This window comes from Castor canadensis, chromosome 1 (genome assembly GCF_047511655.1).
Source record: "Castor canadensis chromosome 1, mCasCan1.hap1v2, whole genome shotgun sequence".
NCBI lineage: Eukaryota > Metazoa > Chordata > Mammalia > Rodentia > Castoridae > Castor > Castor canadensis.
The window spans coordinates 141,578,138-141,650,226 of record NC_133386.1 but is presented as its reverse complement, the minus strand read 5'-3'; the positions used below and the strand labels follow the sequence as shown (position 1 = coordinate 141,650,226).

At 35.5% G+C, this 72,089-nt stretch overlaps 1 protein-coding gene and 3 pseudogenes across 1 annotated transcript; 3 read left to right on the top strand and 1 right to left on the bottom strand.

The window, feature by feature from the left end:
* The window catches only part of LOC141424797 (olfactory receptor 52Z1P-like), a 14,018-nt pseudogene extending 6,735 nt beyond the window's left edge, over positions 1-7,283 (top strand).
* Positions 7,284-12,322: 5,039 nt separating this feature from the next.
* LOC109680897 (olfactory receptor 51L1-like) lies at positions 12,323-13,257 on the bottom strand (annotated as a pseudogene).
* A 39,644-nt stretch (positions 13,258-52,901) lies between these two features.
* Positions 52,902-53,846, top strand: LOC109680272 (olfactory receptor 52R1-like). Its single transcript, XM_020155179.2, has one exon. It carries the CDS (start codon positions 52,911-52,913, stop codon positions 53,844-53,846), a length of 936 nt encoding a protein of 311 aa, XP_020010768.2. The 5' UTR covers positions 52,902-52,910.
* Positions 53,847-60,978: 7,132 nt separating this feature from the next.
* On the top strand, positions 60,979-66,172 carry LOC141420967 (olfactory receptor 51F1-like; annotated as a pseudogene).
* Positions 66,173-72,089: the final 5,917 nt, after the last annotated feature.

The following is a 72,089-nucleotide window of genomic DNA, read 5'->3' as shown; positions in this document are numbered from 1 at the left end:
GTAGCGGTTGGACAACATTTTGGAAAAAAATGAATCAAGCACCAGCAGTATAATTCTTAAGTCTATGTGTCCTGAACGTGCACTGTTTTCCTCAATGATGGTCTCCTTGGAGCCACGTACCCATGGATACCTGTGATCTAATGTACATACATGTTCTAAATTATGGATAAAGCCATGTAGCTATGACTTTTAAGTTGAAATAAAAATCCATCCTCACTGAGGATCTACTATATGCAATTGTGTAGCCCAATGTGAACTATTCCTAGAACTCTCATAGTTCTCTGTCAAAAATGACAAATAAGACAAAGGAAGAGGAAACTCCAGAGATTCCTACTCTCTTCAGCAGCTATTAACAAATAATAAAGTTTTCTTTTTTATGACCTTGCCCTGGAAGTATATATATGTTTCATTTTCCAAAGACAAACACATGTTGCTTTGGAGAATAATGCTGGCTCAAATGGAAAAGAATTTCTTTAAAACATTTTAACATTAAGAAAAAAGAATGAGACCAGCCTCATTCCTAAACACTAGCATACACTGAAGCTAGACAGAGTAGATTAAAAGAAGGTGCAAAGATGAAGAAAGATGGGAAACGGCAACAATATTATTTATGAAGAAGCACTATGTATGGATTTGTTAAAATTTGCTCTGTTTGAATAATGATGCCACTCCTCTGAAATTTTTCACACCTTTTTAATGAAAACTATCCAAATTGAAAAAATACAAATTAAGGAAAAACATATCCTGATCATACTTCTGAGGTTGATTCTAGCTTCAAGTTTTTATCTTGCAAAATGTGTGAGTTTAGTTAACTAAGAGAATTTAAAATAATACCCAAAATAAACTGAACGGAACTATTTTAAAAAGCAGTGTCAATAGATCAAATGTAATATGCAAATCTTGTCTTCATCACAGGGTCAAGGAAAGTGACATTTTGAAGAGAAGGAAGTATTTGGAGAGAACCCACTCTTCAATAAAGGATTAGATTTACTGAACATTTGAATGACATTGCAACCAAGATCATATATCACACTAAAAAAATTCAATTGTTCTCAAGCAGGAATTTTTATGAACAACAAAATAAGATGTGGCAACATTGATCATGAAAACGCTGGTATCATTGAATTGCATTTGAACATTTAATTTTCGGACCGTATTCTATTGCCTAACATGCAAGCAAGTGAGTATATCTGTTTTGATAGTTGTTGCATTGCTATAATCTACTTAATATGAAAGTTATTTAAATTTCTTGCATAAAAAGTGAATGATAACAACAAATGACCAATATACACGATTCAATAAAAAAGATGATCAGGTGTCACTTATTTACAAAAAACAAATATGTATAATTCCAAAGATCTTACTGAATAAATTCAAGGATTTCCAAGGTTATGATATTTGACAGATGACACACGTATTATTGTAAGGTTTATGAAAATTATTTATTCATGGTGACAATAATTTTTCTATGTTTAATTATATTATGCTTTTATAATTTCTTTGAATTTGAAAAATAGCAATAACATGAGCTCATATGCTATAAGAACTAATGTATAAGGCAAAAGATGCAAAAAACAACTAAAATGATATAGCATTATAAATTCAGTGAGAGGCACGTATCTTAGGATTTCATTTAAACATAATTGCATTGCTGGATTTTCTTGTTGGAAACTGACTAGATCCTTTTTAATAAAGTTAACAAAATAACATGTTCAGAATTAACCTAGAAGGTAACACCCACGCACAGGAAATCAATGTGAGTCAATGCCCTGTATAGCTATCCTTATCTCAACCAGCAAAACCTCTTGATCCTTCCTATTATTGCTTATACTCTCTCTACAACAAAATTAGAGATAAGGGCAAAATAGTTTCTGCTGGGTATTGAGGGGGGGAGCGGGAGGGGGTGGAGTGGGTGGTAAGGGAGGGGGTGGGGGCAGGGGGGAGAAATAAACCAAGCCTTGTATGCACATATGAATAATAAAAGAAAAATGAAAAAAAAAAAAAAAAAACATGTTCTTTTTCTAAATTGAGGTCACATTTATGTGGTCACATGATATTGAAGGACCTTCCTCTTAATTTTATATTACCTGGACTAAGGTAATAGCTTAGTGACAGTACACTTTCCTAGTATCTGCAAGGCCCTGTGTTTTATCCCTAGCATCACACACACACAAAAGGAATAAGAAGCTAGATCTAAAGAAGAAACTGGACATGAAAATAAATGGAGGACTATTTGGGGAGCACCAGCAGGAGGTGGTAGTAGGGAAAAGAGAAGGGAAGAAAATACAATCAAAGTACATTATATGTATTTATGAAAAATGTCATAATTAAACCTGTCTTTTAAATTTCAAGAAAAATAAGAAAAGAGGGTGGAGAGAAGGAGGATATAAAAGATTACTAGAGGAGTTAAATATGATCATACGAATTATATGCATACATGGAAATATCACAATGACCTCCCACAATGTGCAATTAATGCATATTAGAGATGTGGACAAAAGAAAGCTAAAAAAGGGTATGTAGTTTAATATAGCATGTCATCTTTTATTGGCAAAGTCAGCATCTGTTAAAAGGAATGCAATAATAAGATGAATAGCGGACTAGTAGAATGGTTCAAATGGTAGAGAGCTGCCTAACAAGCATGAACCCCTGAACTCAAACCTCAGTACTGCCAAAAAAACAGTAAGCAGTAATTTAATTTACAGTATAGATATTCTTAGAGTCTAAAATTCTGTACTAAATATCAATGACTGTACCTGAGAAAATGCATTTCATCTAAGAAAGCATCATCTTTCCTGTCAATGCCACCAACTCCATCTTCTATACCTTCCTTGTCACAGGAATCCCTAGGCGAGAGGCTGTGCACAGCTAAAACCCCATACTCTAATGTTTCTAATTACCTTGGTGGCCAACCTGATCATCGTGACAGTTATGTGGAGGAAACAGACTCCAAGTGCCTATGTACCTCTTCCTGGTCACGCTAACTGCCTCTGATCTGAGCCTGTCCCTCCTCACTTTTCCTGCCATGCTGAGGATCTCCTGGCTGGATATTAAAGAGCTGACCTTCTCTAATTACCTCAACTGTGTGTTCTTCATTCAAACATTCTAGGATTTTGATTCAGCCTTCATTCTGACAATGGTCTTTGGCTCCTGTGCGGTCATTTCTCAATTATTACACTCTTTTTCTATCCTCACCAATATTGTGATTGCCAGGATAAGTTTGGCTATTGTCATGGAACCTTAGCTGCATATGTATATTATTCTACACATGTATGTATATATTTTCTTATGAAACCTATTATTACCTCATTATATATGTATATACACATATATTATTATGAGGTAGTTTACTGAACTAAAAATAAAGTGATTTCAACCTAACATTTCATTTCAGCAACATGCAAGTCAAAATTTAAACTTGAAATTATTTCTTTCTTATGATTAGTTTTATCTTATAAGATTAAGTTTATTAATAAATTTAAACTTAATAAAGATATTTTTCTCCATGAGATAATATTTGCTGTCATCCTTATTTAGCTATAAATATGTCCATAAATATCCAGTTGTCTAGTAAGTCAAGGTGCAATCATATGAAAATAGTTTAAAGTTCTAAATATGAACACAGTCCATGACTTAGAATGTTCCTCTGATGTTAAAGTACAATGATAAGATGCATGAATTGACAGAATGGAAAATAATTTGACTGCCTCCTGGTGGCTTCCTACCTGCACGTCACCATTTCTTAATATAACTCCTTTTTCTTAGTTTTTACTTAATTATTCTATAAACCTAACACTGTTCAATAAAGTAAAATATATTACTCTTTTTAATAAAACGCTGCATTTGAAAAAGTGGGAGTTCTACCAAAAAACCCAATACACTTTTCTCTCAGTTAAACCTCAAAACTTTACACTAAAAGTCACTTGATAATTTATTAAAATAAGTTAAATAGTCTTGAGTTGTCATAGGAGATGTTCATACCCCAGAAGAGCAAGGCAATAGGAAACCTCCTATGTGCAGACATATTTCTTAGAGACTCAGTCTCAGATGGGATTGGTACAGTTAGAAATTAGAAAATATCATTTCACAAGTGTGAAAGACTGGTTGAGTCAGCTAATCCAAACACTAACTGTAGGACCTCAACTGTAAAAGAAGTCACTAATCACATAAAATTCTCAAAAGACTTCTTAACCAGAGGTCAATCCCTGGATTGTTTTCTAATACAGATGACTATATATGCATATCTCCTCTGAGTTCTACAAACAGGGCATGACTGCTTCAATTAAGGCTCATGAATATCCAAGTAGAATGTACTAAGAAGAAATTCAAGATCTATGTTGCTGTATTCCTTACAATTTAGAACAGCCGTGCATCTGAAAGGTAAATTAGACGTTTCAGTAGTGAAAACTGTAGGTCTATAGTTAACATCTCTTGATTTGAAAACACATTTTGCATTCTGTGAGATGATGTTTGGAAGTTAATCCTTCAGAGTCTGAGTTATTAACCTGTAAAATTGGGATAATAACAACAACAATCTAATATGTAATTATGGTCTTAAATAAGATTATACATGTAAAAGTCTAAGAGCATCTTTTAAGAAAAGGCTTATTAAGTTGTAATCATTGGTAAATATTTCCAATTATTATTATTACCCAATATTTCTGCTATATTGCCAATTCCTCTGCTGATATATGATTTATTTTCTAATTCAATATGCTTATATTTAAATATCTAGTATTTTCTGTCTGATTGCAAAGCCAGACACTGCTGAGAGATAATCAGATAATGAAGCACATTTTCAGACTCAAGTGGCTAATAAAATTTTCATTATGCCCTTATATTTTTAACCATAGTTTCTCAAATAAAGCTCTGTCTTGGAATATTCATAAAAAGCTACTTCATCTATGCTATGTGTTTACCTTTGGACCAGAAAGTAAGAGAGAAAGAGAGAGAGAGAGAAAGAGAGAGAGAGAGAGAGAGAGAGAGAGGAGAATGAAGAGAAAAGTGTGAAATAGGATAAAAAGTATGTGTTGATGATGTGATGATGTGCCTTACTTGTTTTTAAAGAAAAGTAAAGGTTGGTATTTTCTGAAAATAAGAATTTCAATTAATGTAGAGGATGAGTGCAGAGTATTTTCTATCCACTTGGTGATGTGATATTCCCAACATGGAAAGTGGAGCCTGTGCAGATCTCTGATTATGCAGTTATTCTTAGATGGATAGCATTTATTATCTATAACTGAAACTTCCTAAGAGTTGCTATTAAAATATGTTGATAAATGTATACATTTCCTTTGCTAAAACTGGTGTTTTGACTACCAACTCGACCAGTTGAATTAATTCTTTATAGGACTAGAAAGTGAATTATTTTATATTTGAAGCATTTTATAGAAAGAATATATTTACTTAAAAATATAATTTGGTTTTCTAAAAATAAGAACCACTGCCCTAAAGCACTAGTAAAATTTGATCTAGTTCTCTTAGTAGATCTAAAACTGGCAATCACTCCCTTCTGTGGAAAACTCTTTAAATGCAAGGCACTGAATAATCATGGGTCTTGACAACGTTCAGTGATTTTCTGGTTCTGAATGAGGATACACTGCACTCCGAATTTTTATTTGTCTTCTTGACTCTATGTCATGGTCCTTGAAAGACAGTGCTTGTTAGGGTATGAGTAACATAACTTTTGCACAGTACTTTTTCATGTTAATAAAATTGTCTTCAAGGATTATCTTCAGAGATTTAGGTGAGAGACAAAGGAGTGGATTTTTATTCTCTTTGTGGTAGAAAAATTAGACAACCAGAGCAAATTTCACAACATCAGATTGAGAAAAAAAATTGAAATCTTCATGCTGTTACTATTATGTGTCACATTACTATGCAGCACTTTGCTAATTTATCCACAGAAAAATGAAATTTTCCTACAGTTTTAAATTAAATTAAGTATTATAAGGAGAAAAGAAAGGAAAGATACACTTTTTTAGTTATTATTGATTTTCCATTTATAAAAGGCAAAATATGTACATACAGAACAGTTAAATGTTCACAAGACACATACATAAATAATTTTGATGGAACAATTGGCATCACATAAAATAAAGGACCTAATTTTTAATTTTTCTGATTCACCCTTTTTCAAAGAAAAGTGAGCCTTAGAACAGGGGAGAGATTTTCCAAATCATTCAGTTATTTCCTAACTTATCTCAGACCATGTTATTCATGGTACTATGCAATCCCGCTTCATCATGCCCAAAGTACTGGTTATGACCTGTGTAGTATCAAGGAATTTTATACCATTGTTTATTATTTATTTTTTATCTATTTTTCATGTAATAGACTTTAGTTATCTCTGTGTTGTAACGCACTCAACTCTACAACTACTCAACTCACTTCCTTTCTGTTAACTGGTTTTCCGGGATTAGAAGACGTGCAAATTTGGATCTCCATTCCTTTCAGTTTCATGTACCTCTTGGCCTCTGATAGGCAATGGCCTTGTTATGGCGGTAGTGGCCTGGGACAGGAGTCTCCATGAACCCATGTTAGCACTCGGTGATGTCCTCCTTTGTACTGTCACCGTACCCAAAATGCTTATCATCTTTTGGCGGCGTCCTTACCTATCAGTGTTTCCTGCCTGCCTCACACAGATGTTTTTTGTTCACACTCTGTTCCTGTCAGAATCTGCAGTTCTTCTGGCCATGGCTTCTGACCGGCCACAGGAGTGGCTATCTGTGTACCACTCCTCTATGCAGCCCTGTTCACAGGCTCTCTCACTGGCAAGGCTGGTCTGGCTCTCGTGGTTCGGAGTGTGACTGTTTTCACCCCTAGGGTTCTCCTCATTCTCCAGCTACACTTCTGCCAGAGCAACATCATCCATCACAACTACTGTGAGAATATGGGCATTGCCCAGTTGGCTTGCAATAGTATTGCCCTTAATAGTATTTATGCTCACTGCTGCCCTACTCACCACAGGCCTGGACTTTGTCCTCATTTCCCTCTCCTACTGGCTGATCTTGAGAACAGTCTTGCAACTACCATCAAGAGAGGCCTGGGCAAAGGCCTTTGGAACCTGTGGAGCTCATATATGTGTCATCTTGTTATTCTATACTCTGGCTTTCTTTTCCTTCTTTACCCATCGCTTTGGCCACCATGTACCCAGACATGTCCTTATTCTACTGGCAAACCTCTATTTACTGCTGCCACCTACCATGGACCTCATTGTTTATGGAATAAAGACCAAAAAGATAAGGGTGCGAGTACTAGGTTTCCTTGGCCATCCTAAGTGATCCAAGGGTAATGAAGCAATGAGGAATGCAGGAATCCAGGATGAATGACCAGACTTAAACATCAAGAAGTCTGAATCAAATGTGGACAGATCTTTCCCCAAAACACCTATCAAATAAAAAATTGAATAAAATTCAACTGAATTTAAAAATGAATAAAACCATGTAATAAAACACTCATATTTCCAAATCCTCTATCCTTAAAATGGAATAAACAGGAAGCTGATAAGGAATTTAGATACCATCAAGGGGCAAATCAATATACTAAGGTAATCAATGGAATGTCAGTCATTTTTGCAAAACACAAGTCCTCTTCTGTGTCAGTTTTCTGAAGGCAGGATAAAATGAAACTTCCATGAAGCCAAGGATCACTTCTGACCCCAGTCTCACTATTACATCAACAAGACCCAGAATACACAAGTAATTTAATAAATAATTGTTGACTAGATAAGCACCTTAATTAATCAAATAATAAACACTGATGATTTCCCTGACACATCATTTATATATAGGACCTTACATAAAATGCTTCTTTTTGTTTTTTCTCAAAAACCTTTCTTTTAATTTTCAGAAAATATATATTTCTTATGTATTTAATATATTAGTGTAATAAAGATTCTTTTGATTTCACATGCTAAAAATTCACTTTGGTTATATTACGTAAATAAAAAAGCAGGCTATTTCATGAAAACATCCAGAGTTAACATCATGGTATCTCAGGATAAAAGGAGTAACTAAAACTCAGGAAGGAAAAAAGCCACGCTGTTATAGCAACCCCAACTTCAGGAGAACATCACTGGAGTCAGTGACAGCAATCTATCTTGGGGCAGTGACAGTTACAATAGATGGATTGGTTCAGATTGCTATCCTAAATTAATCCTTAATATCCTTAGCATTCAGATTTAATATGGATGAAGTCATGTTATGTTATGATTATTCTCATGGGAATATTCACTGAATTCATTTGGCTCTTCTTTGTTTATTTGTTTTTCAAAACAGCAACTTGCCATTTATTTGGGTTCAAAAAGGACAAATGTTTTGCCTAGAGAATTTCATAAGAAAAAAAGATATATATAGCTGGGCACTGGTAGCTCATGCCTGTAAATCCTACCTACTCAGGAGGTAGATATCAGGAAAGTCACAGTTCCAAGCCAGCCAGGGCAAACAGATTGCAAGAACCTATTTCAAAATACCCCATGCAACAAAGAGCTGGCAGAGTATCTCAAGTGGTATAACACCTGTGTAGCAAGTGTGAGGCCAAACTTCAAACACCAGTACTGCCAAAAAAATGGCCATCATATCTCTATGTTGCCTAGGTGAACTTGATCTCATGATCCTCTTTCCTTAGCCTCCCAACTGCTGGAATTTACAGGTATGCACCACCACACCAGGCTTTTTGGCTCTTTTATATAAGTACATGCAGTTTTCCTAGCTTACTTCCTTCCACACCCAGCATTCTTGCTGATTGCATTTGATAGCACCTGGGGCATATTTTTTCATCTACAAGTCTATCTGCCATAGTTATTCACTGTAAAATATAAACCTCCACTGTGAAATAAGAGCTAAAATGCTTCCCTGACATGTAGACAATAAAATGTATATCATGAACATATTAAAAATATACACCTAGTCTCTTATTTGAATTAATTGTATTGAGTGTTTTGAAAAAAGTGTATTGGTATCATTTCCACTTACAAATGTATATGGCTATTTCTAGAGTTTGTGTATAAGCAGGAGATCAGTCATAATTCTTCTTAAAATTGTTTATATTGTTTAAGTTATTAGGTTGAATGACTGAGCAGTTAAGTAGGAAAATGAAGTGATTTGCAACAATGTTTTATATAGGAAAAAATTACCAAACACTTAAATGGTGAAATGAATAAATAAAGACCATCCATTTATTTATTACTCATCCATCTAATCACTCATCTCTTCAAAGTATTCAGGTAAGAAGTGTCTTAATTTTGAGCCTATATGTTTTCAAAATGTTTTGTTCAGATATATTTTATGAATATAATTAATTATAACAATAAATTATAAGAACTTGCAGAGTAGATGATAATTTATAAATTCAGAAGTTTTTTAATTGATGTATATGTCAATTGATATATGTAAAGTAGTTTTACTGTCACATAAATTTAAAAATCTGGACTCCTGTAGTTTAAAAGTATTTCTATTACTAAGGAAATCTATAAAAAACTTTTTTATTGTTTGGAGCACAATCAATAAAAATGTGTGTTGAACATCTATAGATTTAAAATATACTCTGCAATATCTTCTTTTAAAGATGTATAAGTTAAATGCTACCTTATACAATATATAACTGATGGTAATGTTAGTATTCATAAAATGATGTTTTTAAGTCAATTTTATTCTAATTATGTATTACATGAAGAATATCTAACTTTGATGTTCACATTTCTTACATTATTTTCAGTTGATAGTACTTTGTCCAAGTCGAATGTGCTAAAGGAGGAGGGTGAAATAAGAAGTAGATTCAAGAAAGCATAACAAGTATTGAGAACATATACAATTGGCAGAAATTCCAGGGACACCTCATCTGCCTGAAATTTGATCCTAATTCTAAATTTGTGTTCTCTCTTTAATTGTGACCTCATGACAACTCCAGGATTATATATCCAAACAAGTCACTCATTATTCTGTGACTGAATTATGTATCATTTGTACATTTGGTAATTGATGAGAGCTACTTTTACACTAATAAATTTTAATTCTTGCAGATCCTGCATAATAGCAGTGAGAATAACATATAAGAAAACATGTTACCGATTATTGAGATCCACACAAGGAATAGAAGCCATAAAGCATTCTAAACACTTCTTTTCATCATTGATCTGGTTTTCTTTTCCTTTGAGTCAGTATAAATATGCAAACTGAGAAAACTCAACTAAATTTGAAACTGCTATTATACAACTTTATGCACAATTATGTACTAGATTATGAGATATGAGAAAAGATGGTTTTGTACAGTGGTAAGCTGTAGATAAAAATTATCTAGAACTTTATGTTTAGTTTGGTTTTGTTTTTGCAGTACTGCAGTTTGAACTCGGGCTTTCTTACACCTTGAGCCACTTTACCAGCCCTTTTTCATTTTGTTTTGTTTTGTTTTTGTTTGTTTTAAATTTTTCTATGCTTATTTGTTTCTTTATACTAATTAGCATTCTTAGGGAATACCCCCTATATATATATGAGTAAGAACTTTGTTCTTGGTCCATTTATTTATTTTATTTTATTTTTCCTTTATTCTTGTGCTGGGTGGGGTACATTGCAGCATTTACAAAGATTGTTACAATGTATCAACTGTATCATACTTGAATTCACCCCCTCTACAGCTCCCATTTATCTCTCCATTCCCCCCATTTATGGAGTAGTTTCAATAGGTGTCATTTTTGCATTTACATGCATATATACACATTTTTGCACAATATTCACCCTCCTACTCCTGTCCCCCACAATCTCCCCTCTCCCAGTGGTGCCAACCCTCCCCTCTGGGCAGGACCTGTTCTGCCTTCCTGTTCTCTGGTTTTGCAGAAGAAAAAAGAAAGAAAGAAAACCATGGCTTTTTTTGCTTGTTTGAGATAAAGGAAGTTTTACAAGGAGTTTCCTTGTGGTATTTCCATTCATATATGTGTTATACCCCCAATTGGTTTATCTCATATAATTATCTACATTCTATACCTTAGTCCCTTTCTTATGATGGTTTCAGCCAGTTTAAAATTTCCATATACAAGAATATATATATTCTTGTATAGAGAGTATATCACCCATATTCAAGTTTTTAATTTCCTTCTTTTACCCGACTCCTCCCATGCGTGACTTCTCCTTAATGTGACCAGTATTTGATAATATTGCTGTATTTGTATTGGGTCTATATTCCACATATGAGAGAGAACATGCAACTTTCGGCCTTCTGAGTCTGGTTACCTTCACGTAAGACGATGTTCTGCAGTTCCAACCATTTACCTGCAAATGACAAAATTTCATTCTTCTTTGAGGCTGAGTAAAAGTTCATTATGTATAAATATCACATTTTTCTAATCCATTTTTCAGTGGTGGGGCATCTTGGCTGTGTCCATAGCTTGGCTATTGTGAATTTAACATCCATTTTTTGTGATGAGTTTTTCAAGCTAGAGTCTTGTGAACTCTTTGCCCAGGCTGGCTTCGAATCATGATCCTCCTGATCGCTGTCTCCTAAGTAGCTAGGATTACAGGCATGAGCCACAGGTGCCCAGCAAACTTCATGTTTCTTGCTGCCACAAACTTATAAGTAATTATATCTCACTGACCTATATTTTTATATTTAAACCTGTTCTTTACCCCCAAATTATTATTAAAACACAAGTTAAATCAATGGTTTACAATTAGTTCACCTGGTAATATCTGAGAGTTTCAAAAATTACTGTCTCCTACTACTGTAAAGTTAAGATTCTTTCCAAATTTTAAGTGTAGAGATTGGCCCTTTCTATTCCTAAGAAAATCAAATCCCTCCAGATAAGAAAGCTCAATTTTAAAAGGTGACACTTGTGCACCATGATGTTTGACAACTTTTTCAACCACAATATGTTTTTATATCAAGATGACATTTTAGCATCTATAAGGAAGGTAGATTAGAAGATACATAATTTTATGTAATGTAAAAATCCTATGGCAGATATTATAAAATATTAAAAAGTAAATTAATATGGGTTTTATAAAATCACAGAAAACTTCATGGAAAAGTATAACTATAAAGATTAATATGAAAAATGAGAAAAATAGAAATAGATAATTTATAAAATGCTCCTCTGCAATACATTCATAGTTAAAGGGGTTAATGAAGTATGTGGTAAAACAGACTTTCTAGTCCCCAGGAGCACCAATACTCTGTTTCAGAGTCTCTTCATGATGTCTGTTGTCTCTATTTCTGCATCTTGACTAGTCTTTTGTTTACAACTCTGGTTTCAACATAGCTAGATCAGAAAATTCACTGTGGGTTTATAATATTGGCACTGATGCCATCATTGCCTGAAGACATGCCTACTTCATAGTGGAACTGATTTTTTTGGGTGGAAATCAGGTGGAGGACTCCTTGACAGATGTTTGTTCTTCACACTATAGATGATTGGGTTTGAGCACTGGTGAAATCATTAAGTAGATATGAGCCATGAATATGTGAACAAAGGGAGATGAGTGCCTGGCAAAACAATGGACAACAGATAACTCTATCATAGGCACATAAAGAATGAGCACAGCACAGATGTGGGATACACATGTGTTAAGTACCTTAAGCTCCCCCTCATGGGATGCAATTCTTAACACTGAGTGAAGGATGAAAACATAAGATACTAAAATGCCCACAGAGTCCACACCCCACAGAAGAGTAATCACAACCATTCCATATATAACGTTAAACTTGGTGTCAGCACAGGCAAGGCGGATCATGTCCTGATGCAGACAGTAGGAATGAGAAAGAACATGGGAATGGCAGAAAGAAAAGAAGGTCAGACGAACTAGAAGTGGAATTAATGGAATCCAATTCCAATCTTGGCAATAAGTTTTGGGGTGAGAATGGTAGCATAATGGAGAGGGTGGCAAATAGCCACATACCTGTCAAGGGCCATGCCAAGAGCACTGATGATTCAGTGAAAGAGAAAGTGTGAATCAAAAACATTTGGACCACACAGACACTGAACTGGATCTCCCTGGAAATGGACCACAACACCCTGAAAAGTGATATCATTGGTGTCAGAGACATTGCCAAGTCAGTGAGAGAGAGCATGGCCAGGAAGTAGTACATGGGCTCATGGAACCTGGGATCTGTCCAGACAATGTGCAGGATGGAGCAATTGCCTGTTATTCCAACAATATAGAGAACAGAAAATGGGATGGAAATCCAGTGGTGAAATTCTTCATAGCCAGGGATGCCTGTAAGATAGAATGTGGAGGACAGGGTATTGCTAGAGTTTGAGGTTGCCATAGGGCTGACTGTTAAACCACAATCAAATTCCACAGTTGTTCTCCAATGAAGAAGGCATTGATAAAACCAGAATCTGTGTCACGAAAAGAAAAAGAACAATAAAGAAAAGGAAACAAAATTCACTACTTACTTCTAATCATTCCCTAATCCATCCTCACATTTGTGCCTCACCTTCTCCTTTTCATTGCTGATTATTACCAGATAAAAAAAAATATTTACTTTCTAACAATTATGGCCTTCACTTCTACCTCCCAGATGCAAACTCATTCCCCACACCCTCTAAACACAGGCCATCTTCTGACAAAGACACTGTGCAGATAGTAACATACACACAAATTCTAGACCACAGTTTTACCTTGATAATTTTTACAAGATCTATCTTGACCAGGGGTACAAGTCTTATATTAACCTTTTAAAAAATAACTCCTGCAGAGATTTATATTAAATTTCTTTACCTGCCTATGCTTGATACTTTCTGTCACAATGCTAGAATGATATGCCAGGCACCCCTACAGAAGTACATCACAAAATGAATAGCATGATTTTTGCTCTTACTCACATATCCCCAACCAAATAATAGATGTTACAGGCCAGGTCTCTTAAGATAACTGATTCTAATTGCATTTTTTATTTGCATCTGTCATGCCAACAAATTACTACAGGTGAAGATACTGTTAATTGAAACAATAAATAATTTTCAAAGAAAACCTTATAATAAAGTGGATAATAGGTAGATTAAAGAAACTACAGTTGATGTCCTGACTCTGATTTTAAAAATCCAGAATTTTCTTCTTATTAGTTTCAGAACTAATGACTCATTTAGAGTTGGGTTCTTTCAACAACCAAAAAAAAATGCAAAAAATGAGACAGATATATTTGAAAGAGAGTAGAAATACATGGTTTAAAACCAAAACAAGAGAAAAGAAAATAACAAATTGTACATATACATAAAGATCAGGATAAGCCTATTGGTATCTGACCTTGACATTAAATGATTTTTACATATTCCAAATGAGAAAAAATTTTCCCTACTTCTTTTGTGGTCAAGAAAAATTCCTCTGAAGTAAGATTAGCTCTCCCTTATCATCCCACCCATACATTATTTTCCATGCATTTGTGCCCACCAAAATGCTAATAATAGAATTTACAATCAGTGGGACAGTAAACAAATTGACATCTTCTTGTCTTGTAAGGTCTATTTTGGCTTTTGAAATTGTCAATTTTCTCTCAGCCCTCTTAAGTCCCAGGTAAATATATCCTAGATATATTCTAGATGCAGAAGATATTTGGCTGGGATTTTTAGTGCTGACAATTTTCTAGAAAATGAAAACTCATAAACAAGAAATCAAACAAGTAAATTCCAAGATAAATTTAGTCTTTCTGATTCTTCATATAATTATCAAATTCAATCCACATATTGTATAAATTGATATTTACATCTCTGCTGTCTTCATCATTCTGCCTACCTTAAAATCATCCCAAATCTGCTGTTCTGACCTTGGATTTGTAGGCCCCATCGTTCTCCCTATGCTTGCTCTCATTATCACTGTCAGTGCTCAGGTGTCCGGAGCTTACCCCTTCAGTGTATTGACTGCTTTCCAGTTTCTCATCCATGATCAGAAACAGAAGATCTTCCTCTTTTCTACCTCACTGCTTAGTCAGTTCAGTATATTTCTTTGATTTTATAACTGTCTCATAATTCCAAGAAGGTGTAAACATGAGGTCTAATTGAAAGCTGAAAAATCTGGCTGGAATGAAGTGCACTCAGCTATGTCAGTGACGTTTACCAAGGCTTTAAGAGAAAACTGCCCATCTCCTTGTTGACATTTTGTTTTTCTGGTTCTACAGTCACATCAACCTAGGTTATAACCTGGTTCTACAACTTGCTCACTTTTTGATTATGGAAAAATTATTTTTCTACAAGCACCAAAGCTGCCTCTTTTGTCAACTGAAGAAAAGAATTTAACAATTTGACAGGATTGTGTTGGGAATTTAAAAAGATGTGGTATAATAACCAATTCAGGGAAATTATCATATCCATCACTACAAGTAATTATTGTTCCCTTGTAGTAAAACATTCAAAAATGTTAATTAAAAATAAAACAGAAGAAAATTATGTATTGTAGGTGAAGTACTTAAAATAGATCCTAATACATAGTGACCACAAAATGCTGCTTCATTTTTGTCTGCCTTATAACCACCTACCCAGCTTCTGACAATGATAACAACAGTAACAATGAGGACAGCAGCAACAATCTGATGCATAATACAGTGTGAAAAAAATGGGATACTCTTCAGTGTCTTCTCATAGAGTAGAACAGCATCAACCAGCATTTCGCAAAGTAACCTATGTAGCAGCTTGGTGACAATTGTCAATTTCACCAGAATTGCATGCATTGGAGACTCAACATAGACAGAGATATGAATCACTTATTAATCTTTTCTCTATTCCAAAGTTCCACTGATAATTATCTGGGCTGATCTGAGTGCTTTTTACTCTATTGAGTGCCAATTTTCAAAAAAAAGTGTCCAAGGTAGAATGGGAATTTCCATTTAGATACAGAATGGGATACTTGGGATTTCAGTGAGCTATGAATCTAGCAGTCAGGTTAACATTCTGAAGTTCCTACTACATACGAATGTACTATACAACATATATACTCACTAGTAACTGGCTCTCCTATTTTTCTACATTCCCTTTATACATAGCATTGCTTGATTTTGACTATCCAACTCCTATTGCTCCTAACCCTCCAATTTCAAGCATATCTTTAAGGCCATGTGATGTCTTTCACTATTCCTCAGAAAAGGAAGATGGAGTTTGTAGAGTTAATTTATAAACTTGAAAGTCTAAAGGATTTGTAAAGTGGTGTTGAAACCTCTCACCCATAAATTGCAATCATATTTAAAAACACTGAAATTTAGGATTAATTGGACCTTAAGGTCATCTGGTGAAATACCAATCTCCTTCTGTATTAGGTCTGAAAAGAGCCATTCACCCCATGAGAAATACATGTCCATGGGCAAAGAACAACTACCAGGAAAGACTAGGGCATCTTAAGTAAGCCTTGTCTAACTTGGAAAAGCAAAAAGTCTAACTTGGAAGCTACAAGCAGGAACATGAACAACAAGGTAGTTTTTGTGAAAATTATGTCCTTAATAGAGTTGAAAACCTCTTTTCTTGAAACTGTCTCTGGGGCCTCCTTTTCAAACTTTTGATATTTATGCTGTGTGTATGCTTTCCTATTTTCTCCCACTTGTATTATTCCCAGGTCTTACATACTTGGTAGAACAGTTCCTCTTTTTTTTTTTAATTTTTATTTTATTCATATGTGCATACAATGTTTGGGTCATTTCTTGCCCCTTCCCCCACCCTCTCCCTTACCCCCTGACCCCTCCTTCTCCCCACACCCCCTCGATACCCAGCAGAAACCATTTTGCCCTTATCTCTAATTTTGTTGAAGAGACAGTATAAGCAATAATAGGAAGGACCAAGGGTTTCTGCTAGTTGAGATAAAGATAGCTATATGGGGAGTTGACTCACATTGATTTCCTGTGCATATGTGTTACCTTCTAAGTTAATTCTTCTTGAACTAACCTTTTCTCTAGTTCCTGTTTCTCTTGCCATGAGTGACCATTCTAATTCTGAAAAGAACCAGAATAAATTAATGAGGCTTTCTACAGTCCTTAGAGATACAAGCCCCAAGATAAATGCAGGACTGTTGTAACCCTGTCAGTGCCAACATTTTAGTTTATGACCTTTCACAAGAACTTCTTCTCATTACTTCCAGATTATATCAAAATGTTACAATTTAGGAACATAGGGAAAGAATGCTTTGGAGAGTCTCAAATATTTATTGCCTCAATGTCTGAAACAAATGATGTAACAAAACATGAGATGAGATAGTAGTTTGTATCCAGACTCTGAGAGGACAGTAAAGAATTTTAAGTACTGTGTAGCTAAAAAGAAAGATTTATTTGGAACTTCAAATGTGAATAAGCATTGAATCTGTAATCTAAGAGCTGGAATGCCTTGAATTTGATTCTATATAATACAATAACATACAAAATGAGATTCAGTTATTTGAGTTGCTTTCTTCAAAATCACACCATAAGCGATAAAGTCAATGTTATCACTCGAAACTCCTGATTCTCAATTGTGGGCTTTTAAAACTACCATAGCGTTCTTCCCAACCAAAAAAAGAGTAGGTGAATTTGATCTGACTATAACACAAATTTTTTCTTAATGAATAAAACAACCTATATGTTTGTCACCAATATTGACTTATAAATGTCTACTGTCTGCTTGAGCCATTAAACTGGGTTGGCATGGAGACTACAAACTAAAAAAGAAGTTATCATTAGGGGTAGAATTTCTAGTCCCATTTAGCACAGGGTTTTTTTTAAGGTAAACTATCTAGCCTTACTTATCTTTAGAGGGTATTGTATTTAATACAGTCAAATAAAAAATTAATTTCTAAAGCAATTAGCCTCAACAGAAATGATAGTACTCAAAAAAAGAAATTTAGTTCATTGATAAAGAAACTTACAAACTATGAAAGTCTATGCAAATAAGAAGCCATTCATTCCTTAACACACATAAAAAACTTTCACATCACCATTTTTACACCTTTCTTTGGGAAGGTACCAGAAAAAATTATTTGTACTTAAACCTTCCCTAGCACAGGATACACTCAGAGTTAACCATGTACTTTCATTGTTTTAATATTAACTTAAATCACATTGACACAATCTAAATTTGATGTGATCAGGGATCACAAACTTAGAGTATTATCATGAGCATGGCATCTCTTTCCTGACAGATACTCAGTATAAAGGAAAGTGTCTGCCTCACATGCAGGTACACAGCTCTCTGTCACCTTCTACTTTCCATTTCTATGTTCACCACTAGCAATAGCTCCAAAAAGCTATGTACCTTCATTATTTTATCAAAAGAATTTTGAGGGTTTTTTTTGAAGGGGGGCATATTCTCTTCTTCCCAAAGTGGGATAATATACTTAAATAATGATGATGATGATACATAAATAAAACAGGTGCTAAACTGTAAGAAAGTTTTCAATAAGTCTTTGAATATTCATTTTGTCAGCACACGGGAGAAAGATCTGAGAATAGAAGAAGTGTAAAGACACAGAACATTTCATCTTAGAGAGGAAGGAGAACAGAAGTCCCGCTTTTAAAAAGAAGGTGAAATTTTGTCTTTTGCAGGTAAATGGATGGAACTGGAGAATATCATCTGAAGTGAAGTTAACCAGGTTCAGAAAGTCAAAGGCCACATGTTTTCTCTCATATGTTCAGTACAGGCCCAATACAAATATAAGAAATATCAAGAAAAACAGGTTACACTAAGGGGAAATCACTTACAGGAGAGGGAGATGAGAAGAAGGAAGTTAAGAAGGTAAATATACAAGAATGAATATAGACTTTTTAAACCTGTTGAAATCAGCAGAAAGGAACTAAGGTAGAAAGGAGAAAAATAGAGGAAATAAACCAATTCAAGTTATAATACATACATGCATGAACTGTCACAATAAAACGCCCTGTATTGCTATCTTCGACAAATAAAAATGCTTTTTTCAAAAATGGAGAACAAGAAGGTAATACAGTTCCTGTCTGGCTGTTGGCACCAGTTGGGGAGGGGGGTATGTAGGAAAAGTGTGAAGGAAGGAGGAAATACTACGTACTCATGTATATAAATGGAAAAATGGTACCTGTTGAAACTTTCAGAAGTGGGGGTGAGGGAGGCTATAAAAGAAGGATAGAGAGGTGAATTCAATTATGATACACTGCAAGAACTTTGGTAAATGTCACAATGTACCCCCAATACAACAATAATTAAAAAAAAAGAAGGTTAAAAAAATTCCTTGAGTATCATTGGGCATAGACCAGAGTGGGTAGGATTTGGCTATGGTCTGCCCTGGATCTTAGATTCTCGTGAAAAATAAGATCACATAATCACAGTGCAAGAAATTTGTCTTTGTTGTATATAAAACTTAACCACATGAAGAAAAAGAATGTTCTTCAGTCAGAGACTAGACTGTTACCACAGCACAGTTCTCTTACACATCAATATAGTTGATGTACTTTGTATATGTGTATGAAAATAGTACAATGAAGTAAAAATGTTGATACTCCCAAAAGTAATCAACATGTTTAATGCAATTCCCATCAAAATTCCAATGACATTCATTAAAGAGATTGAAAAATCTACCATTAAATTTATATGGAAACACAAGAGGCCACGAATAGCCAAGGCAATACTCAGTCAAAAGAACAATGCAGGAGGTATCACAATACCTGACTTCAAACTATATTACAAAGTAATAACAATAAAAACAGCATGGTACTGGCACAAAAACAGACATGAAGACCAGTGGAACAGAATAGAGGACCCAGATATGAAGCCACACAACTATAACCAACTTGTCTTTGACAAAGGAGCTAAAAATATACGATGGAGAAATAGCAGCCTCTTCAACAAAAACTGCTGGGAAAACTGTTTAGCAGTCTGCAAAAAACTGAGACTAGATCCATGTATATTACCCTATACCAATATTACCTCAAAATGGATCAAGGATCTTAATATCAGACCACAAACTCTAAAGTTGATACAAGAAAGAGTAGGAAATACTCTGGAGTTAGTAGGTATAGGTAAAAACTTTCTCAATGAAACCCCAGCAGCACAGCAACTAAGAGATAGCATAGATAAATGGGACCTCATAAAACTAAAAAGCTTCGGTTCATCAAAAGAAATGTTCTCTAAACTGAAGAGAACACCCACAGAGTGGGAGAAAATATTTGCCAGCTACCCATCAACAAAGGACTGATAACCAGAATATATAGGGAACTTAAAAAATTAAATTCTCCCAAAACTAATGAACCAATAAAGAAAATGGGCAAGTGAACTAAACAGAACTTTCTCAAAAGAAGAAATTCAAATGGCTAAAAAACACATGAAAAAATGCTCACCATCTCTAGCAATAAAGGAAATGCAAATTAAAACCACACTAAGATTCCACCTCACCCCTGTTAGACTAGCCATCATTAGCAACACCACCAACAACAGGTGTTGGCGAGGATGCGGGGAAAAAGGAACCCTCTTACACTGTTGGTGGGAATGTAAACTAGTACAACCATTCTGGAAAAAAATTTGGAGGCTACTTAAAAAGCTAGACATTGATCTACCATTTGATACAGCAATACCACTCTTAGAGATATACTGACTGTAACACAGGTTACTCCAGAGGCACCTGCACACCCATGTTTATTGCGGCACTATTCACAATAGCCAAGTTATGGAAACAGCCAAGATGCCCCAGCACTGACGAATGGATTAAGAAAATGTGGTATCTATACACAATGGAATTTTATGCAGCCATGAAGAAGAACGAAATGTTATCATTCGCTGGTAAATGGATGGAATTGGAGAACATCATTCTGAGTGAGGTTAGCCTGGCCCAAAAGACCAAAAATCATATGTTCTCCCTCATATGTGACATTAGATCAAGGGCAAACACAACAATGGGATTGGACTTTGAGCACATGATAAAAGCGAGAGCACACAAGGGAGGGGTGAGGATAGGTAAGACACCTAAAAAATTAGCTAGCATTTGTTGCCCTCAACGCAGAGAAACTAAAGCAGATACCTTAAAAGCAACTGAGGCCAATAGGAAAAGGGGACCAGGAACTAGAGAAAAGGTGAGATCAAAAAGAATTAAGCTAGAAGGTAACACACACGCACAGGAAATCAATGTGAGTCAATGCCTTGTATAGCTATCCTTATCTCAACCAACAAAAACCCTTGTTCCTTCCTATTATTGCTTATACTCTCTCTACAACAAAATTAGAAATAAGGGCAAAATAGTTTCTGCTGGGTATTGAGGGGGTGGGGGGGAAAGGGAGGGGGTGGAGTGGGTGGTAAGGGAGGGTGTGAGGGCAGGGGGAGAAATGACCCAAGCCTTGTATGCACATATGAATAATAAAAGAAAAAAAAGAGCTTTATTGAAGTCTAATTTACATGTAATTAAGTTCAGCCATTTTCTGCATACTTTGTAAACTTGTGACAATGTATAAGACATGGAATCATCCCTACAACCAGTATTAGAATCCTTCTTTCACCCCAATGCTCATCCTCATTGTCTTGGACTCTGCCCTGCTTCCTAGCAAACACCCAATTGCTTTCTGTCAACTGTAGTTTGGAAACTATACAGAGTTTGGAAATGTTACAGACCTTTCTGTCACATCGTATTAAAGGAATCATTGGTGACTTAAAAAAAAGAAAAGAAAATAGTACAATGAAACCTGTTGAAATTGTTCTAATAAGTGGGAAAGGGAGATGAAGGGGAATGATGGAAGGGGTGAATCTAATTAAGATACATTGTAAGCACATACATAAATGTCACAATGAAATTCCCAGTACAAGTAATATATGCTATTAAAAATGTGAAAAAAACCCTGCAAGCTTTCTTTTATATTCAAAAAATTTTAAACTGAGATCCGAAATGTGACTTTTAGTCTTGGAGAGGATGATAGATTTATTAGGAGACAGTACACTTGATACTCTGTAAAAAAGAAAAAAGAGGAGATTTTACCAATAAATTATACGTGACAAAGTATTTATTAGAGATATTTTAAGTGTTGTAGAATCTTCTCAGTGAACATCTAGGATCTACATGCTAGTTATATTTTTAATTTTTTATATTGTGGAAATTATGAGAATTTATAAACATAGTAAATTACAATACAACTGCATATATCTATCCCCAAATTCAGTAATTATCAACTGATGCACACTTTTATTTTTGTTTTGTCCTCTACTATTTTCATGCTTACTAAATTGAACGCACATCATACATAATATATAACCTAATACAAAATACTTCAATATGCTGAATACATAATGTAGAGTAACAAATTTTCTCCTCATTCACCCTTATTCACAATAATTAACATTTTTATTTAGAGCTTTGAGATTTTGAGACTGCCTTAATGTATTCTAGTTGACTTGAATATTTCCCCATATATTTATATCACTGTGGTCTTTAATAGCTTCACCAACACTTGCATTGGTGGGAATATTTTTCATATTGGAAAAATATTTCTTGTAGTTTTCATTTTGTTTGTTCTCTTATCCACTGTAAGGACACCATATTATGACTCTCCAAGATTATGAACTTCCAAGATTTCATAAATATGAATTACTTTCAAATTATCTTGTGACCTATAACATTTACCTTCTATTCTTTTAATATAAACGTTTTATTTTGTTTCTTGAAATCCAGATGAGGTTTTGCTAATTATTTCAATGTTCTTATTATTTTTATTTTTGGTATTATCTAGCATTCATTGATTCCCTTTGCTCTGAAATCTGTCTTATTATCTCCTTTCATCTTTAAAGTGTATTTTCACAGACCTTTTGCTTTTCTAAATTCATTTGAAGGTACAAAGGTTGTCAACTCTATTATTATGCTTCCTGAGATAATTAGATTTTCTGAGTACTTTTTTTTAAGTCAGGACTTCTGAAGAGTTTTTATTTTATTTATTATTTTCTATGTCTTTTCTTCTCTTCAGTCTTCCAAGTGACAATTTTAAAAGAATTCTTTTTATTTTTGTGTTTCTACTCCTGTTATTTCACAAAAAGAAATTTTATTTAGGTCATTTAAACTCATTGAACAAAATTATTTATTTAAGTTCACTGTGAATTACCTCACCTCATTTCTCTATTCTCATCAGATTGTATACTTTATATTTGAGTACTGAAAATTACTTATTTTCTCCTCTTATTTGATGGAGAGCTAAATTAGACACCAAGAGTCTTGTAAAGTTGCATGTTGGTGATTAAAAAGTTGTATGTTTTGCTCAAAGTTATGTCCTATAAGGCATTTGTCTAAGAGTATGTGTATGGTAACCAAGGGATATTGATATATTTTGTTGTCACATTTCATAATGGGTATATAGCTACTTTGGTATGAAGTACTCATTAGTCTTGTAGGGTTTCCTCGTTGGAGAAAGTGCATTAATTGACCAAGCTTTTCCTAATATTCACTTCAATACATGTTAAAGAACCAAAGACATGTAGCTTTTCATTAATATCTAGGTGTGTAATCTATTTGTCCATTTTTTAACTCAAAATCTGAGGAATGAAGTCTATTTAGCCTCAATGAAAAGAAACTTCTTAACTTTGAGCTGCTAAAATATTCTGTCTTGATATTAGCATGCAAAACCACATTCTTTCCAGCATGAATTGAAAAGTAGCAACATAAATTGTTTGAAAAAAATTACTAAATGTCTTGGTATTAATATTCTTTTTAAACATTTTTAGCATATATTAGTTGTACGGGGGACTTCATTGTTACATTTCTACATATGCTTATAATGTACATTGGTTAGACTTATCCCCTCCATCATTCTCCCTCAACTGCTGCCTCACCCCTACTTGAAATAGTATCAACATGTTGCACTGTTCTATTTTCACACAACTATGTAAAGTACATTGATTTTATTCCTCCTTCATCCTCTCCATTTACACTCCCCCCCATTAGTAGAACCCACTCTACAACAGGACCTGTTTTACATTTCAGTCTTTTGCATTCAAGTGTATATTCCTTGTTTGAAAAGGTTTCTCCATGGTATTTCATCCATAAATACATTGTATTTTAATCACATTAATCTCCTCTATTACTTTTCCTTCTCCTTCCCTCCATTTCCCTTTTAACCAACAGCTTTCAGTGTATTTCCTTATGCCATCCTCCTACACTAATGGAATGTATTTTGATAGTGTACATTCTCTGTCATTTTCTTTTCCTCTCCTTCCTCTCCCACTTCAAACAGTCCCACAATTTGGATCTATCTTCCACATATGAAGGAAAACATGTGGCCTTTGTCTCTCTGAACCTGGCTTACTTTGCTTAACATGATCTTCAGTTCCATTTACATTTAAACAACATAATTTCATTCTTCTTTATAGCTTAATACTACTCCTATTATACATATACTCCTATATAATAGGAGTATTATATATAGTCTAAGGTTTTATATATATATGTATATATATATACATATATATATCATATTTTCTCAATCTATTCATCAGTTACAGGGCATCTGGGCTGTTTTCACAGCTTGGCTATTATGAACAGTGCTGCAATCAACATGAGTGTGCAAGTGTCTATATTGCATTCTGATTTACATTCCTTTGCTTATATATCCAGGAGTGCTATCACTGGATCTTATACTAGATTTTTAGTTTTTTGAGGGACCTCTTTTCATAGTGAACTGATTTCCATAGTGGTTGCACTACTTTACATTCCAACCAACAGAGTATAAACGTTCCTTTTTATCCTCATCTTTGACAAGATTTGTAGTTGTTTTTGTTCTTGATGATAGCCTTTCTTTCATCAATGAGGTGAAATCTCAAAGTCATTTTGATTTGCATTTTCTTTATTGTCAAAGATGCTGAGCATTTCTTCATGTACTTATTGGTCATTTGTACTTCTTCCTTTGAAAATTGTTCGATTCATATGTCCATTTACTCCTTGGAATACTGATTCTTTGGGAGTTTAAGGGTTTTTTTTTTTTTGAGCTCCTTGTATATTCTAATTATTAATCCCTTGCCAGATGTACTGCTGGCAAAGATTTTCCCCCACTCTGTGGCTGTCTCTTCAGTCTAATGATGGCTTCCGGCATCTAGGACAGAATAATAGAGATGACTGCTGAAGAAACATGCAGAATTTGTGAAGTATCATGGAAAGATTATGCACCAGTTCTGACCAAGAGGTTTTTTTAAAGAGACTATCTGGACTAAGAAAATGGATGCAAAGCACAAAATAATAGGGATCTATATGCTTTCTAAGCATGAACAAGGCCAACATTTTTACATAATAATATTTTTAGGAAATCTGGGTGATTTTGATTTCTCTTGATATAAATAATTGGGTTGAATACTGATGGGATTAAAAGGTAAGCATTGACCAAGGATAATAGGAGAGAAAATAGTTTCCAAGGCAATGTATGGAGATTGTTTTATCTTTTATATGTGGGAGGAACATGTATTGAGGTCTTTGAGCTTTCCTTCCTGAGATTCAGTGTCTAGCAGAGTGATAAAGAAAAAAAATCATATAATAAAATGATTCTCAGAGAGTCTATACTCCAATAAAATATTGCAACAAACCACACAAAGCATTGAAAGAGTTGTCAGCACAAGCCACCCAGATGACATCTTTATGCAAACAATAAAGTGAAAGAGAACATGGGAGGAACAGAAGAAAAATGTGGAAATAAGAGCTAGAACAACATGGAAGACAGTGTTTCATGATTCCAATAAAGATCCTCTGTAGATAACGTGTTCTAGGGAAATTTGGATTTTGGGTAAGTTTGCTAGAATATCTCGAAGGAGCACACATGGCAACATGCCTGTCAAAGGCCATGGCTAGGAGCACAGATAACTCCATCAGAGAATAAAAGTATGGAACACAATGCATCTGAACAATATGAACATTCACACCAATCTCCCTAACAACAAATCTGAAGGTTTTCAGTCCTGTGTGGGTGGGGTACATATATATATGTATATATATATATATATATATATATATATATACCCTTGTAAGTGAGGGGCAGCATGGTCAGGAAGTAGTATATAGGCTCTTAGAGATTTTTGTAAGTGTGGATGATGCAAAGAATTGTACAGATGCCCACTATTCCAATCAAGTAGAGCTTATAAAAGAGGATGTAGCTAAAATGATACACAGTATAAGTGCAAATTCTCAGTCCATCTGCCCTGCCTTGAACTGTGAATATGTGCTAAGTATTATGTGTATAGCCTTATATATAGCTCTAGAGATAGACATCAGAATCCCATGCTATATTTGTGGAAATTAAATCTCCCATGTGTCCAATTAAAAACTAGAAAAGTTCTAGGAAGCAGGATCCCTTGGTTTGGAAGTGGATGTTACTTCTACACTAAGCTCTTTGTCCGGTCTGGCTTTGTACCACCATTCTCCTCATCTCTGCCTTCTGAGTAGCTGGGATTACAGACATGAGTCACCAGCACCTGGTTAACTGATGTTCTTTTGACAAGAAATTTGAAAATTATCCTCTTGGCTGATCAATCACAAATGCAAAGCAGACATTAATCTGATTACATGTGGACAGAATAGCACAATGAAATAATTGTGATTTTTTTGTGTCTTTTTTGACTAAGTCTCCCAGAATTCATCTATATGCTTGGATGGAAATATCACAATTAAAACTCATTGTGCAATGAATGTATTCTAATAAAAAGAGAAAAACAACACAAAACAAACAATTTTATTGTTTCTCATTAAAATCTGTAATTTATCTTTAAAAAAATCTCTCTTGGATTAGCTTCAAACCCACATAAATCTATTTTCATGTGTCGAGAAATTAGGCAGACTTTCAAAGCCACACAAATCCTATATTCTTGTCTCAAGAAATTAGGCAGACTTTCACGCACTTCACTGAGAAGCAAAAATCTAGAGGACAAAATAGGATTATTTGGATTATATTTAAAGGATTCTGATTAAAAATTGTTAATGTTGATACTCATATTCTATACACAGAGGGAGATTCCAAGTTTTTGGATGGGCAGAGAAGTTAGTATTTTAGGATATAGGGCAAGGGTAATGATATGAACTTAGAAACTTTATAGCACATAGATTCCATTTGTGGTTATATATATATATATACATACATATATGTATATATATATAGATGGGACCATTGGAAAAGTCTCCATAAAGATGCAGAAAATAAAGGTAGATGAGGGAAAAGAGGTCTTGGAGACAAAAAGAAATTTACAAATATCTAAGGGATTAGGTAAAACCAAATATCTTCACTGATTCTCTGTTTCCTTATCCTCTACTAGTCCAAAAGAAAGTTCTAGTGATTCTTCCTTAAATAACTCTCAAAGTCCATAATTCATCTTATTTCCACAACCATCACCTGAATCCAAACCACTATTATTTGTCTTCTGGCATGTCAGTTACCCATTAGCTCTTGCCTTAAATCTAGTATTATATCAGTCTTTAATTCCTTTCAAGCTTTCAGAATTATTTGATCAAACTAAATTCTAAAATAGATTCACAATTCATTTATGTTTCTTAATCTGTATTTTAGCTAATTTAGGAGTCCTGGTGTCATCTTAACCAGGTCTTGGAAAATAGCCTTAGAATTGGCTTTGTTCCCATTTTTGACATTTACATCAATTCTCTACAGTGAGATAAAATAACAAATTTCAGAAAAAGTTGTTTCCCATTGTACTTAGATTGAATTTTGGCTTTTTTATTAGTTGATATGGTCTTATGTGACCTAGACTGTGCTCTCTTTAGCCTTCTCAAATGTTCTTTCTCTTGCCTACCAAGCTCTATCCTATTCTTTTTTCTTTTCCCCAAAGGTTAGCCAGGATTTTTCGCCCAGGGACATTGTTCTTCATGTTTATGATAGTTTTTCTTTATATACAAAATTCTTCCTCAGTTCCTTAAATGGTTGATTTATTCTTATTAAAGTCTAAATTCAAATATCATTTTGTCATGGAGGTTTTCCTGAATATATTTTCTATGTTCATCTTACTTCTGTTCAATATCTAATCTCTTAGCTTCTATCAAGGAACTTTTTATATTTCCTGACATATTATATTTTAATTTAGTTACTGCTGATTTCTGCCACTACACTAAATAGCCCAAACATCATAGACCTTATTTACTTTGTTTTTACATCCACAGTCGCTAAAATATTACCTATTAACTGGTTAAATGAATAAATGAAGGATCATGAAAAATTCCATGCACATGGTAGTACTGTAAGAAATCATAAACTTTCTTTGTAGTGCAATAATTCACCAAGGTAGTTGCTAGGTTTTCTCTCATTTTCTTAATTACAGTCCTACAAAACTGTTATAAATAATTGGGCTTCAATTTTTTCTTAATAAATGGAACAATGAAAATAACACATATCTCTACTATTAGAGAATGCCTAGGAGTTATGCAATATAAAAGTTACTATTTTTGAAATTTAACATTAAAATTATTAAAGACATTAGCACGAGGAGATTCATTATACTGCACTTTTCTCATATAGAAATAAAAATTATGCATACTCAACCATGGCAAAAAACTATGTGGAACCAATGTGAAAATAAATTTCAAAGAATGTACTATAAGAAGCACATTTGTAAACTACATATTTTTATTACCATATTATTGCTGTACTGGGGGTACATTGTGAAATTTACAAAAGTTCTTACATCACAGTTGAATTCACCTCTCTCCATTATTCTCCTTTATCACCTCCCCCAATTCCTAAATAGTTTCAACATCTCATTTTTTCATTTTCATATATGAATACCTAATATTTCTACTATATTCACCCTCCTACACCCTTTTTTATATCCTTTCCCTCACACTGGTACCAACCTCCAGACAGAACCTGTTACACTTTCCTGTTCTCTGTTTTTGAAAAATGGCATTTTTGTTTGTTTAAGATAGCTATACTGGGAGTTTCATTGTGCTATTCCTATATGTGTGTGTGTGTGTGTGTGTGTGTGTGTGTGTGTGTGTGTGTGTGTGATATGTATTATAGCCTGAATTGGTTTATCTCTATTTTTTTCCTTTCTGCCTTAGTTTAAAAATTATATATTCATTTTTATATCGGAAGTACATCAACCATATTCACCTTTTTAACTTCCTTCTCTTACCTTCCCTCTCTCATATGTGACCTCCTCTTAGTGCAACCTGTTTTTCATAAAATTACTTGTATTTGAATTGTGTCTATCTCCCACATATGAGAGAAAACTGTGACCTTGTCTTTCTGAGCTTGCCTTCACTTAACATAATGTCCTCCAGTTGCATCATTTACCTTTAAGCCACATGGCAGAATAAAACATCATTCTGTGTATATATATTACATATCTATCTATCAATAGCTGTATCTGTATCTATATATATGTATATATATGTATATGCCATTTTTTAAGCTGTTCATCTGTTGTAGAACATCTGGGGTGCTTCCATAGCTTGGCTTTTGTGAGCAGTGCTAAAAATAAGCATATAAACTGGGTATAAAAATGTCTGTATTGTATCCTGACTTATATTCCTTCAGGTATATTCCTATGAGCAGTATTGCTGGATCTCACAGCAGTTCTATTTTTAGTTTTTGAGGAGCCTCCATACTGTTTTCCATAATGGTTGCACTAATTTACATTCCCACCAGCAGTACAGTTCTTTTTTTTCCCACAGCCTCGCCAACATTTGTTGTTGTTTGTGTTCTTGGTGATAGCCATTCTAATAGGAGTAAAGTAGAATCTTAACATGGTTTTGATTTGCATTTCCTTAATGACCAGAGATACTGAGCATTCCTTCATGTGTTTTTTTGAACTTCGTCCTTTGAAAAAGCTCTACTCAGTTCATTTGCCCAATCCTAGCCAGAGTAATAATCAGGAAAAAGCAATAAAAGGAAGTCTAATAGGAAAAGAAGGTGTCAAATTATCCCTATTTGCAGATGACATGATCTTACACCTAAAAGACCCAGAAAACTCCACCAAAAAATCTCCTAGAGATCACAAATACCTTTAGCAAAGTAGCAGGATACAAAATCAATTTGCAAAAATCAGTAAACTTTCTATATACCAACATTGAACAGACTGGAAAGAATACAGGAGAACAATTTCATTTACAATAGCCTCAAAAAATAAAATAAAATGCCTGGGAATAAACTTAACAAAGGAAGTGAAAGGCTTGTACAATGAAAATTATAAACCACTGAAGAAAGAAACTGAAGAAGGTTGCAGAAAATAGAAAGATGCCCCATGGTCAAGTACTGACAGGATCAATATTATGAAAATGGCTATACTACCAAAAGTAGTCTACGTGTTCAATGCAATCCCCATCAAAATTCCAAGGACATTCATCACAGAGTTGAAAAATTAGCTATAAAGTTGATTGAAAAGCACAAAAGACTGTGAATAGCCAAGACAATACTGAGCAAAAGAGCAATATTTGTAAACTAAGTATTTTTGATCAATTCGTATATCCCTAATAAAAAGAGTTTTACAGTAAGACAGATTCTATTGAAGAAATTGTCTCTTTCCTTTCCCCTTTCCTTAGATCTTTAACTTTAAAATAATGTTTGAAAGAAGTCCTGAAGACTTGGTGCTATTTTTCACTCAAAATTTCCTTCTCGAGCATATGTTGCACTCCATAGGGAGTTCATGAAACCTGGGTTTTTCTTCTCCCTTGGGAGGGTGTACTTGAACTATTAATATGGTTGATGTTACCTGAAAAAGCAGCAGATTATAATAAATACAGAGCTGTGACTTCTTGTGATAAAGACAGGTAGAGTCAAATATGACACAGCCATCTAGGCATCTCATTCAACAAACAGAACCTGAGATCCTGAGCACTTCATCAGGACCGAAGGAATCATAAAATAGATTGACATGGGAGGATTAAAATGAGCACTCCAGGAGAAGAGGTAGTGAAGACATGCTGGGGTAAAGGTTGATGTCTTATATAAAGGGAATTTTTCATTTAAATTGACAAGGTCCTATATATTTTTAAACTATATGTACTTCCTCATTCCTGTGAATTCAGGCTCTAAAAACTGTCATATTTCTTCAAACATCATTTTTACTTATGTTTAGGATTTCCCTTTTCCCTGGTAGATTTACAGTTTTCCCACCTGATCTTGCCTCCAGGAAAGACATGTCATTTATTTGAGATTTTCTTGGCATAAGTAATGTCAGTAAAAGCAAGTGACCTATAAGAATTTTTCCTTTACCCTTTTCTTGGCAGACTCTAGGGCAAGGGACATACATTCACATTTGGTATGCACAAGGACTCAGGTGTAAGGCAGGACATTTAAGGATTCATCAAGGAGCTGAAAGTGAAGAAATATAGGGTGTAGAACAGAAAAAAGTTCTTGCTAGGAGAAAGAGAATATTTATGAGTTTATTCATTTACAGTTCTGCTTTTTCATGAATGCCACTCTCAAAAATACTCTAAGTTCCAGGATAAGTGATTCCTTTTCCCTATTGCACTGTCCTGCAAAAACTCGAATGATATCTGAACTTCTAATGCAGACTTCACTTAATCTTCTGAAGAAAGTAAAAATCAAAAACCGGTGAGCCTGAAGATTAATAGTGTGGAAAGAAGAACTTACACTAAGAATGTCCTCTTGACAGAAGAGCTTATGGGTCTTATGGAGTTTATAAACCAAGTAATTGTCTTATGTGGAATTTCATAAATAAACAAGTTGCTTGTTACTTTTCACTCATATTCTTGCTTATCTTTACAGTTTTTCTTAAGCTTAGGACTGTTTGCCTTCTTTAAAATTTGTGGTTTTATTTTTTATAGTTGTTACACATCTCAATCTTTTTCTTTTCCCTTACAGTCATCATTATCTCTTCTATTTTTCTAGGGATATTTTTAAATTCATAGTTAAGCATGTATTTTTATTTCTAACATTTACATCATAGCAACGTAGCCTATTCTTCTACTACAAAGCTTTAGATCAGAATTTTCACTTATAAAAGGCATGTATTGTCCTATTATATAGTTTCATGGGGTTTCTTTTCAGTTGAACTTGAAAATCTATTCAGAAAAAACAAATTTAATTATGCAATCATGGATATGCATTACCCATACTTTACATACTAACATCTAATTCCTGAAGTTCTGTTTGTTGAAGTAAAGCCATTATTCAACATAAATCTTCAACATAAAACTTCCAATTTCATTACTGAATTGCTTTTTATCTGTTCCCTTATCCATTTTCAAATGAGAAAAATCTGCTCACGTTCTGTGATTACTAACTCCAAAATTAAGTAATATGTTTATATTTTCTCCCTTGCCACTCTAGGACACTTAACACTTTTCTCTAAAGTTGAGTCTCACTGTGTAGCCTGGCTGGCCTTGAACTAGTAATCATCCTGCCTCTGCCTCCTGAGCGCTGGGAATACAGGCCCGTCCCACCAAGCCTGGGTTCATTAACACTTTCGAACTCTTTGACCAGTTCCTGAAATAGCCATTCAACAGTACAGCTCTGAGAAGTTAGGCAACTTCTACATATTTCCTTTGGATGAGGACTTTTTCTGCTCAATCAGTTCTTGGTCCATATAGAACAATACTGGTTGAACCTGTAGTTCTTTTATGCAGACTTTCTGTTTTATCAGTAGCTGTTTCTTCTTGTTTTGATTTATATCTCTCTAAATATGCAATGTGCTCCTCTGTTGTCTAAACTAGCCTCAGAGTTGTTAGGGAGTCTTCTGAGTATATTAGAAATTTACTTTATGATGTCAAGTTCTAGAATATCTGCTGTAACCTAAAAACATTGCATTCTAAACTTTTTGTTTGATGGAAATGATGGAGAGAAGAGGAGCTCTTTAAGCACCAATAGATTATTAATTCAGAGAAAATGATTGTCATTTGGTACAAAAATAATTACCTATTGTAAGAGAGTGGCTAATTTAAGGAGAAAAATGCAGAGAGTACCCTGATTTAGAAATATTTGTCGTTATTTTTATAGCTCTCATTCTCTTGGAAGAAATAGTCTCAATCATGTGTATTAAAATTATTTATTAATGCATTCTAATTGTGACATAATAAACATTTGAGTGAAATTTAGGGAAAAAATCAACTGGTTCCTTCATTATATAATGCCATTTTAATATATGTTAAAATAGGTTTAGACAAATCAATTCTACACCAAATTATTTAGCTCCATTTAAATATTCCTCAATTTGCACGTATTTCAAAATAATATTCTGTACTTAACATGAAAAATTTAGCATGTTAGAAAAAAATTAAAGAAGCTAAAAAACCACCCTCACCTCACTCACATATAAACAGAAAAATTCTTGTGTGTGTGTGTCTCCTCTTTTTATTTCATAGGATACTATGTGCTCAAATTGATGGGGTTTTTTATTGTTTTATTATTCATATGTGCATACAAGGCTTGGGTCATTTCTCCCCCCTGTCCCCACCCCCTCCCTTACCACCCACTCCACCCCCTCCATCTCCCCACCACCCCCTCAATACCCAGCAGAAACTATTTTGCCCTTATCTCTAATTTTGTTGTAGAGAGAGTATAAGCAATAATAGGAAGGAACAAGGGTTTTTGCTGGTTGACATAAGGATAGCTATACAGGGAGTTGACTCACATTAATTTCCTGTGCGTGTGTGTTACCTTATAGGTTAATTCTTTTGATCTCACCTTTTCTCTAGTTTCTTGTCCCCTTTTCCTATTGGCCTCAGTTGCTTTTAAGGTATCTGCTTTAGTTTCTCTGCGTTAAGGGCAACAAATGCTAGCTAATTTTTTAGGTGTCTTACCTATCCTCACCCCTCCCTTGTGTGTTCTCGCTTTTATCATGTGCTCAAAGTCCAATCCACTTGTTGTGTTTGCCCTTAATTTAATGTCCACATACGATTGTTGGTCTTTTGGGCCAGGCTAACCTCACTCAGAATGATGTTCTCCAATTCCATCCATTTACCAGCGAATGATAATATTTCATTCTTTTTCATGGCTGCATAAAATTCCACTGTGTATAGATACCACATTTTCTGCTGGGGTTTATTTGAGAAAGTTCTTACCTATACCTACTAACTCCAGAGTATTTCCTACTCTTTCCTGTATCAACTTTAGAGTTTGGGGTCTGATATTAAGATCCCTGATCCATTTTGAGTTAATATTGGTATAGGGTGATATACATGGATCTAGTTTCAGTTTTTTGCAGACTACTAACCAGTTTTCCCAGCAGTTTTTGTTGAAGAGGCTGCTATTTCTCCATCGTATATTTTTAGCTCCTGTGTCAAAGATAAGTTGCTTATAGTTGTGTGGCTTCATATCTGGGTCCTCTATTCTGTTCTACTGGTCTTCATGTCTGTTTTTGTGCCAGTACCATGATGTTTTTATTGTTATTGCTTTGTAATATAGTTTGAAGTCAGGTATTGTGATACCTCCTGCATTGTTCTTTTGACTGAGTATTGCCTTGGCTATTCGTGGCCTCTTGTGTTTCCATATAAATTTAATGGTAGATTTTTCAATCTCTTTAATGAATGTCATTGGAATTTTGATAGGAATTGCATTAAAAATGTAGATTACTTTTGAGGGTATAGACATTTTTACTATGTTGATTCTACCAATCCATGATCATGGGAGATCTCTCCAGTTTCTACAGTCTTCCTCAATCTCTTTCTTCAGAAGTTTATGGTTTTCCTTGTAGAGGTTGTTCACATCTTTTGTTAGGTTTACACCTAGGTATTTGATTTTTTTTGAGGCTATTGTAAATGAAATTATTTTCATACATTCTTTTTTGGTTTGCTCATTATTAGTGTATAGAAATGCTACTGATTTTTCTATGTTGATTTTATATCCTGCTACCTTGCTATAGCTATTGATGATGTCTAGAAGCTTCTGAGTAGAGTTTTTTGGGTCTTTAAGGTATAGGATCATGTCATCTACAAATAGGGATATTTTGACAGTTTCTTTACCTATTTGTATTCTTTTTATTCCTTCTTCTTGCCTAATTGCTCTGGCTAGGAATTCCAGTACTATGTTTAATAGGAGTGGAGATAGTGGGCATCCTTGTCTGGTTCCTGATTTTAGAGGGAATGGTTTCAGTTTTTCTCCATTAACTGTAATGCTGGTTGTGGTTTGTCATATATAGCTTTTATAATGTTGAGGTACTTCCCTTCTATTCCTAGTTTTCTTGGAGCTTTTATCATGAAATGGTGCTGGATCTTATCAAAGGCTTTTTCTGCATCTATTGAGATGATCAAGTGGTTTTTGTATTTGCTTCTGTTAATGTGGTTTATTACGTTTATTGATTTTCGTATGTTGAACCACCCCTGCATTCTTGGGATGAAGCCTACTTGGTGGTGGTGAATAATCTTTTTGATGTGTTGTTGAATTTGGTTTGCCATTATTTTGTTGAGGATTTTTGCATCAATGTTCATTAAGGAGATAGGCCTGTAGTTCTCTTTTTTGGAGGTGTCTTTGCCTGGTTTTGGGATAAGTGTAATACTGGCTTCATAAAATGTGTTACGCAGTTTTCCTTCCCTTTCTATTTCGTGGAACAGTTTAAGGAGGGTTCTTCTTTAAAGGTCTGATAGAATTCAGCAGAGAATCCATCAGGTCCTGGACTTTTCTTTTTTGGGGAGACTCTTGATTGCTGCTTCAATTTCATTTTGTGTTATAGGTCTATTCAGATGATTAATTTCCTCTTGGTTCAGTTTTGGATGATCATAGGTATCTAGAAATCTGTCCATTTCTTTTAGATTTTCAAATTTATTTGAATATAGGTTCTCAAAGTAGTCTCTGGTGATTTCCTGGACTTCCATGGTGTTTGTTGTTATCTCCCCTTTTGCATTCCTGATTCTACTAATTTGGGTTTTTTCTCTCCTCATTTTAGTCAGGTTTGCCAGGGGTCTATCGATCTTGTTTATTTTTTCAAAGAACCAAGTTTTTGTTTCATTAATTCTTTGTATGGATTTGTTTGTTTCTATTTCATTGATTTCAGCTCTTATTTTTATTATTTCTCTCCTTCTATTTGTTTTGGGATTTGCTTGCTCTTGTTTTTCTAGGAGTTTGAGATGTATCATTAGGTCATTGATTTGGGATCTTTCAATCTTTTTAATATATGCACTCATGGCTATAAACATTCCTCTCAGGACTGCCTGTGTCCCATAGGTTCCGGTAGGTTGTGTTTTCATTTTCATTGACTTCCAGGAACTTTTTAATTTCCTCTTTTATTTCATCAATGATCCATTGTTCATTAAGTAATGAGTTATTTACTTTCCAGCTGTTTGCATTTTTTTTGTCTTTACTTTTGTTGTTGAGTTCTACTTTTACTGCATTGTGATCAGATAGTATGCACAGTATAATTTCTACTTTCTTATATTTGCTGAGGCTTGCTTTGTGCTCTAGGATATGATCCAGCTAGTACCCTCTACCCATTCTCAAGTTATTTTGAAAATTACCACACCCATTTTCACAGCTTCATACTTCACCTATATAATGAAAAATTTCAAATAAATATCCAAACAACAGATCTGCTTTCTGGGTTCCAGACCTGAATTTAAAACATCTTCTGGGCATATTTGTGTGTATTTTCATTGGTAAAACAAACTCAATACGTTCAAAAGCATATTAATCACTTTCACCTAAAGCTTACATTCTCATAAAATGATCCAGTTATCCGGAAGTCATTCTGTATTCTTTAACTGATATAACTTCCAATCAGATACCAAGACCTTTCTACTCAACATCTAATATTTCTTTCTTGGTCCACCTCAGTTTTAACTGGATACAAAATATTCTCTTATAAATCATGACAGAATCTAATCTGAACTATTAAATTAACCTAAAATAATTAAGTTATCATTTTATTAGTACAATAATAACATTAATATAAAATGACAGTGACTCCAAACCAATAGCAGCTTCCAGTTATTAGTATGTTGTCTATGACAGAAGAAATATGTAATAGAGTAAAAGAATCTTTTAAAAATAAATAACAATAAGAAATTGCACATATCAGCATTGGAGTGCAATTTATAGCCCAAAGAATATTCAGCTGTTAGAAAAGCAGGATGGAAATATTTTATTTAAGTTTCCAGTATAAGAAGCTAGGAAAATAGTTAAATAAACATCAAAAAAAGCACTTGATACAAAATAAAAGGGAAAAACAAAGTTGACTACTCAAAAAGCCTGTAAGTGAACTTCTTTTCAATACTCATCTAGACATAAATTTAACACATGGAAAATAAGCAAGATAACAAAACAATGGTTAGATAAATAAAACCTTAAATAATAAAATAATGTGCAGACATATAACAATATATTTAACATGTGTACAATAGACAACTTTATAGAAAAACACCAATCATCAAACAAGTCAACCAGAGAAGAAATGACAAGGAAAAACCCTTACTGAAAAAGATACTAAAGCCATGTGTTTTGATTGGCGAATTCTACCACACTTAATAAAAAATGAGAATATTTTACTTATGTAAGTTTTATCTAGCACTGAAAGAAAGAAGCATTGCTTCCTGGGATCATGTGGCAGCACCAGGAGAGACTCTTGGTTGTTATAACTAAGGCGGAGAGTATTACTGGCAGTCTAGTGAATAGAGGCCACAAATACTGCTAAACACTCAAAATTCACAAGGCAACCCCCACAAAGGAATAAATGTCCAGCTTAAAGTGTCTATACTGTCAATATTGAGAAACCCTGGTGTACAGCACATGAAGAAATGGAAAGAAATTCATATAATCACTTATGAAAACATATGCAGACTTATTTGAAAATCAGATAAAATTCTTTAAAGGAATAGTGCATTTCAATTCTACAAACTGTGTGTCATGGATGAAAAATTCAAGTCAAGATATGTTTTATCTCAACTTGCAAAAATGGTTTGTCTTTCTTATTATTGCTTATGTCTTCTCTTCAACATAATTGGAGAAAAGGGCAGAAAAGGTTCTGCCTGGAAGCGAGGGAGGTAGGGGCAGGAGGAGGAAGGAGGGAGAAATGGCCCAAACAATGTATGCACATGTGAATAAATGAATAAAAAATTTTTAAAAAGATATGTATCAATAGATGACTATACTAATAGATTTATGGAGATAAGCATTTTTTTGAGATCTAAGGGAAATTTTTCAAGAAATTCAGCAGGAATTCATAATAAAATTACTGAAAGGAAGAGAAAAAAAATTCTAAAACAGAGCTATCATCCAGAATTTCAGAGTATAGATAGTGACAAACCCTATAATATATAAATGTGCAAGTATCTTCAGTCTCATTTGAAGAACAACACTAAGGAATGTGTATCCTTTGATATATCAGAATATAATTAGTGAAATATAACAATATAATAAGATAATATAATTAGTGAAGTATAATAATGACAACTAAAGGCACAGCATCTACATTATGAGGTTTTATTCTTAAAATATTGATGAAGTTGGTAGGCCAAATGAGTGCTTATAATCATGCCTGCACATTTGGAATCATTTGGGAAATTCCTTTTAAAAATATGTCAGATCTCCACCCACATCAAACAAATCCAATAGCTGGGACAGCATCCCAAGCATGTTTGATGAACTATATATAAATATATCTACATCCCAGAGTTTTCTCTTGCAATAAAAAGTGAATAATAGTATATACAATTATTCTGGCCAGGTAAAATAATAATGATGAAGAGAGAAGTCCTTGCTTCTCCACTGGAGGTAGAAACTCAGTAATTTATGCCCATCTTTGGTCTCATTACATTTAAACCCTGGGCTTTAAAAATACTCCTGAGCTGAGCTACTATTTCTATTTTTTTCTCTTATGGTCAAAATGTCAAGATTTATTTGAAGTACATCTTTCTAAAAATGAATAGTTACTATTAAGAGAGCCAGACGGAGAGGGGTGGGTAAGAGAGAGTACTAGAGCAGCCACATTTGGTCAAAGTATATCATATGCATGTATGGCAAAATAAAAATAAAATCTCTCTATTCAATTAATATATGCTAATAAAAACAGGGGGAAAATGAGCGCCAAAGAAAATTCAGAATATAAGGATGCTGTAAAATGTAGAGCTGACGCCAAGTGAAAAGACTCAAAAAGCTTATTTCTTAACAAATAGGAATGCAGAAATCATCCTACTTTGAATACAGAGTGAAGCAGAAACAAAATATACAATAAATGTCACATTTACGACACAGAGAATCACAATAATTCTAGCCCTTTCTCAACATAATGGGTTTTGATGCTTTCTCCTGGAAATAAATAATGTTTTGGAAAAACTTTCTGATAACTCAATTCCCACAAAGCTTCATTATGAGTCTAAACTCCTCTGAGCTGTACTCCTTTTGCTTTAAGCCCCTGCCTCTCCATTCCTCATTGCTGTTTCTCTCTCTCTTACTCTCTCTCACTCTCTCTTTCTCTCTCTCTCTCTCTCTCTCTCTCTCTCTCTCTCTCTCTCTCTGTGTGTGTGTGTGTGTGTGTGTGTGTGTGTGTGTTTCCTCTGCCTCTCTCTCTCTCAACAATCTATCTCTTGGTGCTTGTGCTCTGAGTCTTACCCAAAGAAGAAGTGCCTTTCCACTTGCTGCATGTGTTGGTATCTCTGATGGTTCATGGGCCTCACCCTCTATAAGGATCCCAGCATGTAACGCAAACCTGTTGCCAAAGAGGACTCCAACTAGGTGTGCCAACTAGAATTTCCCAGGAGGCTTCTCACACTAGACTGAAAGATGTTGAAATCGTATGCTTACATCTTCTTTTTATTTTATTATTTTCATAACATTTTAAAATAAAAATATTCTTTATTTCTTTATTATCTGTAGATTTTAGTTCCTGATATGCAGAGTCCAGGAAATGAATACCCTTATACTTCCTTCCTGCCTTTCTTCTTCCTTTCCCAAATTCAGTCACCTATAGCATAAAGTTTCCCTGAATAAGATAAATAAGTTGACATTCAGACTTAGAGCTATTCTTTCATTTCTGTGTTTTAGTTATTCAAACCTTAAAAGCAAGTAACTTTTTGTTGAGATATAATTAAATACAATTAACTTGACACAAAATAGAGAATACATAGTGTGATTAAAAAAGACTGGCACTTCATGCTATATCACTAAACACATATCACTAAATCAAAATTGACATTTTCTTTTATACTACTAAATTGTCCATAGTTATGTCAAATTTATGTTTAACTTATTTTGGATTATGGCTTTCAGGAACAATTTTTATGTCTTTTTAGAATTTGATTTATCTTTCATTTTGTCTTATAGTATAAAAACAAGTTCTCTTCATTATCTCTCTAAAGAATTATGGCTATTTGTTCACAAGGATAATTAATGTTTGGAAAACCTAATGAGCACACCAGTTTCCCCAGTACCTTGTTAAAATGAAAAATTTTGATTCATTCAGTCTCAAATGAGGCCTGAGTTCTGAGCTTCTGTTATCACTCCAGCTCTGAGCCTATTTCTTGTGTCAGATTCGAAAATGCTTTGCATTTTTGATAGATGCCAGATTATTTCATACCTGTGGTTACTTTCCATGGTGTTTTGAGTAAATTTAACTCACTTGATCAGTATTTCAGTTTATTAGATACTTATTTCATTCACTAAAGCACATACACCAGGATTTTTGTTCCTTTGTTTCATGGGAAAAAATGCACTTAAGTGAAAAATTCTGTTCATTTTTGTTTTCCTAAAGCCTCTCTTCTTCTTTTCTGTTATATTCCATGCTTAGATTGCCTATGTAAGGAACTATGCTTTAAGGAATTCTATCTGAGCATTTTCTAAGTCTAGTTTAACATAGGAAAAAAAAAGACTACTGATTCTTTTTGCTGACTACATTACACTAAAAATGTTCAGATAAAATTTAAAACTTAATAGCCCTTAGGATGTAATCATGCAGCTCAAAAGTATTATAAAAATCTCATTGAAAACAGTTTTTAATAAAACTGATCTTAGTGGGTTTTCTTTGTAGGTTATCTTTTTCTGAACTACTGAAAGCATCAGTAGTATTGTTTTCCCTGATGCATTGAAATTCCACTGTAGCATTTCATTGTACACTTTTGCTTTAATTCTTTCCTCCTTTTCCTTCCTGATGCTTGCATTCTCTTGGAAAAGAATAGAATACTGTGTTTAATCTCTTATTGGAAGATACTTGAGTTGTTTCCACAATACAGGTGTCATGAATGCACACGCTATAAACATTCTGGCATGTTTTTTTGTGAGTATGTTAACACGTTCTATAGATTATGCAACTGTAAGTGGAGCTTCCTCATCAAAAGGAGATGCAATTTTATTAAAAAGAAGAGTGTCTAATTGATTATATTTAATGTAGGAGTATACAATTACCCCACATACTTGGCAATTCTTATGTTGTCAGTGTACTCAATTTTAACTCTCCCAATGAATACATACTGATATCCTGTTGTAGTTTAAATTTTGATTTTCCCAATGAACAATAATGTTGTGCACATTTTCATGTATGTATTGGCCATCATCTACCTCTCTTTGTGAAATGCCAGTTTAAATCACTTGATCATATCTTTAATGAGTTGTCTTTCTATAAATTGATTGTACTGCTTTCTTTGTTGGATACATGCTTTATGAATATTCTGTCTGTGGGTTGCATTTTCACCTTTGTAATAGTAGCTTTTGAAGATGATTTCTATTTGGTGAAGTTCATTATGGCTAATGTCCTTTTTATCCTATGAAAGAAATATTTGCTTTCTACAAGTTCATGAAAATATATTCATATCATTTTCCTTCAAAATCTGCTTTTATGTTACTTCTCATATAAAGAGTTTTAACATTTAGATTTAAGGCTGAAGTTCATTTTGTTTTTTTTAATACACATATCCTGCAGTAATAGCACCATTAATACATTTTTCTGGGCTAGAGGCACAGCTCAAGTGATAAAGCATCTGCTTAGCAAATCCAAAGCCCTTAGTACAAACCCCAGTATTACCCCCCAAAATTATTATCACCAAGTACATTGATTCCTCTATTTATTATTAATTACATGTTCTGAGATATTTCTGGTTTCTCCATCATATTTAATGCAATGAATTGCTCTGTCTTTACATAAATACAAGGTGAAGCATAAGGGTTATAGGTCATTCAAGTAGTGTCTTGAAGGATCTTTTTCTAGATAAACAATTTCATTAAAACTGTATTAGAAAGTTCAGTAGTTCATTGGGTTATTATTAAAATTGATAGAAATGTATTCATTCTATTATTATGCTATAACAAAGTACCACAAACTGAGCAGTTTAGCAAGAGAAATTCATTGTGCCACAGTTCTGATGGCTTCAAGTCCAAGATTAGGGTGTCAGCATGGTTGATTATTTTCTTGGTTTTATTGGATAACCTCTTCCATAGTTCTCATTTAGCTTCTGGTGGTTTGAAGGAAACTTTGGCTTACAGATGTGTCACCTTGAGCTCTGCCTTCTTGTCCACATGGCTTTGTGACTGTGGGTGTGTCTTCATGAAAAAAAATCCCAATTTATATAAGAACCCTAGTCATACTGAGCTAGGACTTCACCACAAGCCAATGTGACTTTATCTTAACTAGTTCATCTGCCATCACCCTATTTCAAAGTAATATCTATCCTGGGATACAAGGGTTGTGGCTTCAACATATAAGTTTTAGAAGACACTATTCACCAGTAATAACTTTTCAGTCAAGGCTTAAACATTTTCTTGGCTTCTGTTTGTACAGTCTACACCCTTCCCAACAATGTTGTCATAAGAAAGATTGTCCCTGAAATTAGAGGAAGGCAGGATATAGATGATAAATCCCCTCAAGCCAGATTTGATTTTATTATAATGTGGCAATGAGTTCCAGATTGTGGAGAGATTGACAGAGAGAGTATCACGCTTAGGTGAGTGAGAAGAAATGAGGCAGGCAAAACCTGGCACACTTGTTCAGGCCAAAAAACAGAGGCTTGTCTTCAATGTCACGCCTGAAGTTCAGATTCCTTAGGATATGCAGAAAGTAATGAAAGAAACTTACTATAGATTATAGGACAACTGAACAGTATACATATAAAGGGATTTGATATATTTCTATCATCATCATTTTGTAGCATCATGTTCTTGACAAACTAGACATAAATTCAGAAATGCATTGAGAAAGTGTAAATAAAGCTAGTTAGCATCAGCTTGCAACAGCATCAAATGAATCATTTGTGCTATTCCTTCTAGTAGTTGCCCAATGGTATAGGAGTTACAAGAGACAGGATGTTTTCATTGATAGTTGTGATAGAAATATAGTTTTTGATATTATTTACATGAGAATGATTGAGATCTAAGAACTATATTTTAGTTTATAAATCCAATTTCTATTGCTTAATAAGAACTAGATTTCATATAATTTTCTTTAAGAGAAAAGAAAGCTGAGAGGATATTTGCATATATATTTTAATCTATCACATTATATATTATATACATATTACATACATAAATATGTATATATTTATACATATATATTTGGAGTGATGTGGGAAAATATGAATGCATAAAAGAACTAGAATGACAGGATGTTGTCAGGTAAAAAAGAGATTGAAAAATCTACCGTGAAATTTATATGGAAACATAAGAGGCCACGAATAGCCAAGGCAATACTCAGTCAAAAGAACAATGCTGGAGGTATCACAATACCTGACTTCAAACTATATTACAAAGCAATGACAATAAAAACAGCATGGAACTGGCACAAAAACAGACATGAAGACCAGTGGAACAGAATAGAGGACCCAGATATGAAGCCACACAACTATAACCAACTTGTCTTTGACAAAGGAGCTAAAAATATACAATGGAGAAATAGCAGCCTCTTCAACAAAAACTGCTGGGAAAACTGGTTAGCAGTCTGCAAAAAACTGAAACTAGATCCATGTATATCACCCTATACCAAGATTAACTCAAAATGGATCAAGGATCTAAATATCAGACCACAAACTCTAAAGTTGATACAGGAAAGAGTAGGAAATACTCTGGAGTTAGTAGGTATAGGCAAAGACTTTCTCAATGGAACCCCAGCAGCACAGCAACTAAGAGATAGCATAGATAAATGGGACCTCATAAAACTAAAAAGCTTCTGTTCAACAAAAGAAGTGGTCTTTAAACTGAAGGGAACACCCACAGAGTGGGAGAAAATATTTGCCAGCTACACATCAGACAAAGGACTGATAACCAGAATATATAGGGAACTTAAAAAACTAAATTCTCCCAAAACTAATGAACCAATAAAGAAATGGGCAAGTGAACTAAACAGAACTTTCTCAAAAGAAGAAATTCAAATGGCCAAAAAGAACACATGAAAAAATGCTCACCATCTCTAGCAATAAAGGAAATGCAAATTAAAACCACACTAAGATTCCACTTCACCCCTGTTAGAATAGGCATCATTAGCAACACCACCAACAACAGGTGTTGGCGAGGATGCGGGGAAAAAGGAACCCTCTTACACTGTTGGTGGGAATGTAAACTAGTACAACCACTCTGGAAAAAAATTTGGAGGCTACTCAAAAAGCTAAACATTGATCTACCATTTGATCCAGCAATACCACTCTTGGGGATATACCCAAAAGACTGTGACACAGGTTACTCCAGAGACACCTGCACACCCATGTTTATGGTGGCACTATTCACAATAGCCAAGATATGGAAACAGCCAAGATGCCCCACCACTGACAAATGGATTAAGAAAATGTGGTATCTATACACAATGGAATTTTATGCAGCCATGAAGAAGAACAAAATGTTATCATTCGCTGGTAAATGGATGGAATTGGAGAACATCATTCTGAGTGAGGTTAGCCTGGCCCAAAAGACCAAAAATCATATGTTCTCCCTCATATGTGGACATTTGATCAAGGGCAAACACAACAATGAGATTGAACTTTGAGCACATGATAAAAGCGAGAGCACACAAGGGAGGGGTGAGGATAGGTAAGACACCAAAAAAAATTAGCTAGCATTTGTTGCCCTTAACACAGAGAAACTAAAGCAGATACCTTAAAAGCAACTGAGGCCAATAGGAAAAGGAGACCAGGAACTAGAGAAAAGGTTAGATCAAAAAGAATTAGCCTAGAAGGTAACACACATGCACAGGAAATTAATGTGAGTCAACTCCCTGTATAGCTATCCTTATCTCAACCAGCAAAAACCCTTGTTCCTTTCTATTATTGCTTATACTCCCTCTACAACAAAATTAGAAATAAGGGCAAAATAGTTTCTGCTGGGTATTGAGGGAGTGGGGGAGAGGGAGGGGGCGGAGTGGGTGGTAAGGGAGGGGGTGGGGGCAGGGGGGCGAAATGACCCAAGCCTTGTATGCACATATGAATAAAAAAAAACTGCAACACATTTCTTAGTTCTATTTTAATACAAGTCCAAATGGATCAAAGACCTTAATGGAAAGCTAGAACTTTGAAAGTTCTAGAGGTTAGTTTCTTATAGTCCCTTTTGCAAAAAGTTGAAAGTGCAACTTTAAAAATAATAATTCAACCAAAGACATCCTCCAAGAAACTAGATGCTGAGATCTAAAATGAGGGACAAAACTGCCTGGAGACTAAGGTCCCCAAATGTAGGATCAAATTTGTCTTTTGGTGCAAGTTCAGCTCTTCCATTTACCGGCAATGAGGCCTTAAGCAACTTTACCTATAAAAGGCTGTTTCTCCACCCAAACAAAAGTATAATCATTTATTTCCTATGGAAGTTAAGATGTTTACATGATACAATATATAAAAAGTTGTTAGTAAATTGCCTGGCTGTATAGCTGCTCAAAAAATGCCAGCTCTTAATATCCTTCTCACTAGAAGGATCACTTCTCCATTATCTGGGTTAATATCTAGAATATTCAACATAGAGGAGAGGTAGTATATCCCAAGAATGTTAAATTTGTCAAGTTTTACATCATATATCCGAAAGGAGCATATTCTAGTTTATAATTAAAATTTACCAAGGTTACATGACTTGTTGTATTGAAAATGTTCTTCACACATTAAAATCAACCCTGGTGGGCATAGATTCTGAAAAATAATTATGGAAAATACTTTTTAATTCATGCGAATCAACTCAATACTTTAGAAGATGAAAACACACACATATATAGTATCAATGAGTGGACTTAAGGACACTTATACGGCCTGAGGCAAAAATCTCTCCAAGGCTGCATTGTGACTGGAAAGTTACCAACAACGGAAAACGAACAAACAAACCATAAATGTTGCTATGTCGTTGTATGAACACCTCTCATACTAAACCTTATTGACTCCAATTTTCTTGAAGAGTGTCATTTCAATTAAAAGAGTCAACTTTGGATTAATGGCAAACATGTCGGTTTGGAGATACATCTCACTTCTATAAAGCTGGGCTTATCTTTAGGTCTGCTGGTAGTTTTGTAAAGAACCTTATTGTCTATTTATTGTCATGGCCCCTGATTTGGTGCTTTCTGTGGGCTATCATATTGCAGTTTATTGACTCTGTGATGCTGTTGACTGTAAGATATGCCAATATTTTATGTAATAGAAAAATTTACCATTTAAACTATGGCTTAAATCTTTCTTATTACCTGGAATTTCTATTGGTATGATTTGAAAAGCTTCTTTAGACTTACTTTTATTATCTATAATGCCTGTGCAGACATTAAAAAGGGAATACAAATGGAATAAATTGATGCACATATTCCTAAAAAAAAAAAAAAGGAGTCTGCTACAAAATTTAGAGATACAGTTTTTCTAAGCTGCAAGAGGGTCCAAGTCATTTGACAAATCATTGGCTGAGGTACTGTGAACATAAAGATCAATAGCAGTGAGGATATAAAATTGTGAATCTATAAAAGTGTCCGAATTTTCTATAAAGAAATGCTGAAAAGCTCCAGGACATTCATGACAATATTCTGGACAACCTTTTCTTCCCACAAAGCTTCATTCTAAACATCCATCTCTGCCCCACTTCTATAAGCCCAAAATCATACATTGTAATAGATAGGCTTATTATAACCACCCTTAACTGGACTCTTCACATTGCCCCAATATCTTTGTATATCTACTGTAAAAAGTTCAGAAAAGAGCTGGGAGGAAGTTTCCTAAATTATCAATGAATCCTGTAAAGTTGTCAGTTTTTTATAGGTACAAATGATGAGAAGCCTATAAGAGAACCAATAAGGAAAACATTGAATTTCCTATTACACACTCTGTAAGCCAGCCACTCTTTACTAAATTGAAAAGTAGTGTGGTTGACCTGAGAAGAAATTTTCACAAGAGGTTGGGTATCAGTTCTTCCTGGAGCCACCGCAGTTTTGGCGATTGTGGAAAAATCAGAACATGAGGATACACAGGTCCTCCCTCCAGATGTCATTTTATATGTGGGAACATGGTGACTGTTAGATTAAAAGCAAAAAAGAAAGAAGAAAAAAATAAAGCAAAAGGATTGAACTTTCTTTTTACTTCATTGTTCTGAGATTCAATATAACAAAGTTAAACAAAACAATAGACCAAGAAAAATAATTCTCAGTCCAAGATAAAATGAAACTTCCAGTTATACTGTCATCAAGATACACAATATAATAGAACCCTGAATATTTCCTGTAAGCCTGGAATCCATAAAAAATAGTATCTGTATTTTATTATACTACTATCTGAAAATATGCAGATATTTTGGCATATTATAATATGTTGTGGAACTATAACCAACTTATATTTGACAAAGGCGCTAAAAATATACAATGGAGAAAACACAGCCTCTTCAACAAAAACTGCTGGGAAAACTGGTTAGCAGTCTGCAAAAAACTGAAACTAGATCCATGTATATCACCCTATACCAATATTAACTCAAAATGGATCAAGGATCTTTATATCAGACCACAAACTCTAAAGGTGATACAGGAAAGAGTAGGAAATACTTTGGAACTAATAGGTATAGGCAAAGACTTTCTCAATGGAACTAAGAGATAGCATAGACAAATTGGACTTCATAAAACTAAAAAGCTTCTGCTCAACAAAAGAAATAGTCTCCAAACTGAAGAGACCACCCACAGAGTGGGAGAAAATATTTGCCAGCTACACATCAAAGGACTGATAAACAGAATATATAGGGAACTCAAAAAACTAAACTCTCCCAAAATTAATGAACCCATAAAGAAATGGGCAAGTGAACTAAACAGAACTTTCTCAAAAGAAGAAATTTAAATTCAAATTCAAAAGGCATTTCCATTAAGGAAATGTAAATCAAAACCACACTAAGATTCCACCTCATCGCTGTTAGAATAGCCATCATTAGAAACACTACCACCAACACGTGTTGGTGAGGATGTGGGGAAAAAGGAACCCTCTTACACTGTTGGTGGGAATGCAAACTAGTACAACCACTCTGGAAAAAAATTTGGAGGCTTCTTAAAAATCTAAACATAGATCTGCCATATGAGCCAGCAATACCACTCTTGGGGATATACCCAAAGGAATGTGACACAGGTTACTCCAGAGTCACCTGCACACCCATGTTTATTGCAGCACTATTCACAATAGCCAAGTTATGGAAACAGCCAAGATGCCCCACTTATTGATGAATGGATTAAGAAAATGTGGTACTTGTACACAATGGAATATTACTTAGCCATGGCGAAGAACGAAATCTTATCTTTTGAAGGTAAATGGATGGAACTGGAGAACATCATCCTGAGCGAGGTTAGCCAGGCTCAGAAGACCAAAAATCATATGTTCTCCCTTATATGCAGACTTTAGATCAAGGGCCAACACAAGGAGATTGAACTTTGACCACATGATGAGGTGAGAACACACAAGGGAGGTATGAGGATAGAAAAGAAACCCCCAAAAAACAAGATAGCATTTGATGTCCTCAATGCAAAGGAAATAATGCAGAAACTTTAAAGCAACAGAGGCCAATAGGAGAAGGGGACCAGGAACTAGAGAAAAGGTTAGTTTGAGAAGAATTAATTTAGAATGTAACACATATGTACAGGAAAGCAATGGAAGTAAACTCCCTGTATAGCTATCCTTATCTCAACTAGCAAAAACCCTTGGTCCTTCCTATTATTGCTTATACTCTCTCTTCAACAAAATTAGAGATAAGTGCAAAATAGTTTCTGTCTGGTAGCGAGGGGGTAGGAGAGGAGGGGGAGAAGGTGGGGAGAAAGGGGGGAGAAATAATCCAAACACTGTATGCACATATGAATAAAAGAAATAAAAAAAACATGTTGTGGAGATGATGATCACAACATATTAGCATAAACTTGGTTACCTTGGCAATTTTGTGCTACTTTCCTAAAAATGCATGTAAGTTTTGTATTTATGAAGCATATTTTTCAGTCTAACTTCTCTGCACTCCACACTAATATTTTCTTTCTGTTTTTTAAATGCTTTTTTTCCCACTTTCCTTTGACATCTTAACAAAGATTAAATGTTTAAAACTCAGCATGTGCTGAAAACAATAAATAAGAGAAAACCACCAAGATCTTGCCTAAGGAATGAGAAAGAAAGAACTCTATGTAAGGTTTTAAAGTTCAGGTTGAGTGAGAAGGGCCTCCAAGCATTAGAAAGGTTCAGAAATTACTGCGGAGGTCTGTAGGACCTCCATCAGAATTCATTTTCCCTCTCTGGTTAATCTCACACTTTCAGCAGCAGCATCAAGTGCACACTACTTGTGTGTATTACTCATTTACGCACACTTAGATACCACTGCACACTTTCAGGTATGTCCCTACCTCCAAACAGAATGTGCATTCAGTGACCATGCCCTCAGAATGAAGGTACCACAGAAATTATGCATACTCAAAGCAAATAATTATACTTTCACGTATGCACAAGCATATACATACAAAACTCACAAGCCAATCAGTATCTTTCATACATGTTTGTTGACATACCTCTCATATATAAACATATACATGAAACATTAACTCACTTTCAAATTTCCCAAACTATATGTTTGATTTTAAATTTTCTGGTCAATAAAAAATCACATGTAGCTGTGAGCCAGTGTCTCGCACCTGTAAACCTATCTAATTGGAAGGCTGGATCTGGAGAGTAATGTTTGAGTCCAGCCTGGGTAAACAGTTCATGAGACCTCCATCTTCAAAATAATCAGAGCAAAATGGACTAGAGGTACAGCTCAAGAGGTAGAGTGCCTGCTTTGGAAGTCCAAAGCCCTACTTTCAAACCTCAGTCCCACCAAAAAAAGAAAAATACACAAGTAGAGATAAGCACACACTTATGTAATCCCAACCACACAGCTTCTTGAACATGCATTCAAAGCCCCTGCCTTCATGTTTGTGTATATAGAAGAGAGAGGAAAGTTAAGAGTTAATGTTTCCAGTTATGGCTTCTAGTCTCAAAGGATGTCATCATGAATCTCAGGCAGTGGAACTTGAAGGAAGAGAATTGATGCTTGGGGGAAGGGACAGGCCAGGAATAGTCCTTAAAATAGATGCTGATCTGGGGTCTCTGCCAAACACTGAATCTCAGTGGATTATTAGAAGTGCTTATGGTAATGCTTGACTTGGTCACCGATATAGCAGACCTCAGGTTGAGTGATTACCTGTGCCTCAGCCACCTCTGCCTTTCCCAGAGAACAGCAGTACTCATAGTCTACAGTAAACTGGAAGGCAAAACAATGCGCTTTTCAGAAAGGTCTGGCTCTCTGAGAGCCCCAAGTCTAGAAATCCATGTCCACTGAGCTTCATTCTAACATGGGGAGAAGAAACAGGGCTCCCACTGTGTCCATCATAGAGACCTAAAAAGGTAGGAAGACTGCTTCCATATATAAACTTTCTGGGAAGGAAATTGTATCTGAATGCCATCTACTCTACACCTTAGGTTCAGCTGCCCCAAAGTAAAAAAACACCACCTAAATTTCTGAGGCCGTCTAACTGGTCTCAGCCTATTTCATCTTTTATTCTTTCACTGGATTCAGCAACACATCTGACAGAAAGACAACTATTTCCATATAATAAGAAGTGTAGCCAAGACTTAACAGAGTTATTGAGTACCAATGGCTGGGTTCAAACCCTATTCACAAATGAAAGTTGGGCTCTACTCAGTGTGGAACATAGTTCTTGTAACGTAATTTCCTCAACAAAAAGCTCCAGAGAGTTTGAACAAGTTAGACCTTATTTTGAGGAACAGAAAAGTAAATCAAAAGTTCACATTTTGATCACTCTAGCACTAATGTTTGAAAAGCATATAACTTAATTTTAGTATTCAGTATTCACTACACTCATAATAATATTCTAGACTGTGAAAAATAAGACAGAATATATTTAACAACAGGATAAAGAAAGAAAGAGTATTGTTCTTTTCCTAGTGCTTAGGGAGTACACAGATCACTACAGTATACAGTAGTCTGAGCTCCATTTCTTTTCTATCATTATAAACCTAGAGAAATTTAGAAAAAGATGACCTATATGGGATCTTGAAGAAACTCTTCTTCAGGAACCACTTAGTGTAACAAAATGAAACATTTGTTAGTTCTCAGAGGTTATTTGTTAAGGTAGATTGGAAAGGATGCTCTTTTGCCTACGGGTGTCTGTGATAAAAGGTAAAAACTAAGGCTTTCAAACCACATCTGAAATTAATTAGAGAGAAGAGTTTAACTAAGAACTAAGTCACTCACCTTTGCCTTATGGATTCTAAGGTAAGTTGTATGCACCAGAGGGATAAAACACTGAAGATAAACACACTAAGGCAAGTACAGATGAAGACGCTCACAACATATTCTGTGGAACAAGGACAACCTCTAGTATGAGAAATGAGCATAACTTCTAAGAGCATGGCTCAATGTAGGGTTTAGAGGACTTTATCAGGATATTTAAGATATCATTAATCAATTAAAAAGTCTGTTAAAGGTCAGGCACAAAGGCTTCCACTTGTAATCCCAGCTACTCAGAGACTAGGAGGATTGCAGTTCAAGATCAACCCAGAAAAAAAGTTAGTGAGACTCCTAACCCAACAAGTAAGCTGGGCATGGTGATTCACATCTGTCATTCCAGCTACAGGAAGGTATAAAAAGGAGGATAGCGATCCAGGCTGGTCTAGGCAAAAACCTGAGGCTCCATTTGAAAATTAACTAATTAAAAGTGGACTGGGGGCATGGCTCAAATGGTATAGTGCCTTCCTAGCAAGTGCAAGGCCCTGAAGTTAAACCCAGTAGCACCAAAAGAAAAAGTCTGTTACAACCTGAGTAATAGCACTTACTTGTTACTTCCTTCAGCAAATATTTATCCAAGATCAGAGGTGCTAGGATTAGGGCAGGTTTCAAAATTGACTTCACGTAAAATTTCCCATCTAGGGCAGATCTTGATAAACTGCAGCTTGCAGACTAAATACAGATTGTAGTGTGTGTAAATAAATTTTTAATGGAATACACCCATACACATGCATTTTTGTATGAACTATGACTACTTTTGCACCACAATGGCTAAAAGGACTGGTTTCAACAGAGACTGTATGACCCACAAAGCATAAAATATTGATGTTCTGAGGTTTTACAGAAGTTTCCTGACCTCTAATCTAGGAAGACCCATGTACTAAAGACAACATATTTAAATACAGAGTGATGATTGGCCAATTAGTTTCATTCAAACCTAAATCCTTATGGCAACTCTCCTATAGTTGAAGATAGTTCAACAACGTTACAAAAATTGTACTGGTCCTCTAAGCCATGCTGCCTTCTTACACAAAAATGCTGCCCAAATGACTTTACAGAGAGATAAAATGGACCTATTTGAAAGTTAGAGCAAGCAAGTTGTTAGCTTTAAAGAATAGAAGGGCAAGGATTATTATGATAGTTTTCCTTTAATGGATTCTACTTTCAAGAAAATCATTTATTCAATAGGAAACAATTATACTTGAAACTTACATGTTCTAAACCCATTTTGAATAACATAAAAATGAATAAAACAATGGCTAGTATAGCTGTGTTAGAAAATATTTATTACAAAATTAAAATAATTCCAGTTTATCATTAAATCCAATCACCTTATTACCCAGTTGTACAATTGAAAAAATTTATAAGTATTATCAATTATTGCCCCCTTTGAGTTTTGTCATCTACAAACACCAGATTATCTCCACCACAGAAAAAACATTACCCATTCTCTTATGCCACCTTCAAGAAACACCTCTTCTCATCCTGCGTTCTTTATCCTGCTTGGAATCCCAGGGCTGGAGAACACTCAGTTTTGGATTGCCTTTCCATCCTGTGTCATGTATGTCATGGCTATAGTTGGAATCATCACCATCTTGCATATAATCCAAACTGACCACAACCTGCATGAGCCCATGTACCTCTTTCTGGGCATGCTGGCCATCACTGACCTGGTCCTGTCCTCTTCCACACAACCTAAAATGTTGGCCATACTCTGGTTTCATGTTCATGAGATTGAATATCATGCCTGCCTCATCCAGATGTTCTTCATCCACACCTTTTCTTCTGTGGAGTCTGGAGTTCTCATGGCTATGGCCTTGGACCGCTATGTGGCTATCTGCTTCCCACTCAGGCACTCTAGTATCCTGACCACATCTGTGGTGGTCAAACTAGGGGCAGTTGTGATGGTGAGAGGGCTGCTGTGGGTGAGCCCCTTCTGCTTCATGATCTCCAGGATGCCCTTCTGCCCCAACATGGTCATTCCCCAGTCATACTGTGAACACATGGCTGTGCTCAAATTGGTGTGTGCTGATACTAGAATCAATCGTGGATATGGGCTCTTCGTGGTCTTCTCTGTGGTTGGCTTTGATATGATGGTGATTGGTATATCCTATGTGATGATTTTGAGAGCTGTTCTACAGTTACCCTCAGGTGAAGCCCGCTTCAAAGCTTTTGGTACATGTGCTTCTCATATCTTGGCTTTATATATCCCAGCCCTTTTCACTTTCCTCACTCATCGCTTTGGTCACCAGGTGCCCCAAATGGTTCATATCATGTTTGCTAATGTCTATCTACTGGTACCCTCCATGCTCAACCCCATCATCTATGGAGTTAGGACCAAACAGATCAGAGACAGGGTTATCCAAGGATGTTGTGGAAAAGACTCCTGAGCCAAGGATCACAGTACATCTTATTGCCCCATAGATCTGGTGGGTCAATAGGAACAGGCCATTATTTATCATGACAAAGTCATCTCTGTGAGCAACTCACCCAGAGGCTAGCATTCTCCAGAATAAAGGGGACAATTTTCAGTATATGAAGAATGAGAACTCTGAGACCTATGATAGATAATGAAAACATAATTGATCTATGTTCCTCATCATGAGAAAATAAAAATTTTTCATGTATTAAATCAATGACTATAGATAACTAAGGTAAATAGATCATATTTATACTATAAATAGAAGTACAAGTTGGTTATACTTTTTTCTTATTTTTGTGCTGGGTGGGGGTATATTGTGGCATTTACAAATGTTCTTGCAATGTATTAAATATATCATACTGAATTAACCCCCTCACACACTGTCCTTTATACCCCTCCATTTCTGGAATTTTTAAAAGGAATTTAGAAGTCATATGAAATAGTAAAAAATACACATATTACACATATCATCCTCTGCAAGTCTCTCTATAGAAACAGAATTTTAGAAACAGAAATATGTATATAGGAATGCAAAAACTCAAGAAACCAAATAGAAAAACTATGTAATGGCACACATCCGCAATCTCAGCATAGCTGAAGTATAAGTTCCAGTTCAGCCTGGGCTACACAATGAAACCCTATCCCTCCCTCCCCCCCAAAAAAACAACAGAAAAAGAAAAAAGAAAAGAAACTAAAAGAAAAATGTAAAATTGAATCTCTAGTGCTATTTCTTTTATTCGCCGAAAAATGTGAAGAATTATCGATATATAATATTAAAGTATAATGGACATAAAATATTGCTCATAAATCTTGATGTTTAGTCTAAAAAGAAGAGCATATATATATAAATGATTTAGGTAATGCACTCATACATGAATGGTAACTACTAGGATTAGTGTGGTTTGGGGCATTTTAATTTTTTCTTTGTACTTTTATACATTTTAACTCATCTTCAAATGGGAAATTTTCATTTTAGTTTGAAAAGAAGTATTTAAAATGGTATCACAAGCATACAGAAGACTTTCATACAGTTCCAAAAGCCTAATAATGACAACTAGCAATGAGGATTAGATTGCCTAAATTGGGAGACAAGAAGCCAATTGATTTCTTTCAGACAGCATTTCAGAATGAAGGAGAATGTTCTAGAAATGAATCAGGAAGTAAATTCTATGACAATATATAATATAGTTTTAGGTAGTGGGAGAGTAATTAGAAGTTTCAATATTAATTTCCTTTCAAAAATCACATTTTAAGCTGTTTTAAAAGAATGTTTCCTTTTGAATCTTTATACTTGAATTGTTGAGGTTTTCACCATTCTATCTTACCAAAACCAACAATGAAGAAGGTCCTAGAGTTCGAAGTCTTATGTCACAAAAATCAACATCAAATGAAGCTGTTTTGAATCAGAAACAGCTTTGCTTCTTCCAGAAGAAACTGGTTGTTCAAGACTGAAAATGGCCCAAGGAAAGACTTGTGTTCTAAAGACCATGTTCATGCATCCTAAATTTTATTTTATTTTATTTTATTTGTTTTCATAAAATTTATATTTTATTTTTTATTGTTGTGCTGGGGGTACATTGTGGCATTTACAAACATTCTTACAACTTATTAAATATATCATATTTGAATTTACCCCACCTATCCTAGGATGTCTGCCTAGTGAGTGCTAGGCCCTGAATTCAACCACCAGTACCACACAACACTTCCTATTTTTGTTGAGTATAATATTCTATTTTTCAACCTATCTCCATTGATGTGTTGATATCTGTCATCATTGCTATACCCTTTTTTGTCTTCCCCTACGTTCATCACATCAGTCTTTTGTCTGACCTAGGACTATATTCTTGATCTTTCCATTTCCCCAGTAGTTGTTTAGTAGGACATTCCAGGGCCTTCTCTTTATCCTCCAGGTCTCAACCAAAGTCACCTTTTCAAAGAGATGTTCTTAAATTACCAATCATAGCTAGATAGTGACTTGATTTCCCATTTGTAAGATGACCAGAGTTGTTACAGTGCCTCTCTTCCCCCAAGTAACACAAATCTATAATCACAGTGACTGAGAGAGGCCAGACACAAACTAAACAAAAGCAGTCTCCAGTAAGTCAGCCTCCTATGGTTTTTAAAGATTACTCATAGCCTCTAAAATCTGATCTCAGCTATTTTTATCAAACTTTCAAAAAGGGAATGCTTTTGTGTGGAAACAACATAATTCAGATGTTAATAGCATCTGTACTATTAACAGATGCTAATATGAGGGAGTGTTTTATTGCCATTTTCTAATCCACACCGAAGCAAATTTACTATTATTAGCAAGCATTTTTATCAATTAATAGGTACACAGTACTCTGCTTGGTGCCTGCTATATAAAACTTAAAAGTTCATTCTATTGTCTTCTGATACAAGATCTGAGATCAGAGGGGAAAAGAAAGCCAGATACAAGCAGTATGATGTCTGTCTTTGCAGATCATGGCCCTACCCTACACATCTGTCCAAGCCAGATGGATCTAGAGTCTCAGTCTTTGGTTTCCAGTTCTCAGTGAGTCTATTTTAGGTACCCTTTATCATAGAAGAGACTTAGAATTCTCAAGTTTCTTGAAGTCCTCTGAATGCCAGCCCTAATATTTCCTACAGGTCTTTGCATCACTACAGATTTATATGTGTAAGTAAATGTAATCATCCAATTATACTTCACATATGAGGAAACAGAAATCAAGGAATCTAAGCAATACCTTGACTTTATTTCTGGGATGGAAAGCAGAACAGAGCCAAAATGTAGAAAAAAATAACCAAATAAAAAGTAGATCTTCAAGGTAGGAATTGATCCTATGAAATCAACAAGAAGTCTTAGGCTTATAAGTAAAGGCATGTAGATTGCAAAACACTGAGGAGAAAGCCACATTGTAATTCATATTAGTGATGCCTTTAGAGTTGTACAAAACCATGCCTCCAGGATAGATTTAAAAATATGTTTTATTTACACCAATTATTACACTTTTTGAATATGCCTACAGTGCTTTAAACCTTGTATTTTAATACAGAGATGAGGATCTATGGGAATTGCATAGAGATAGGATACCTCCTCAGCAGATTGCCTTGTTTTAATTAGTGTCCCGACCAGAGTAGGAAGGGCTTAGTGGGTGTTGTAAACTTGAATTTCAATAGCAACTCTCTTACTGACAAAACCAGAACAGTAATAGTGCATGGTCCCTGCAACAGAAAGTATAGGCAAGATGGTAAGAAGGCAAGGTTTGTTGAGGAAAGAGTATATTTTGCTCTGGAAAGTGAATACATAATTCTAACGTGCAGTGATATAGATTGGATCAATGGGATGTGGCTTGAATTGCCAGTAGTACTTTTTTATGAAACTATCCACATGGGATGGGAACTCATTCGTTTATTCTTTCATTTACTTAGTAACTTTGATGAACATTTCTTTGTGTCTTCTGTCATGCTAACCATCATGTTTGTTACTGTTTTTTTGTTTCCAAACTAACTGTTTTTTTATGGAAGCAACAAAATCATTATTATTGCTTCATGATCAACAGTTTAATGGTGGTCTGGAATAGGGTAAGTTAATTTGTTAAATGACAAATACTTGAATGATGAATACCATGTTCTAAAGAGGTCCTGTGTAGAACTTTTAAAGATAAGTTTCCATTTTATAAGTTCTTGAAGGCCTGAAAGTACATGAACCTAAATGGCGTTCTTCGCTTACTGACTAACTAGCCATGGCATGCTTCAAGATATCAGCCCTGAAGTATGGCCCTTTTTTTTCCTCATAGTTCTCAGAAGTTAGGCCTGATTTCCTTAGGTGTAGCAAGGAGTGAGCAGAGCACTGCAGAGTCAGGTGACCTGAGGTCTAGTCTGGTCTGTCCTAGTTCAGACCTTTCCTCAGTGTTCCTTTCCACCATGCACTCCCACTACCATGTTCTGTGCTTCAACAAGCCCAAAGCAACAGAATCAAGCAACCAGGGACTCACACCTCTGAACCCATGAGCCAAAATAAGCCTTTCATCCTTTTAAGTTGATTAGCTCAGGTATTTTGTCACAACAATGAAAAGCTGACTACAACAAAGGATTTATAAGTATATAAGGAAATCTACACATTGTTGATCCTCCCATTGGCAGAGAGACTTTAAATGAAGCAATTTATTGGTAAGGGACTTGAAGCACATAGAGTTACTTTACTCAAAAACAGGAACATTATACTGAGCAGGAAGAATGTAGGGCATGAGGAAGACAGAACCTAAGTCAGGAGAGATAGATTTAAAAAATGTGGAAATGCAATTCCCAAATCTGGGACTATTACTTGTTCTTTGCAGCCATTTTGTGACTGTTGTGGGAAATATTGCTCTTCTTTGACATGGCCTGCACTAATTACTTCTATGAATCCAAACAGTTCTTCCTGGATCATGGGAAAGATGTTCTTTCTTCCACCTCTCCTAAAATGTTCATTTGATTGACTCTAAATTCATAAAATGAAATACTATACCTTCTTCAGCCATCCCTACTTCATCCATACTTTCTACCCTGCTGGTTAGACATAGTAACTAGATACGAACATATGCTTTCTACCTCAGTATGCCATTTTGCTCCAAACATGGGCTGCTAAATCAGGAATAGCAGTGATATTTCTCAATGTTTCTCACTTAATACTCAGTCATAAAATCATGTTTTCCTGGTTCTTTTAGTTCCCATAAAGCTGTCTTCTTCTTATCTCAACTAGCAAAAATGCTATGTATTTCTTACATGTCTACTCTTCATCAAAATTGGAGAAAGGGATAGAACAGGTTCTGCCTGGAAGCAAGGGGGGATGGGAGGGAGAAGAAGGGGGCAGGGTGGGGAAATGGCCCAAAAATGTATGCACATATGAATAAATGAATAAAGAAAAAAAAGCTGTCTTTTCCTATCTTACTTTAGTATATATAGGCCTCTCCAAAAATTTTTGTATAGCTTTGCCTTCTCTGGTTATTTCTTAAACAGCTACTCTCTGAACTTGTTCATCCACACTGTAGGAACAAAACAATACATACAAAATAATAAATTCCAGACTTACATTATTGGAAAAATATGGAAATCAGTGACTAGAAGTTACACTTACAGAAGACTTCAGATTCATGGATAGCTAAGTGGATTTCTCTTATTTCAGAAGACAATATATTCAAAATTGAATGCACTGATTGGTGTTTAAAAGTCAATCAGCACTTAAAAAATACATCCAGGGCTTAAGGCATGGCTTAAGCAGCAGAGTTCCTGCCTTCCAAGTTCAAAACCCCTAGTTCAAACCCCAGTACCACAAAAAGTCTATCATTTTTTTCCTTTTATTCATATGTGCATATAATGATTGGGTCATTACTCTCCCCTTCCCCCCACCCCATCCTTCTCGCCCCCACGCCCTCACGACCAGGCAGAAACTATTTTGCCCTTATGTCTAATTTTGTTGAAGAGAGAGTATAAGCAATAATAGGAAGGACCAAGGGTTTTTGCTAGTTGAGATAAGGATAGCTATACAGGGAGATTCTTTGCATTGCTTTACTGTACATATGTGTTACATTCTAAGTTGATTCTTCTTGAACTAACCTTTTCTCTAGTTCCTGGTCCCCTTCTCCTATTGGCCTCTGTTGCTTTAAAGTTTCTGCATTAGTTCCTTTGCATTGAGGACATCAAATGTTATCTTGTTTTCTTGGGTTTCTTACCTATCCTCATACCTCCCTTGTGTGCTCTCGCCTCATCATGTGACCAAAGTCCAATCCCCTTGCTGTGTTTGCCCTTGATCTAAAGTCTGCATATGAGGGAGAACATATGATTTTTGGTCTTCTGAGCCTGGCTAACCTCGCTCAGGATGATGTTCTCCAGTTCCATCCATTTACCTGCAAATGATAAGATTTCATTCTCCTTCAAGGCTGAATAGAATTCCATTGTGTATAAATACCACATTTTCTTAATCCATTCGTCAGTAGTGGGGCATCTTGACTGTTTCCATAACTTGACTATTGTGAATAGCACTGTAATGAACATGGGTGTGCAGGTGACTCTGGAGTAACCTGTGTCACATTCCTTTGGGTATATCTCCAAGAGTGGTATTACTGGATCATATGGCAGATCCATGTTTAGACTTTTAAGAAGCCTCCAAATTTTTTTCCAGAGTGGTTGTACTAGTTTGCATTCCCACTAGCAGTGTATAAGGGTTCCTTTTCCCCCACATCCTCTCCAATACCTGTTGTTGGTGGTGTTTCTAATAATGGCTATTCTAACAGGGGTAAAGTAGAATCTTAGTGTGGTTTTTACTTGCATTTCCTTTATGGCTATAGATGGTAAGCATTTTTTTCATGTGTTTTTTTGGCCATTTGAATTTCTTCTTTTGAGAAATTTCTGTTTAGTTCACTTGCCCATTTCTTTATGGGTTCATTAATTTTGGAAGAGTTTAGTTTTTTTAGTTCCCTGTATATTCTGGTTATCAGTCCTTTGTCTGATATATAGCTGGCAAATATTTTCTCCCACTCTGTGAGTGTTCTCTTCAGTATAGAGACCATTTCTTTTGCTGTGCAGAGTTTTTTTAATTTTATGAAGTCCCATTTGTCCATTCTTTCTCTTAGTTGCTGGGCTGCTGGGGTTCTATTGAGGAAGTCCTTGCCTATACCTATTACTTCAAAGTATTTCCTACTCTTTCCTATACCAACTTTAGAGTTTGGGGTCTTATATTAAGATCCTTGATCCATTTTGAGTTAATATTAGTAAATTCTATAATTTTTAACAAAAATAGTTATCATCAAATATGTAAAATTACATAAAAATGGTTTTCTTGGGCTTATAAGTAGAAATTTTTATGTCTTTGCTAAATGCCCATACTTATGATTGGTAAATAAATAATATAATTTAATATAGAATAATTACTTGATAAAGATCTAATATATTACTTAGGAGAAATCTCCTAATAAAAAATAAAATAAATTTGTACAACAAAGTAATTCATCATTTTTTATTCCACTGTATTAGAGTTTGAACTAAGATCTCACTCTTCCTAAGAAATGTTTAGTACCACTTGAGTCACACCCAAACTTTTATTACTTTTATAGGATGTAAGCATTGTATAAGGACAAATGCTACAAACCCCAGACACCGTGAAATTTCTGAGCAATTTAACAGCTAAATTCCCAACCTTCTCATTGACTGGCATTCCTGGCCTAGAGTCTCCCGTGCCTGGATCTCCATCCCCTTTCTGCTGTCTTTATGCCCTTGCCCTCTCTGGGAACAGCATGATCCTGTTTGTCATTACTACCCAGCACAGTCTCCATGAGCCCATGTACTATTTCCTCTCCATGTTGTCAGCCACCGATCTGGGCTTCACTGTTTCTACAATGTCAAGAACACTGGGTATCTTCTGCTTTAATGCAAGGGAAATCACTCTAGATGCCTGCATTATACAGGTTTTTTTTTTTTTTCGTAGATTCACTGTTGTTGAATCTGATGTGCTCATGGCTACGGCTTTTTATTATTATTATTATTATTATTATTATTATTATTCATTTATTCACATGTGCATACATTGTTTGGGTCATTTCTTCCCCGTGATCCCCACCTTCCCCTTCCCCCTCTCCCCCCTCTCTTCCAGGCAGAACCTGTTCTGTGCTTTTCTCCAGCTCCATTGAAGAGTAGAAATAAGCAATAATAAGAAAGACATAGCATTTTTGCTAGTTGAGATAAGTACAGCTATGCAGAGAGAGTCCTAGCATTGCTTTCATGTACAAATGTGTTAAAGCCCAGGTTGATTCATCTCTAACTTATCTTTACACTGATTCCTGATCCCCTTCTCATGTAGACCTCTGTCACTTTAAGGTTTCTGTATTAACTCCTCTGGAGTGGGAACATCAAATACTTTCTTGTTTTGGATTTTCTGTCTAACCCTGTACCTCCCATATATGTTCTCCGCTTGTCATGTCCCCCAAGTCCTACAACATTGCTGTATTTGCCCTAGGTCTAAAGACCGCATATGAGGGAGAACATTTGATTTTTGGTCTTCTGAGTCTGGCTAACCTCGCTCAGGATGATGTTTTCCAGTTTCATCCATTTACTTGCAAATTATTTCATTTTTCTTCATGGCTGAGTAAAAGTCCACTGTGTAAAAATACCACATTTTCTTGATCCATTAGTCAGAAGTGGGGCATCTTGGTTGTTTCCATAATTTGGCTATTGTGAATAGCACTGCAATAAACATGGGTGTGCAGGTGCTTTTGGAGTAACCTGTGTCACATTCTTTTGGGTATATCCTCAGGAGTGGGAATGCTGGATCATATGGCAGATCTATGTTGAGATTTTTAAGAAGCCTCCAAATTTTTTTCCAGAGTGGTTGCACTAGCTTGCATTCCCACCAGCAGTGTACGAGGGTTCGCTTTTCCCCACATCCTCGCCAACACATGTTGGTGGTGGTGTTTTTGATGATGGCTATTCTGACAGGGGTGAGGTGGAATCTTAGTGTGGTTTTGATTTGCATTTCCTTTATGGCTAGAGATGGTGAGCATTTTTTTCATGTGTCTTTTGGCCATTTGAATATCTGCTTTTGTGAAAGTCCTATTTAGTTCAGTTGCCCATTTCTTAAATGGTTCATTGATTTTAGGAGAGTTTAGTTTCTTAAGTTCCCTGTATATTCTAGTTATCAGTCCTTTGATGAATAGCTAGCAAATATTTTCTCCCACTCTGTGGGTGGTCTCTTCAGTTTAGAGACCATTTCTTTTGTTGTGCAGAATTTTTTTAATTTTATGAAGTCCCATTTGTCCATTCTTTCTCTTAGTTGCTGGGCTGCTGGGGTTGTATTGAGGAAGTCCTTGCCTATACCTATTAGTACCAGAGAGTTTCCTGCTCCTTCTTGTACTAACTTCAGAGTTTGGGGTCTGATATTAAGGTCCTTGATCCATTTTAAGCTGATACTAGTACAGGGTGTTAGACATGGATCTAGTTTTAATTTCTTGTAGATGGATAACCACTTTTCCCAGCAGCATTTGTTGAAGAAGCTGTCTTTTCTCTATTGCATATTTTTGGCCCCTTTGTCAAAAATAAGTTAGGTATAGTCATATGGATTCATGTCCGGGTCTTCTATTCTGTTCCACTGGTCTTCATGTCTGTTTTTGTGCCAGTAATATGCTCTTTTTATTGCTATTGCTTTGTAATATAGTTTGAAGTCGGGTATTGTGATACCACCAGCCTTGCTCTTTTTGCTTTGGCTATTCATGGTCTCTTGTGTTTCCAAATGAACTTAAGGGTAGGTTTTTTTAATGTCTGTGATGAAAGTCATTGGAATTTTCATGGGAATTGCATTAAACATGTAGATTGCTTTTGGTAGTAAAACCATTTTTACTATGTTGATTCTTCCAATCCATGAGCACAGGAGATCTTTCCATCTTCTGTAGTCTTCCTCAATCTCTTTCTTCAGGGGTTTGTAATTCTCCTTTTAGAGGTCATTCACATCTTTTGTTAAGTTTGCTCCCAGATATTTAGGTTTTTTTGAGGCTATTGTAAATGGAATTGTTTCCATGTATTCCTTCTCAGTTTGTCCATTCTTGGTGTATAGAAAAGCTAATGATTTTTGTAAGTTGATTTTGTATCCTGCCACCTTGCTATATCTGTTTTTGGTGTCTAAGATTTTGGACAGCATTTTTTGGGTGTATAAGGTACAGGATCATATCATCTGCAAATAAGGATATTTGACAATTTCTTTACCTATTTGTATTCCTTTTATTTTTTCTTCTTACCTGTTGCTCTGGCTAGAAATTTGAGTACTATGTTGAAAAGGAGTGGGAATAGTGGGCACCCTTGTCTCATTCCTGATTTTAGGGGAAATGGTTTCAATTTTTCACCATTAAGTATGATGTTGGCTGTTAGTTTGTCATATATAACTGTCTCTCATAGCCTTCAATATTCTTTCTCTAGTCTCTGTGCTTGTTGTTTTAATAATAATATGTCATGGGGTAGTTCTATTTTGGTCAAGTCTGTTTGGTGTCCTGGAGGCTTCCTGTACCTGGATGGGCAGGCATAGTTTTCTCTAGACTTGGGAAATTTTCTGTTATCATTTTGTTGAATACATTACACATTCCTTTTGCTTGCACCTCTTCTCTTCTTCAATGCCCATGATTCTCAGGTTTGGTCTTTTAATGGAGTGAGTCAGTGAGTTCTTTCATATTCCTTTCACAGGTCTTGAGTTGTTTAACTAATAGTTCTTTGGTTTTTCTTTAATTACCATTTCATCTTCAAGTTCTGAGATTCTGTCTTTTGTTTGTTCTATTCTGCTAAAATGGCCTTCCATTTTGTTTTGCAATTCTGTTTCATTCTTTTTTCTGAGGTTTTCCATGTCATAGGTCACTGCCTCTTTAATGTTGTTAATTATCATCCTTAATTCATTTATCTCTCTTTTTATGCTATTTTCTGTTTATTTAGGGCTCCTATGATTTCATTGATTTGGTTTTGTGTTTTCTCATATTCTTTATTTTTGTGCTCTTGGAATTTCTTGAATGCCTCTTGTACATTTTGGTTGACCATATCTAGTAACATCTCCATGAAATTCTCAGTAATTACTTGCAGAATTTCTTCTTTTAGAGTGTTCTTGTGGGCTTCCTTGGGTTCTTTGGTATAGTTTATCTTTGTTTTGTTGGAGTCTGAATCTGGGTACCTGTCTTCTTCATTTCCCTCTGAATCCTGTACTAATTTGTTTTGAGGGGAAGAATGGTTTCCATCCCTTTTTTGTTCTCCTGTATTTCCACTTGGTGCCATTTCTGTCCCTGGACTATGTGTAATTTAGTGTTAGCTGAGTTACAATAATGAAACTAACAAAATCAAGGAAGAAGGAGAATATAGAGAAAGAAAGAGAAGTAGAAGGAAAAAAAAGAAAAACTAAAAAGAGCAAGTACCAAGGAAAACATCAGGGAGAGATGGTGGACAATCAAAGAGCAAACCAGACAGCCAAACCTTTAAAGGAAGGCAAACAAACAAACAAAAAATCACTGGTTCAGGAACAGTGGAATTTCAGTCTTAGTAGTTCTGCTATTACTCCTTTAGCATCTAGACCTGTCTGTGTCTCCTAGGCAGGTTTGGAGCCCTCCTGTAGTGGGTGGCGGGTGGATGGGATCCCAGGGGCCTGCAGGTGGAGGCCTGTCATTGAGGAGATCTAGCGGGCCTTTGGAGCATGGGCCTGGCATACCTGAAGGGCACGGGCTCAGTGCAGTGGAGATCAAGCATGCCTGTGGATTGCTGTCTTGGCAGGCCTGAGGGGCTCAGCCCAGCAGAGATTGTGCCAGCCTGTGCAGGCTTTAGGGGTGCCACCCAGCAGAGAGGAGATTGTGAATGCCTTAGGCTTGACAGGCCTTAGGGGCATGGTCCGGCAGAGATTGTGCAGGTCTGAGGGGTGTGAGTTTGGGGGAACCAGGCCCTGGTGGGGCTGAGGAGCAGGTCCAAGGATCAGAGATCCCATGGCCTGCAGAACAGTGGTTTCACAGGCCTACTAGGCGAGGCTTGGCATGCAGCACCGGCTGTTCTTTTAGTAAATTGTGGCATGGAGAAGCCTTCCAAGAGTTGAGGTTCAGAGTGCTGATGTTTCAGCTCTCCCGGGTGCTTTACCTCCCCCAAGTGTGTCTCTAGCATCTCAGCAAAGTCCCTCATTCACGGAGCTCATGTGGTCTGCAGCTGTGTCCCAGTCACCATCTTGGATCTCCTGGTCCAAACTCATGGCTATGGCTTTTGACCGCTATGTAGCAATCTGTGACCCTCTCAGGTACACTACAATTCTTACTAATTCCAGAGTCATTCAGATGGGTCTCCTAGTGATTATACGACGTGTGCTATTAATAGTTCCACTACTTTTGCTCCTTACTTCTCTCTCTTTCTGTAAAATGAATACACTTTCCCACTCCTACTGTTACTATCCAGATGTGATTAAATTAGCATGTTCAGATACTCGGGCCAACAGCATCTGGATTAGTTGATCTCCTTCTAACAACAGAGATAGATACACTATGCATTATCTGTCTTACATCTTGACCTTTCACTCTGTCCTCAATATTGCCTCCCATAAAGAATGGTACAAGTCCTTTAGAACCTGTGTGTCCCACATTGGAGCAGCTGCTATTCTCTATGTCCCCCTGATGACCCTGTCCTTGATATCTTGCTTAGTCATTCTGCCCCAAAGTGGTCCATTCGATGATGGCCAGTGTATACCTGCTTTTACTACCTGTGCTCAACCCCATCATCTTTAGTGTAAAATCAAAACAGATCTGCAGGAATATACTTAGTCTGCTCCTTACAAAATAATCAGACATTATTAAGGTTGACATTAACCTGATATAAATATTTTCACTGCAGAAAAGCAATGCTGGTAGGTTACTCTGTATTGGTATGTGGTCATATTTTCATATATTCAGCAATATTTGATAAATAGTTCATATTTCCAGTCATAAAACATAAGTTTAAAATGCTGCTTCCAGAATTTTATAGTCTAATAAGGGAAAAGGGAAAATAATAACAAATATAATGCAGCATCTAACATTTCCTGATTATTCTATTCTTGGTGTTCTACTGTTTTTAAGACAAATTCAACATATTCTTCAAACATCAGAATGAAATATAAAACATTAAGTATAAATGTCATTAAATATATACACTAAGAAGAAGTTGAGTTCTAAAGACATTTAGGCCACACAACTGTCATAGCACACATAGGGAGCTGCATATATGTTGTTCATTTATCACAGGAGCAGAGATGGTGAGTTGAGGGAGAGACCATCCAGATTCTGACTTATGTTCTCACTTGTGATCCATACTTCTTTCATACATAGCTCCTATTCTAAGGAAGAAAACCACAGTGTCCCCATTTGGCATGATACAATTACCAAAGTTTGTGTCTCTCACAAAATGCAAAGAAGAATTCCATTCTTTTGGAAGAAAGAAGACAAAATGAGGGTTCCATTTCTAGGTATGCTGTCATAAATTTAGTCCCAGAGCAAAGGGGGAGGAATCCCATTTTTTCATTTATGAGTTGTGAACTTCCCTCAAAATTAAACCATTAATTGCTATTTAAACATAGTTATACATATTAACTTTTAATACCTGTGCATCTATCCATTTATGTATCATTTTAGGTTGTTTACAAGTTAATTATTATGCTATATGCAATGTTCTTAAGTAGTTCTCTACATTGAGTATAATTTTAAGCCTGTGTCTAGTACATAATATGTAATCAATAAAGATTTTATCAAACCAAACAAACATCCAAGTGTGAATTTCTTTCCTTTTAAAAGTATATTTTTAGTTTTAGGAAAAAGTGCTTTCAATGAAAAAGTTAAATTATATATATACTTATAAAATCTGTATTTTAGATTTAAAATCTGTAATGTATAACTAATCCACACAAACATAAATATGAAATGCATTCCAGCTGGAAACTTTGGAGAAAAGTCACACAGATACATAAAATTTCTACTCTGAGCTATAATCAACATCCCCACATCTCCCTCATTCAGCATAGACACCACCATTCTTCGCTCAGACATCTTACCTGAATATCTAAAGCAAGCAGCTATTTTATAGAAGTCTAAAGCACCCCTTGAGTCTCACAGACCCACTAATAGACAGTAGAGGAAATTTTCACAAAAGAGAAAATTATCCCATTATATTTCTAAATGTGCAGGCTTGCTGGTAACTCACACATTAGGTAGTACCACAGCAGAAACATACAAATTCAAAAGCAAAAACGTGTCTTCTCTGGTCTGTATCCATCTATCTATCCATTAAACACACATGGCAAAACTGAAAATACTATCTTTTTGAAGCTGACAGGGATCAGAAAGCACTTCATTAACTCATTTTGTTGAATGAAATCACAACAAACATCATATTCAGAAAAGGCCTATGATACTCTGAGCACACTTTTTGTCTTCCTAATTCAACTAGTTTTTGTTTGTGTGTGGTACAGGCAATTGAACCCAGGGGCTAAGCAAGCACTCTACCACTTGCAGCCCTTCTCTTTTTATTTGTTTTTTGAGATAGTGTCTCCTCAACTTTGCTCAGGCTAGCACTGTCTCCTGCCTTTACCTTCTGAGAACCTGGAATTATCACAGTACTCAATCATTCACAGTCAAAATCCTTCAGACTTCATGAATCTAAGCCTTCCCCTGTCCAACGCTAATAACGAATTTATAATGTTCAATTTCAACTGTGTTAAGATTGATGATACCATAGCCTTCCCTGCAAAATTTTGGAAGAATTAAGCTTGAACCTACATTTAAGCATCATCTCACCACTTCAGCAATTAAAACCCAAGATTCATCCAAAATCTAATATATGAGTCCAAAAAGTTAGTAGAAGTCCTGTGGCATGTCTCCTTAGATTCCATTATATTCTGAAATAAATAGAGATTAAACATTGATAGGGTCCTAATGTTCTTCTTTAGGAGTTTTCCAGTATGCAATGAGTCTGGTAAGTATTCTATGATCTGAATTAAATGTCTTATGCCCTTACTGGCATTACCTGAATCTTCTTCATATGAATACACAATAATCCAGGAAGAACACAGAATTTGGAATCAACAAATTTCAATTCAAGCCCCATATTTTTCTCTCAAGCAAGTCATTTAATATTCTATCCCTTAATTTCTTCATTTGTGAATTGGAATGACAGGTATCCATTATGAAGAACATGGTTCATACTAAATAAAAGCATGAACTTTAAAAAGCAAATGTACCTTTGAATAAGTGGGTGCTTAGTGAACATTACTGTTGCTATTGCTGATTTTCTTGTTGTTAGAGGAAAAATATTAGGTGATTCTGAAGGAACAAACAGCAGAGAGTATAACTAGATGAGGTATATCCCAGAAGAAGAATCAACTTTTTTTTTTTTAAGCAGAAAGCATCATTTTATTTTGCTGACACAGGCCCAGAGGACTTCTGTCTAAAGTCTGAGTCCCGAGAACAAAGGGGGGGGTCTCACCTTATATACCCTTGCAAGCGGATTACAGAAGCAAAAAGCAAAGATCAACCCACATATGGCTGATGTGACTCCATTGGCTACTTCATTCCCCAGTGCTATGTGACTTTCTTTATGCTTTAATTCCTTTTTTTAAAATTTTATTATTCATATGTGCACACAAGGCTTGGGTCATTTCTCCCCCCTGCCCCCATCCCCTCCTTTACCACCCACTCCGCCCCCTCCCTTTCCCGCCCACCCCTCAATACCCAGCAGAAACTATTTTGCCCTTATTTCTAATTTTGTTGTAGAGAGAGTATAAGCAATAATAGAAAGGAACAAGGGTTTTTGCTGGTTGAGATAAGGATAGCTATACAGGGAGTTGACTCACATTAATTTCCTGTGCATGTGTGTTACCTTCTAGGTTAATTCTTTTTGATCTAACCTTTTCTCTAGTTCCTGGTCCCCTTTTCCTATTGGCCTCAGTTGCTTTTAAGGTATCTGCTTTAGTTTCTTTGCATTAAGGGCAACAAATGCTAGCTAATTTTTTTAGGTGTCTTACCTATCCTCACCCCTCCCTTGTGTGCTCTCGCTTTTATCATGTGCTCAAAGTCCAATCTCATTGTTGTGTTTGCCCTTGATCAAATGTCCACATATGAGGGAGAACATATGATTTTTGGTCTTTTGGGCCAGGCTAACCTCACTCAGAATGATGTTCTCCAATTCCATCCATTTACCCGCGAATGATAACAATTCATTCTTCTTCATGGCTGCATAAAATTCCATTGTGTATAGATAACACATTTTCTTAATCCATTTGTCAGTGCTGGGGCATCTTGGCTGGTTCTATAACTTGGCTACTGTGAATAGTGCCGGAATAAACATGGGTATGCGGGTGCCTCTGGAGTAACCTGTGTCACAGTCTTTTGGGTATATCCCCAAGAGTGGTATTGCTGGATCAAATGGTAGATCAATGTTTAGCTTCTTGAGTAGCCTCCAAATTTTTTTCCAGAGTGGTTGTACTAGTTTACATTCCCACCAACAGTGTAAGAGGGTTCCTTTTTCCCCGCATTCTCGCCAACACCTGTTGTTGGTGGTGTTGCTAATGATGCCTATTCTAACAGGGGTGAAGTGGAATCTTAGTGTGGTTTTAATTTGCATTTCCTTTATTGCTAGAGATGGTGAGCATTTTTTCATGTGTTTTTTGGCCATTTGAATTTCTTCTTTTGAGAAAGTTCTGTTTAGTTCACTTGCCCATTTCTTTATTGGTTCATTAGTTTTGGGAGAATTTAGTTTTTTTAGTTCCCTATATATTCTGGTTATCAGTCCTTTGTCTGATGTGTAGCTGGCAAATATTTTCTCCCACTCTGTGGTTGTTCTCTTCAGTTTAGAGACTACTTCTTTTGATGAACAGAAGCTTTTTAGTTTTATGAGGTCCCATTTGTCTATGCTGTCTCTTAGTTGCTGTGCTGCTGGGGTTCCATTGAGAAAGTTCTTACCTATACCTACTAACTCCAGAGTATTTCCTACTCTTTCCTGTATCAACTTTAGAGTTTGTGGTCTGATATTTAGATCCTTGATCCATTTTGAGTTAATCTTGGTATAGGGTGATATACATGGATCTAGTTTCAGTTTTTTGCAGACTGCTAACCAGTTTTCCCAGCAGTTTTTGTTGAAGAGGCTGCTATTTCTCCATTGTATATTTTTAGCTCCTTTGTCAAAGACAAGTTGGTTATAGTTGTGTGGCTTCATATCTGGGTCCTCTATTCTGTTCCACTGGTCTTCATGTCTGTTTTTGTGCCAGTACCATGCTGTTTTTATTGTTATTGCTTTGTAATATAGTTTGAAGTCGGGTATTGTGATACCTCCAGCATTGTTCTTTTGACTGAGTATTGCCTTGGTATTCATGGCCTCTTGTGTTTCCATATAAATTTAACAGTAGATTTTTCAATCTCTTTAATGAATACCATTGGAATTTTGATGGGAATTGCATTAAACATGTAGATTACTTTTGGGAGTCTAGACATTTTTACTATGTTGATTCTACCAATCCATGAGCATGGGAGATCTCTCCACTTTCTATAGTCTTCCTCCATCTCTTTCTTCAGAAGTGTATAGTTTTCCTTGTAGAGGTCTTTTACATCTCTTGTTAGGTTTACACCTAGGTATTTGATTTTTTTTTTTTGAGGCTATTGTAAATGGAATTGTTTTCATACATTCTTTTTCAGTTTGCTCATTGTTAGTGTATAGAAATGCTAATGAGAAGAATCAACTTTCAAATAGAGCAAAACAAAGCTCACCCTGAAAAAGTGAAATTACATAACCCTGGAAGAGCAACCACCATCAACTCTCTTAATTTTATTTTAAAGAGCTTGAGGATAGCCCTGTGGATTTCTTTAAGCTTCATGTTCTATATGATGGGGGTCAGCACAGTGGATCTAAGGAAAAGGTTGGTCAATAGTGGATGGAATGGATGGTAGAGTCTTCTGGTAAAATCTGTATACAAATGAAATAACAATCCAATATAAGACTGCAACTGCCCTTTATGGGAACCACAAGTGCTGAAGGTGTATTCTATCCCTCTGCAAGGTGATGTAAGAACAGAGCAGATGATCAAGATAGAGGAGGGGAAAATAATGGGGTGTCCACCTTTGTGGCCAGAATGGGAACAGGTAAGCCTCCATAACCATTCATCCTCGATTCAGAACATGCCACATTAGCACATCAGGATGGAAGCAAAAAGAACGGGAAAGCTCATGGACTGCAAAATGACAACCCCTTACTGAGAAAGAGTGATGACTGACCAGAACTCAGAATCCTGAGTCTGTCAGGATGGTGGAATATCTAAGGAGTTTGAAGATGACAGCAAAGCTGTCAAAGCCACAGCCATCAGTAATGACTATTCCATAAAGCCAGAGGAAGGAGATCTGGATTATACATGTATCTGTTGGAAGTGGGCAGCATAGAAAGAAGAAATGGAATATGGATTCATGGAGACTGCAGAATCACCAATAACAGGATCGTGCTCTCTCCTACAAGAACAACTCTGCTCAGAAGGAAGAAAGGAATTGTGATCCAGATATGGAAAACTGCTACCCCACAAAGTCCTGTAAAGAGAAAGATGGGAAATTCAGATGTAGTGTTGCATTGGGTACTCATAGTAGTCAGAGGAAACACACTTCACATCTGTCTCATGCCATAGAACATTGGGCTACTTATTCCTCCCATCAAACAATAGAATTATACCAATTTAGTGATGCTCCAAGAT

Coding starts and splice junctions, on each gene's coding strand:
- LOC109680272 (XM_020155179.2), top strand. CDS start 52,911: ATGCCACCTTCAAGAAACACCTCTTCTCATCCTGCGTTCTTTATCCTG.